The sequence below is a fragment of the Lolium perenne genome, chromosome 4 (genome assembly GCF_019359855.2).
Source record: "Lolium perenne isolate Kyuss_39 chromosome 4, Kyuss_2.0, whole genome shotgun sequence".
NCBI lineage: Eukaryota > Viridiplantae > Streptophyta > Magnoliopsida > Poales > Poaceae > Lolium > Lolium perenne.
In genome coordinates this window covers 325,308,300-325,380,388 of record NC_067247.2, presented here as the reverse complement: position 1 = coordinate 325,380,388, position 72,089 = coordinate 325,308,300, and the positions used below count along the sequence as shown (strand labels likewise).

The 72,089-nt window shown below is 45.3% G+C and overlaps 2 protein-coding genes across 2 annotated transcripts; one reads left to right on the top strand and one right to left on the bottom strand.

Annotated features, from left to right (window-relative positions):
• Nucleotides 1-37,920: 37,920 nt before the first annotated feature.
• On the bottom strand, nt 37,921-41,675 carry LOC127349081 (small nuclear ribonucleoprotein SmD3b). The gene is made up of 5 exons (XM_051374873.2): nt 41,475-41,675; nt 41,301-41,353; nt 41,133-41,199; nt 40,970-41,026; nt 37,921-38,255 (listed from the first exon to the last, which is right to left on the bottom strand). The coding sequence occupies exons 1-5, from the start codon at nt 41,631-41,633 to the stop codon at nt 38,193-38,195; spliced, it is 399 nt and encodes a 132-aa protein (XP_051230833.1). The 5' UTR covers nt 41,634-41,675; the 3' UTR covers nt 37,921-38,192.
• Nucleotides 41,676-44,117: 2,442 nt separating this feature from the next.
• On the top strand, nt 44,118-47,841 carry LOC127296354 (uncharacterized). The gene is made up of 5 exons (XM_051326412.2): nt 44,118-44,432; nt 44,538-44,620; nt 46,471-46,526; nt 46,616-46,711; nt 47,639-47,841. The coding sequence occupies exons 1-4, from the start codon at nt 44,261-44,263 to the stop codon at nt 46,692-46,694; spliced, it is 390 nt and encodes a 129-aa protein (XP_051182372.1). The 5' UTR covers nt 44,118-44,260; the 3' UTR covers nt 46,695-46,711; nt 47,639-47,841.
• Nucleotides 47,842-72,089: the final 24,248 nt, after the last annotated feature.

Below are 72,089 nucleotides of genomic sequence, written 5' to 3'. Positions count from 1 at the left end.
TATTGCAGATATTAAACTAATCCTTGCAGAACAAGGAGTAATCGTAACGGATCAGATCTACTAAATAAAGATCAAGCGGGGTGCCGCCCCCACACCTGAGATAGGTGTGAGGGCGGCTAGACATGCAAGGGTTGCACTACGTAAGCATGTTATACGAAGAACTATGCTAACCCTAACACATCTATGATAACTACGTTGCTCGCCATCAAAGACGCTTCAGTACGAGCAACGCATGAACAACGTGGGGCTTGTGCTGCCTAGATCGCAAGATGCGATCTAGGCAGCATGTCGCTTACCTGATAGAAACCCTCGAGACGAAGGAGTTGGCGATGCGCCGAGATTGGTTTGTTTTGGGTTGAACGTGAGTTGTTGTTTATTCCATAAACCCTAGATACATATTTATAGTCCAGGGGACTTTCTAATTCGGACGTGCACCTAACCGTGCACGAGTAAAACTCTAACTAATCGACACGTAACCTAATATAATACAGATACAAGGGCAAACTAGCCCAAACTCAGCATAACAGGCCGATTCACGTAATTCTTCCATGTATATTTCTTCAAGTCCATCTTGATCGCGGCCCACCTCTGACTCGGTCAAATTCTGGTGATAACACATGCCCCCCTGGTTTTGGAAATGACATTTTCCAAAATCATTACGCTTTCTCTTCGTCGGGTCATGTCGTGGCAGAGCAGAACCGTCGCAGTATCTTTCATCATGGCACCTTGCCTTCTCAACTTCTCTGCATGATTCGACAGTTTTGGCACCCCCTCCTCGGAAATCACCGCAGCATTAAATTTCCCCGTCCCCTTCATATTTTTAACCGCGTCAAGCGGTTTGCTTCCTCATCCTCCTGCTCCGCAGTAGATCGGCAAACAAAAAAGAACCCCTGTCTGCCACCATGGATTCCTCTTCCTCCTCCAGCGAGCTCGAGCAGGAGGTCAACCTGATGGCCATCTACGAGGCCCGCGCCCCAGAGTATTGGGACGTGCGGGACTAGGATTTCTCCATCGAATCGGAAGACGACGAACCCCTCACCGATGGGGAGGAGGACCTCCAGTTCCTCGTCGACGGGGAGCTGGCACCGGCGAGCGACGACGACCTCTTCCCATGGGAGGCAGTCCTCTCCTCCGACGAGGAAGAAGAAGAGGCGGAGGAGTCGGAGGACGACTCCTCCTCCGCGGGATACCCGCCGGCCAAGCGCTTCCGTGGCTGGGCCTGGTCGGATGACGACGATGACGATGACGACGAGGAGGATGAAGCCCCTGCCGGCGGCTTCATCGGCAGCGACGAGGAGCCCGCCGGCAGTAGTGCCGACGGCAGCTACGATGACGACGACGAGGGCAACGACGGCCCTTAGATCAGGGAGTAGCATAGGGCTAGTAGTATTAGTGCATTAGGCGTCGGATGATCTTTTGAGAGCCCTCGGCTCTTTCTTGTAAAAACCTTTTTCGAATCAATGAAAATCTTCCAATATGATTCTCCATTTGTTCAACTTCAAATCTTCCGACTGCCAAAACAAGTCAACGTACCAAGAACCAATAGCAACGTGTCGGCTTCTCACCCTCACACGCCCATAAGGCCGAACTCAAATCCCAAATTGGACAGATATCCAGGCAAACAACTCTTCAAACTGTAACTTGATATCTGACCACCACATTGTGCAACTCTACAGTCGATGTCTGTGCATCGGCTGCTCCAAAAAACTTTTTACTGGCCGATTTTGTGCATCGGCCTTCACATTTTATGGTCCATCATCCCACAATGCTTGTGACGTACGTCTTGAGGCACTGTCCATTGACAACCACTGGAAACTTCACACCATCCTTCAACTGATGATCCTGAGATCTGGTAGGCAACGTAGAGTCTCCAGGAAAGCCTTTGAATTCTCCCAACCAGACCCAATGGTCTTCTTCAAACACTCATCATTTTGTGAAGAAGGTTGCAATGAAGGTTTAGCCGACGGTACCCCAACCGGCTTCTGAACAGAGCAACTACCAGGCCTGCTGCCCCCCGAGCCTTAGTCGGGGCGAGAATAACAGTGAGCAATGGGAGTTAGGGATCCTTGAAGAGCCGATTTGAGTCACCAAACAAATCCATTGAGGGGGTCCCTCCAGTAGAGCTTCTCCATGCAACTCGATAACTGCTCGTGTATCGGCCCCCATACATCGGCTTTTATCCTTAAGTCGATGTCTGCACATCGGCTGTGCTTAAAAAATTTTAAATTTTCGGCCGATTTATGTGTCGGCCCCCATACTTCAATACCCATCATCAAGGAATATCTCGGGCTGCTGGTCGTTTGCAAGATACTCCTACTTCATATCCTCGTGTTTTATCCACCTAGGCGGCCCCCCGAGCCGATTCTGTCAAAAGACTTGATGGTATCGGCTCTTTAGGCAATCCATGCTGTATCAAACGTTGAACCCAGGCAAAAAATGGATGGTGAGGATAAATTTTGGCCGATTGCTGGAATCGGCCCCTACATTGCTTGCTCGATGAAGGTTTTGTAATGCTCCTTCATAATTCTTGGGGCCGATCACGAGGATCAGCCTTGCCATGTTTGCTCATCGCCTTGCTTCAGCTACGCGGTCGGGCTGGTGGATAAAACCAGCCCAACTTCTGACTTGATGCGCCTGCTGTCGTCCACCTTGAGTGCATCGTAGAATCGTGGAGCACTAAGCTCTGTCGGAAGGACGAGCACCATGTTTGTACCAGCCGATGTTTCATCATCGGCTTTCCTTTGCTTGGGGCGCCACTCCATTTTCCGTGGACGACCCTCTTCATCCAGGGTTCACTGAACTTTCGCAGCCAGATCAGGCCGTGCCTTCCTTAGCATATGCAGGTATAACCTTTCGGCTTCCTCCAGGCCGCGCAATCGCTGAACCCTGCGCTTTTGTGAACGGCTGAGTCCGTCAGGGCACCACCTTGGACGGTGGTACCTGTCTTCTTCTTCTTCTTGTCCCTCGTCTTCGGAATCCTCGAGATCTGCCCACCGAGGGGACTCAGCACGTTTGCTCTGTGGCGGGAGAGGCCCTAAGCGCTCGAACACAGACACGTTGGCTGCCTCCTTCCTCTTCTGGTTGCATTCTGGGCAATTGCCGATTGTGGGCAATCGGCTCATTCCTGAATCCCAGCAGTGTCTGAAGAAAGGGCAGTCCCAGTGTCTGGCGTTGTCATCTTGCTCCCTTGATGTGTCCGTGGCACGGCGCTCGTGCTCTTCCTCATCGCGATCCTGCCGATGATGTCTTCTGGCTTCTCTAGCCAGACGATCTCCTTCATCATCATAATTGGACCGTCGGCGTTGGTCATACTGACTCACATATTTGTTGAGGAGGTGATCAGAGAGAGGTCGTTGATATCTTATATTCTTCACCTCTCCCTCTGTGACGTAGCGCTTGCCATCATGATGGAGCCGATCGCGTGGAGCGGCCTCCTTTGTGTCCTTGCTATGAGAGCAGCTGCCCTCATCTCCATCTTTGCCAGAGTGGTTTCCAGGTCCTACCATGTTGATACTGAACGAGGGACCTGGCTGGCAACCCTCAGGGTAGGTGACTCCCACCATGTTAACGGCGGGGAAGGGTTGGGTGTCGACCTTCATGGCGCATCGGTTGAAAATTAAACGCCCCTTCTCTATCGCCGCTTGGATGTGCCGACGCCACACCCTGCGGTCGTTGGTGGCATGGGAGAGCGAGTTGTGGAATTTGCGATACGGCTTTCCGTTTAGCTCTTGCGCCGTGGGGAACTTGAGACCTTCAGAATCATCAAGCTGTTTCTCCTTGAGCAGGAGGTCGAAGATTTGTTCAGTCTTGGTCACGTCAAAATCAAATCCCCGGGCGGCCCCTGGTGGCTTTACCCATTTGCGGGACACGGGGTTCCTCCCCGAGTCCACTCACCATCGCTACTTCTTGGTCTCCCGCAGGAACTTCGTCTTCCTCTCGCATCGACCAGGACTAATGCACGCTTGAACTTGTCTTGGTACAGTCCGGGTGGCGCTGTTCATATGCTGATAGCTTCAACCATGTGCGCCCCGAGGGATAATCTGCTTGGGAGGCCATGTCCTTGAGCTGTGTTGCAAGGCCAGCTACGCCAACTCGATCGCTTCCTTTTCAGTTATACGAACCGAATAACATCGGTTCCTAAGATTCCCGAAGCGCTGGATGTACTCTGTCACCGTTTCTCCGCGCTTCGATGTAGTTGTGCTAGATCGGCAATGCTAGACTCGGAAGCTTCGAATGGTATTGCGTATGGAATTGTTCTTCCAATTGCTTCCAAGACTGGATGGAGTTTGTCGGCAAAGAGGTGTACCATCCAAAGCCGATCCCGTGAGGGACTGTGAAAAGAGCCTCACGCGTAGCTGATCCGACATCGAAGCCGGTCCTAGTTGCGCCAAATATCGGCCGATGTGCTCGATGGAGCTGGAGCCATCTGATCCACTGAATTTTGAGAAGTCGGGAGCCGATATTTAGGTGGCAGCGGGATCATCTCGTACTCGTCGAGTACGGCTTGGAATAGCCGATTGCCCTTCTTTTCGGCACCATGCCGAACTGGTCTCTCAAGATGGTACGATCTGATCCGTCGTGGCCGGGCTGTAGGAGTTGCACTACAAGATTCGCCGGGGTGGCATACTTAGCCAGCCATGTTTGCTTTTCCAGCTACGAGCCAACTGCAGGAGCTGGGCTCTGAGTTTCGTCGGGGTGGCGTACTTAGTTAGCCACGTACGCTTCTCAAGCTACGTTGCCGACGTTCCTCCTGTTTTCGCCGGAGTCCCTGATGTTGTGGCCTGGTTTGAGAGTGCCCAGTTGCCACAATCTGGCACATACGTGCACGCGTATCCTTGAGGGATCTCTTTAGGCGCCTCAGCCAAGAACTGGTAGTCACTAGGGTCACCACCGATCTTGTAGACGACGAATGCCGGTGTAGCCGGCACTTCAGCTGGTGCTGCCAACGCATATGGCAGCGGTGGACGGACTGGAGTGGCAACTCTCCTTGATGCGTCCCGAGAGCTGGTCTGACGGCGAGTACTGGTGGCTCATGATCTCCTGGATCACGCGCAGAGCGAGACGCTCCAACACGTTGACCAAGTTTTCGAGTGGCGGTGTAGCGAGTGAGCCACCAAGTAGTTGATCTCCGCCGCAGGCCCCGGTGCGTTCCTCCGACGGGGCAGAGGTCTATCCCATCGAGTGCACCTTGCGGTGAGAATCCCTTCCATCTCGATGCCATGGGAACGGGTTCTTCGAAAAGAGCCGATGAGGTCGGCTTCGAGGGTGACCTTGATCTCGTCGTATCTCTTCTTGAGCTCGTCGGGCAGCTCCTCGTAGGTGATCGGCGTGCCGTCCGCCATCTCGTGATGTAGATGGCGATGTGGTTGATGTAGACGATGGTCCCATCGGGCGTGCCAGAATGTGTTGACTGCCAAAACCCACCGGCGGGCAGCGACTGTCAACACGGTAGAGCCGGGAAGAGCCTAGAGCTGCGGCTGGCTGAGACCCCTCCGAGCGACGGCCCGCAATGCTCTTCTGGTCACACGTCCGATGCGAAGTGCAAGGGCGTGCCACCTGACCTATACCTGGTCAGGAAGGTGATGGGGATGCCTCGCTTAGTTTCTGCATGGCATACACGTAAACATTAAATACGAGCCTCGATCGGCTCTCAGGTTATCCTGTGAATCGGCTCAAAGAGCCGATCCACCCATGATTCGTACGGGGTGCACGAACATATGGTGATCCTGCTTGATCAAGATAAAGCTAATTAGATCTACGACGATTTAGGGTTTTCACCGCATAATCGGATCATCCTACTCCAGGTTGGGCCTCGCGGCCACGCACGGTGATCATAAGCCGATCCTAAACAAGGCCTAAAAACCAACATGAAGTTGATCCTCGGAACATCCTGTTTAGGACTTGCGAACGCCACCCTACGTGCCGCTGGATCCTCCCCCCCTTTGTAAGGCCTAACTATTGCAGATATTAAACTAATCCTTGCAGAACAAGGAGCAATCGTAACGGATCAGATCTACTAAATAAAGATCAAGCGGGGTGCCGCCCCCACACCTGAGATAGGTGTGAGGGCGGCTAGACATGCAAGGGTTGCACTACGTAAGCATGTTATACGAAGAACTATGCTAACCCTAACACATCTATGATAACAAAGTTGCTCGCCATCAAAGAAGCTTCAAGATGCAGCAACGCATGAACAACGTGGGGCTTGTGCTGCCTAGATCGCAAGATGCGATCTAGGCAGCATGTCGCTACGATAGAAACCCTCGAGACGAAGGAGTTGGCGATGCGCCGAGATTGGTTTGTTTTGGGTTGAACGTGAGTTGTTGTTTATTCCATAAACCCTAGATACATATTTATAGTCCAGGGGACTTTCTAATTCGGACGTGCACCTAACCGTGCACGAGTAAAACTCTAACTAATCGACACGTAACCTAATATAATACAGATACAAGGGTAAACTAGCCCAAACTCAGCATAACAGGCCGATTCACGTAATTCTTCCATGTATATTTCTTCAAGTCCATCTTGATCGCGGCCCACCTCTGACTCGGTCAAATTCTGGTGATAACAGCAATTGACACTGTTACAGATCACACGCAACCACCAGCTGACAACCGAAAAGTGAGATCCGACGAGTTTGACGCTGCAAAGGAAACCAAGAAGCTGCAGGTGCATCCCACTGACCCAAAGAAAACGGTCAGTACGTCGGCTGACCTTACTGGCGCATAGGAAGGCGCGCTCATCGAGTTCCTCCGTGAGCGCTGGAAGATATTTGCATGGGAACCATACGACATGCCAGGTATCCCCAGGGAACTCGCTGAGCACGCCCTTAATGTTGACCCGACAGCCAAACCGGTGCAGCAGTCAATGCGCCGGTTTTCCGAACCAAAGAGGAGATCAATTGGCGAAGAAATCAGTCGACTCCGTAAAGCAGGATTCATTCGGGAGCTCAAGGAAGCCGAGTGGGTGGCCAACCCCATCATGGTACCCAAGAAGGACACCACCGCTCTACGCATGTGCATCGACTACACCAGCCTTAATAAACACTGTCCGAAAGACCACTTCCCGCTGCCTCGTATTGATCAGATAGTCGACTCTACAGCTGGATGCGATCGCCTCTCCTTCCTTGATGCATACTCCGGGTATAATCAGATCAAACTGAAGAAAGAAGACCAGGAGCTAACCGCGTTCATCACCCCACACGGCGTTTTCTGTTACAACGTCATGACTTTCGGGTTGAAAAACGCAGGAGCAACTTATCAACGTTGCATGCAAGCTTGCCTTGGAGAGCAGATTGGGAGGAACATCGAGGTTTACATCGACGACATTGTAGTGAAGACGAAGCACGCCGCCACTCTCATCGATGACTTACGGGAAACTTTCGACAACTTAGATAAGTATAAAATCAAGCTGAATCCCAAAAAATGCTTCTTCGGAGTGCCAGGGGGACAAGTACTCGGGTACTTCATTTCAGCCAGGGGGATTGAAGCCAACCCCTTGAAGATCAAAGCTATTCTCGACATGGAGCCGCCAAAGAATCTGCACCAAGTGCAGCAGTTGGCAGGACGACTAGCAGCGCTCAGCAGATTCATCGCCAAGCTAGGAGAAAAAGCTTTGCCCTTCTATAACCTGATGAAAAAGTCAGAAAAGTTCGAGTGGACAAAAGAGGCGCAGGAGTCCTTCGACAACCTGAAGAAAATCCTGTCGACGTCTCCAGTCCTCGTCACCCCGCGCGAGAAAGAAACGCTGCTTATGTACATAGCCGCAACAGCACAAGACTTCAGCAGCGTTTTGGTTGTCGAGCGAGAAGAGGCAGGAAAATTCCACGGTGTTCAAAGGCCCGTTTACTACCTCAGTGAAGTACTCACACCCGCGAAGCAGAGATACCCTCATCATCAGAAGCTGGCATATGCAGTATGGAAGTCGGCTCGCAAGCTACGTCATTACTTCACGGAGCACCCGATTGTTGTCGTAAGTGAAGCGCCATTGAAGAACATAATGACTAACCCAGAAGCCACAGGTCGTGTGTCCCAATGGGCCATCGAGATAGCGCCGCACAACATAACTTACGTTAATCGAACGGCGATAAAGTCCCAAGTCCTCCCAGATTTCGTGGCAGATTGGATTCAGTCGCAGACACCAGCGGCACCCGACATGTCGGGATCATGGACAATGTATTTCGACGGGTCAAAATGGAGCACGGGTGCAGGAGCAGGAGTGATATTGATATCACCACAGGGAGATAAGATGAAGTACATACTGCGTATGAATTTCTCCCTGCCGACGAACAATGAAGCATAGTATGAAGCGCTGCTGCACGGAATGAGGATGGCGAAAGCATGCGGGGCAACTCGCCTAGAAATCTATGGAGATTCAAACTTGGTGGTGCAGCAGTCGATGAACTTATGTGATGTGGTCAGCGACAACATGATCGCTTATTGACAGTTGTATCAAAATATGGAAGCCAAGTTTGAACGATGCGAGCTCAAACATATCGGTAGAGCCAGCAACGAGGAAGCCGACACTCTGGCAAATATCGGGTCCATGTGCTCCCCCATCCCAGACGGAGTGTTCTACGAAGTCATTGCTCAGCGATCGATAAAAGAGAAAGCTTCGGCACCCTCAAAACCGTCGACTGATGAATCAGCGGTGAGCCAGCAACAAACTGTCGAAGAACCTTCACCTTCACCTTCACCAGCGGAGCAAGTCCTCCTCCTCGAGCCACTATGGACCAAGCCATTCCTAGCATACCTGACGAAGCAGGAGCTGCCAGAGGATTCTGTGGAAGCAAGGCGAATCGTCAGACGGTCAAAGGCCTTCACTGTGATTAATGGCGAGCTTTACAAGCGCAGCATCTCGGGTATCCTCCAAAGGTGTATCGCCATTGATGATGGAAAAGCACTATTGTGCGAGATACACGAGGGAACCTGCGGACATCACGCAGGAAGCAGGGCCCTTGTAGCAAAGGCCTTCAGGGCAGGATTTTACTGGCCAACAGCAGCGTCGGATGCTTGAGATCTAGTCATGAAATGTGACCCTTGTTAGCGCTTTTCTCCAAAGCCGCACGCCCCTCCAACTGATCTAATGACAATACCCCTAGCCTGGCCCTTTGCCCAGTGGGGACTCGACCAAGTTGGACCACTGCCGAGGTCGTCGCCTGGAGGGCACACGTACTTACTAGTCGCAGTCGACAAGTTCACCAAGTGGATCGAGGCAGTGCCCGTTCGAAACCAGAAGGCCGAAACAGCAGTTCAGTTTTTCAGAGGAATAACTTGTCGGTTTGGTATGCCCCACAGTATCGTCACAGACAACGGATCTAACTTCGACTCCAAAGAGTTCCGACAGTTCTGCGACGACGGAGGAATCAAATTGAAGTTTGCCTCAGTGGCCCACCCGCAGACTAACGGGCAGGTGGAAAGGATCAACGGTCTAATAGGGGATGGTCTCAAGAAATGCCTTACAGGAGCGGCTGGAGCCTGAGTTGAGGAGTTACCATCTGTGCTATGGAGTTTGCGCACTACGCCTAACAGGTCGACTCAGTACACCCCGTTCTTTTTGGTGCATGGAGCCGAAGCAGTTCTACCAGCCGACGTTCGGTTTGAAGCTCCTCGGGTGACAGCGTACACAGAATCTTCTTCCAACATCGTGTTGCAGGATGCTGTGGACCTCCTTGACGAAGCACGAGATATCGCCTTAGCAAGAACGACGGTATACCAACAGGCGTTGAGGAATTATCACAGCCGACGAATACGCATTCGAAGCTTTAATGTTGGGGATATGGTACTTCGACTGAAGCAAGAAAGACCCTTGAAACTTGAATCCCCATGGGAAGGACCATACATCGTCACTGAAGTGATACCAGGAGGAGCATATCGGCTTAAAAACCCAGCTACAGGAAAAGACGTTGGGAATCCATGGAACATCGCACAGTTGCGACGGTTCTATACATAGGATACGATTGTTTTTACTTACTCGACAGCCCTTAAGGTTGCTTTTGCATTATGAATAAAGTTCTAATCAGGTTTTCTACCTTTTTCTTAATTCAGGCCCTACCACCCGAACATATCATTTGGGCCCCCAACCATTGGCTCTTACTCCCATCGGGAGCGCTAGCCTAAAGAATACACTTACACAGTGTCATTGATTAAATACTCTCGACGAGAGCTAAGATTAATGACGCACCAAGACAACCAATCCAAGCCTCGAAAAATACACGAGTGCTGCAGTTGATGGTTACATTAACACAAAATAAGGCTCACACCGGTGCACCGTGTGACGAAGCCAAGCGTCTAATTCCCTCGACTAAGTCGATGGGTCTCGCTCTTACAAAACATACATATCGACTTCGCAATAACATTGCAAAATTCAACGAAGTCGTCGAGAGAGCAGGTTGAACTGATCACTCAGCCGCCCTCGACAATAAATTATCAATCAAACTAGCATAGCGTGTAACACACGCAGTAAAATTGAACAAAACCATCTTATGCAGGCACAAGGTTATTACATTCATGACTGGGTTCCCTGGTTCCCTTGACCCCTCGTTTCCCTCTCAAGGCATGACTCCATCCGAGAGACAATGGTATATGCAGGGCCTCTAGCAATATCATAATATTGGCCTAAACTCCTATCAGTGTTCGCTACGGCCCTCAAGTCTAAGGATGTATGACACGCCAATACCGAAGCAAAGGCAAGTTCAACACCAGCCAGAAGCTCTTTCCGCACCAACTGCCGAATCCTTTCGGGCGACTTGAATCGGGTGAACAGGGCAGACAAGGTTTCGGGTGCCTGATCCAGAGGAAACAAAGTCTTCCAAACCATCGTGAGATGGGCGTGGAATTTATCGAAGTAGTAATGCGCCTTCTCCACCCGATATTCAAACTTCGCCATGATGACGGCCTTCGGACGATGCAGCCACAGATCGTGCTTTGGGTGAGCAGCATCAGTCATCACCTCGACCTTCTCATGGATCTTCCTGTCCTCTTCGGATTTATCTGAAGATACAACTGGAAAGGAACGAATATCAGTTAAAAAGAACATCCGAGCTACGCCAGGGATCAGAAGATGGGGAAACACTCACAGCCCAAACTTTCGGTGGCGACATGGAGACCATCGAGAGCATATTGCTCAATAGCAGTTGCTATTTCGCCCTTTTTCTTCACCAACGCCGCCATGGCTCGAAGAGAAGTAATGTCTTTATTTAAACGAGACACTTGGTCGCGTAAGCGGCGAACAAGGACAGATTCATCGTTAGTCGAAGGATCTGAGAAAAGCTCGGCACGGGAAGAAGAAGATGAAGCGATCTGCATTACAATCTTTGGTTCAGAACGACATTAACATAAAACTCCCATCGGGAGCGCTTGGCGTATATATTACATTCAAAAGATTGTTTGAATTGGCAATAGAGCCAAAGTTAAACAAGACTAAGTTAAATTGCAAGTGGTCTGAGTTACAAGTCTTCAAGCAAAAGTTCAAGGAGGCACTGATGATGAGCCAGGAGCGGCTTCAGGAGCGGGCTTGGCCTGTGCTTCATCTACCAACTTCAAGAGTTGGTTGGCACAAGTCACTGCCAATCTTTTAAAGGGTTCAAGGTCGATTAAGTGGTTGTCGTCATCGACAAGCAATGCCTTAGATAACTTCTCCAAGTCAGACCCCAGCCCGTGACCCATTAGCAGCTGAAAAGTAAGAACCGCCCCAAACAATCGAGAACGGTGTTTCAATACCTCCACATGCTCGGAAGAGTCGACAAGAAAAGCATCCGCCATCTCGCCAAGGGTCTTGTCCTGCTTCATCTTCGGGAAGATCATCGAGTACAGCCTCGACAATACTCCTCTAGTCTTTTGCAGAAGCCCAAGGACTTGGACATTAGACTCAACAGCAAGCGACAGGGCATCGGATGTGGAGTCCTCCCGAAGCTGATGGCGTTGAGTGACGGTTATGTTGGCGGCCTCTGAAAGAAAGACAGATCAGTAGCCAGTAAGGAAATACCAAAAAAGGAAACTATGTGTTGTGAACTTTACCCAATAAATCCTTGATGGATTCACGGAGGACGCCTTCCTTCTTATCGACTGCAACCGCTGCCGCACGCCTGGCGTCCTGCTCATCCTTCATCTGCTGCTTCAGCTTCGACAGCTCCACCTTCAGCAAGGCATTTTCCTTCTTGGCGTCGGTGGCAAGCCTGTTGGCCTCCAGCATTTGATCAGCCGAGGACTTGACAGTCTTCCGAAGCTGGGCGTTTTCAGCCTCCAGAAGGGTAAACTGCTCGGCGAAATCTGCCACAGCATCGACTGTGACATAAATCGGCTGCAGCAAGGGAAATCAGGGAGACTCAGTCGACATGAAGAAAATTCAGCAAAACAGGGTAGAATAACTACTTACGTGGTCGCGAGCAGCCGACGAAGTAGGAGCATCGCCAGGAGGAATGACCTTCGACACTGGAATTTTCTCCACGGCCGTCCTCTTAGGAGGCATCGACTTGGCAGGAGAAGAATTCGGTTCTTTAGCCGATGCCGTTCTCTCAGCAGATAATATAGCCCTCTTTGCGAGAGGAACAAGATCATCATCAGAGCTACTTCAGAAAAGAGAATGATTAGCATACAAAATGACAAAGGTCAAATTACGAAGGAGTGAAGATGCTCACAGTTCCAGGTCATCTTCGGCAGCAAAAAAGCCTGACGGCCCCTTGTCGACAGGAGAATGCGGAGAAGTTCCAACGTCATCATTATCTTGGTCGCTGGGACTAGATTCAGCCATCGTGATAAAATCCTCGTCTATCTGCAAGCGACACTTGCTCCTGGTGAAAGCGGCCTCCTCGACAGTGTCATCTTCTTGGACATCGCTGTCCTCAAAGACCTGCTGGGCGTCCTCGGTCCCTTCAGAATCATCATCATCATCCTCTGGTTCCACGCCGCTTTCCGGTGTGGGAGGATAACATCGAACGACGGATGAGGCCTATCAAGAAGAGAAAAGGAAGTTTGCAAAACACAACGAAGAAAGAAGAGATGAAAGCAAGCAAGGAGCAGCAAAGATTACCTCAGTCGGGAGATGGTCAAAATCGTAAGGAGGACGAGCCGATGTCAAGACAATATTATCCTTCATACCGAGGCACGTCAAGCGATGAACCTCGTCCCGAAGCTCATCTGCCGACAGGTCGGCAGAGCTGATCCTTGACTTGTCGCCCTTGCCAGTATAAAGCCATAACTGGTGGGGTCGAGACATTAGCGGCTGCACTCGACGTTGCAAGAACACTGAAACAACTTCAGTGCCGCACATCGTCAAGCCTCCCGTATTCTTCAAGACGACGACCTGCTCAAACAGTTTGTCGGCTGTCGCCCTCTCTTCGGGAGAAAGGGCGTTTCGCCAGGACTTCTTCTTGTGAGCCACCAAGACGTCATCAAAGGGAGGGAGATTCGAGCGCCGCCCAGGCACTATGGGATCTCGCAGGTAGAACCACTTGTTGCACCAGCCCTGGACGGATTCCTTCATTGGATAGTCGAAGTAGTCGACCTCCTTCCTGACGACAAAGCCAACACCACCGACGATGGGGGGGCCATTGCTGTCATTGTGACGCTTCACGTAGAAGATCTTCCTCCAAAGACCCCAGTGAGGGTTAATGCCAAGGAAGGCCTCGCAAACAGTAATGAAGATGGAGAGATGGAGAATGGAGTTTGGGGTCAGCTGCCAAAGCTGGATCCCGTAGTAGAAGAGAAGGGAGCGAAGGAACTCGTGGGCCGAAAGAGAGAGACCGCGAAACAGAAAGGCAGCAAACATGACAGTGAAGCCCTTTAGGGGCCTTGGGCGAGAAACCGCACCTGGAAGACGAATGTCATCCTCAGATGTGGAGATGAAGCCGAGGGCGCGCAGCTTGTTGATGTCGCGATTGGAAATGGCGGAGGCACTCCAATCGCGGCTAACTTTGGCCGCGTCCGAGGTGCTGGCGCTCTTCTTCTTGCACATGGCGTGCAAAACTTTTGACGAAGAAACAGAGGAGGCAGGAAGGCTTGAGCGAGAAGATGAGCAGTAAGAGGTGTGAAAGGTAAAAATGAGGAGGCCCTCTATTTATGCCGTAAGAATTTGTGGGAGATCGTGGCCATAACTCCACAGGCGTCGTGGGAGGCGGAGCGGATCTGGCTGTACACGTGGCGCTTGAAGAAGGAACAGAACCGGTGGCCCATTATTCCCACGTTGTGCGAAAATCGAGGAGACGCCTCGGTCGCCGCGCGTGCACTGGTCAAGTCCTAAAAACTGCCCGCGCAGAGCTAGGGTGGGCCCGTCAGGTCAAGTCCTGTCAATCAAACCACATCATTCGCACGTCAACAGTGACGTCATAGGGACTGTTGCAAGCAGCCGAAGATTTTTTTTTTTGAAAAAGCATCGGATGGTCTTGCGTCCAGGCTCGGGGGCTACTCCCATCGGGAGCGCTGAACGCGCACCCGACAAATGAGGACTCGAAGAAAAAAAATGAATGAAGAAAAAGATGATTGCTTAGCTCAAGTCTGCGCCCGGTTGCAAGCACCCGTGCCCAGACTCGGGGGCTACTCCCATCGGGAGCGTTGGATGCGCACCCGACAGAACTTTTTTGCACTCCAGGATCATGCCCGGTGACTTGATTCTGTGTAGGGTAACGTTGTTTTGCCATCGGTAGTTAACCAACAAAAGTTGGGCACGTTACTCATCATCCCTTGCAAGCGGAAAATATGTCGGATGACCTATGAAGACCTGCAGAAAACTTCGGCAGAGAAGAATGTTCGAGTGGTACAACTTGAGTCTACGCACGGATTGCAAGCATCCGTACCTAGACTCGGGGGCTACTCCCATCGGGAGCGCTGACGCGCACCCGACAAAAGAAGACGATGCCGATTCAAGATGAGCAAGAACAATCAAGGAGAAGAACATCAGAAGGAGACCTGCTTCAGTCTCTACCCGAACAATGTTCGGCTAGACACTCGGGGGCTACTGACGTGGGCATTACCCTTCGGGTAACCGACATTGCCCTATCCTGTATTGACTAATTGGGGGCCCATGAAGACACTTGGAGGCGAGATGGTCCACCTGGACGGCGCACCAGAAGAATTCTTGACGGGCAAGACAAGGAAGCAGCCGAACAAGGAAAGATTAGATTCAAAACTGCTGTAAACCTAGACGTACTCGGTTAGATCTCTTGAGACCTGGCCTCCTATATAAAGGCTAGGAGAGGGACTGCCGAGGGACACAATCAATCTTAGCAGCCTTAGCCACCAAAAAGTCTAGAGCTAGGTCGCCGCAGCACTTAGCCTCTCAACGAGATCTCAGCCGAACTATTCGGCACCCCACTGTAACCCATTATCTTCATAATCAAGAACAGACAGGCAGGACGTAAGGGTTTTACCTCATCGAGGGCCCCGAACCTGGGTAAATCGCTCTCCCCGCTTGTCTGTGAACCGATGTCTCGTGTCAGCTTGCAGGATTCCGTCAACCCTAAGCCCCAATCGGAGGGCATTGCCGAGGAGTACCCTCGACACCTGCAAAGCGCACTTCCCCACCATGAATTTCGCGGATGTTGCGCGCGACACTCCCAAGGGTGCCAACATGCACTCCATTCTCGCGGAAACCCAAGGGTTTGATCAACTATTTGTTAGGCGAGTTAACCACTCGTTCTGGTACCACAAGTACGATCTCCCCAAGGGCTTCTCGACGCGGAAGACGAAGAGGAAGGCGCTGAGGAATACTACGCGGAGGGCTCCGGGTCGAGCGCTGAGCAATCCGAGGAAGGCTCTGATGGTGACTCCGGCATTGGTTCCGGCGACAGCACTGGCGACGGCTCCGCCTATGTAGCGTCTGATGAGGATCATTACTCCGAATAGAAATCCTGTGAAACAATCAAACTGCTGTATTATTTTGGCCCCGGAGTAGGTTTGTAAGATAACTTAAATTCTTAAGTAGCTAGGAACGAAACAGTTATGCATGGGCGGAAACAACTTATCCTGCTATCCTTTAATATTATTTGCATGTTTCATTTTGTCGGAAAGCAAGCGCTGATTTCGATGTTTTCCGGCTTAATCATTTGACCTTCCACGAGCCGGAAGACCTTTAGCCGGAAACGCTCGCCAGCGGCGACGAAGCCCAATGGAAATCCGTCAATAACCGCTGAAACAAGCCCCCAGCCAAGGTGCCGGAAATCGCTACTAGGAATCCATGAGTTCGCAACAGAGAACATTTCCACTAGAAAACTTAAGCTTGCGTCCTAAAGGACGATTTTAGAAAATCACAACTTTCATACACGCCTAGGCGGAAATATCCAGCTCTGCGGTTTTAGTCGGAAAACATACACGATCTAAAAATGAACAAGTAAAGGAGGTAAAAGACTCAAAAGAGTGAACCAAAAGCTTTATTTCATTGATCATGTATAACTATTATAGAGTATATAACTCGGAAAATTGTGCTAAGTGTGGAAAGGACGTAGCTGTGCGATGTTCCAAGGGCGATCTGTTTCGTCGTAGATGTCGTCCGGATCCTCTCGCTTGCGTTTCCGGTACCAGTTAGCAGGTCTATCCTTTAGCTCCCGGAAATCGACAAGGTAGTACGATCCGTTGTGAAGCACTTTGCTAACGACAAAGGGTCCTTCCCACGGAGATTGCAGCTTATGGTCTTTCACCTGACGAAGGCGGAGGACCAAGTCTCCGGCCATGAAAGAGCGATTCTGAACTCGACGGCTGTGATAGCGTTGGAGTTTCTGCTGGTATATGGTGGAGCGTTGGCCAGCTAGGTTCCGTGCTTCTTCGATCAAGTCCACAGATAGCTGTCCGGCCTCGTCAGTAGTTTCTTCATTGTAGGCGGAAACTCGCGGTGAATCATGGATTATGTCGGAGGGGAGCACGGCTTCGGATCCGTATACCAGGAAGAAGGGGGTAAATCCGGTTGACCTGTTAGGGGTAGTTCGTAAACTCCACAAGACAGAATCCAACTCATCAGCCCAAGCTCCAGCTGCGCGTCGCAGCAGTTCTTCAAGGCGTGGCTTAATTCCTGATAATATGAGACCATTGGCCCTTTCGACCTGACCATTGGACTGTGGATGAGCCACAGAAGCAAGGTCCAGCCGTATCCCTACTTCCTAACAGTAATCCTTCAATTCTCCCTGTGCGAAGTTTGTGCCATTATCTGTGATTATGCTGTGTGGGATGCCGAATCTCATCACGAGGCTGCAAACAAATTTTAGTGCCGTAGCACCGTCGGCTTTTCTCACTGGCTTTGCCTCGATCCACTTACTGAACTTGTCAACAGCGACCATGAGGTACTCAAAACCGCCAGGAGATGATCTTTTTAGTTTACCAACCATATCGAGCCCCCAGACCGCAAACGGCCAGGTGATAGGGATGGTCTTCAGCTCTTGGGCTGGAGCGTTTGGTTGAGTAGCGTAGTACTGGCAACCTCGGCAGGTCTTAACCAACTTGTCAGCATCTTCTTTACCTGTGAGCCAGTAAAACCCAAGCCGAAAAGCTTTTGCAACGAGTGACCTGGGGGCGGCATGATGCCCGCAATCCCCTGCGTGGATCTCTCTGAGGATTTTAATGCCATCTTGATTAGAGACGCATTTGAGAAATACCCCTGTTGCACTTCGTTTGTAGAGCTGTCCATCAACGAGTGTGTAGGATCTTGCTCGTCTAATGATATGTCGTGCGAGAACCTTGTCCTCTGGCAACTTCTGATCGATGAGGTAGTCCAGGAAAGGCTGTGTCCAAGCCGGAATGATAGCCATCACTTCTCTAGCCGGAGACACTGCCACCTCTGGGTTTTCCGGGTTAGCGCCCTTCACCGAGGGTATCCGGAGATGCTCCAGGAAAATTCCAGGCGGAATTGGCTTCCTGCCGGATCCGAGCTTGGATAGCATGTCTGCCGCTGTGTTATCGTCTCTCCTGATGTACTTGACTTCGTATCCGAGGAAGCATTTGGCGATCTCGTCAACTTCGTCTCTGTAAGCCGCCATGACGGAGTTTCTGGCGTTCCAGGTTCCGGCTACTTGATGTGCCACCAATTCGGAATCTCCGCAGCAAATGATGTGTTTGATCCCTATCTCCTTAGCGATGCGCAGTCCGTGTAGTAGAGCCTCGTATTCCGCCATATTGTTTGTAGCTTCGAAGTAGATCTGCAGAACGTACTGCAGTTCTTCTCCGGTAGGGGACTTCAGGGTGACTCCGGCTCCTGAGCCTTGATGTTGCTTGGATCCATTGAAGTGCATAACCCATGTCTTTGGTTCCGGCTCCAAATTTGTATCCGGAGCTTCTGTCCAATCTGCGACAAAATCTGCCAAGATCTGGAACTTGATCGCAGTCCTGGCTTTGTAGTTGATGTCGAAGGCGGATAATTCAATGCCCCATTTTGCTGTGCGTCCTGTTGCGTCAGCGTTGTTGAGAATCGTTGACAGCGGAGCTTTGCTCACGACTGTTACTGGATGCTCCTGGAAGAAGTGTCTCAGCTTCCTGCTACCTAGGAATACTCCATAGGCTAGCTTTTGAAAGTGAGGGTATCTTTGTTTGGATTCCGTAAGCACTTCACTAATGTAGTAGACTGGCCTTTGGACTCCATATTCGTGTCCTTCTTCCTATCGCTCCACCACGATGACTGATACGTCTCCAACGTATCTATAATTTCCGATGTTCCATGCTTGTTTTATGACAATACCAACATGTTTTGTTCACACTTTATATCATTTTTATGCGTTTTCCGGAACTAACCTATTGACGAGATGCCGAGAGGCCGATTCTTTGTTTTCTGCTGTTTTTGGTTTCAGAAATCCTAGTAACGAAATATTCTCGGAATCGGACGAAATCAATGCCCAAGTTCCTATTTTCATCGGAAGCATCCAGAACACCCGGGAAGGACCAGAGGGGAGCCCTGGGGGCCCCACACCACACCCCGGCGCGGCCAGGGGGGGGGCCGCGCCCCCCTATAGTGTGGGCCCCCCAGAGACCCTCCGACTCCGATTCTTCGCCTATTTAAGCCGTCGTGACCTAAAACTTCGATACCAATTGACGAAACTCCAGAAAGACTCCAGGGGCGCCGCCGCCATCGCGAAACTCCAATTCGGGGACGAGAACTCTGTTCGGCACCCTGCCGGACGGGGAATTGCCCCCGGAGCCATCTCCACCGCCGTCTTCACCGCCATCTTCACCGCCATCGCTGCCTCCATGATGAGGAGGGAGTAATCCACCCCCGAGGCTGAGGGCTCCGCTGTAGCTATGTGGTTCATCTCTCTCCCATGTACCTCAATACAATGATCTCATGAGCTACTTTACATGATTGAGATTCATATGAGTTTTGTATCACTACTATCTATGTGCTACTCTAGCAAAGTTATTAAAGTAGTTCTATTCCTCCTGCACGTGTGTAAAGGTGACAGTGTGTGCACCGTGTTAGTACTTGGTTTATGCTATGATCATGATCTCTTGTAGATTGCGAAGTTAACTATTGCTATGATAATATTGATGTGATCTATTCCTCCTACATATGCATGAAGGTGACAGTGTGCATGCTATGTTAGTACTTGGTTTAGTAGCGTTGGTCTATCTTACACTATAAGGTTACTTAAATATGAACAAATTGTGGAGCTTGTTAACTCCGGCATTGAGGGTTCGTGTAATCCTACGCAATGTGTTCATCATCCAACAAGAGTGTAGAGTATGCATTTATCTATTCTGGTTTGTGATCAATGTTGTGAGTGTCCACTAGTGAAAGTGTAATCCCTAGGCCTTGTTCCTAAATACTGCTGCGTTACTACGCTTGTTTCTTGTTTCTTGTGTTACTACTGCTGCAATACTACCACCATCAACTACACGCCGACAAGCTATTTTACGGCACCGTTGCTACTGCTCATATATATTCATACCACCTGTATTTCACTATCTCTTCGCCGAACTAGTGCACCTATTTGGTGTGTTGGGGACACAAGAGACTTCTTGCTTTGTGGTTGCAGGGTTGCATGAGAGGGATATCTTTGACCTCTTCCTCCCTGAGTTCGATAAACCTTGGGTGATCCACTTAAGGGAAAACTTGCTGCTGTTCTACAAACCTCTGCTCTTGGAGGCCCAACAACATCTCTGAGAAAGGAGGGGGAACGTAGACATCAAGCACTTTTTAGCGCCATTCTTGCGGTGAGGAAAGGTAAAAGGCACTCATACTTCGGTTCCAGGTAAAGTACTTTTCTGGCGCCATTGTGTTTGTGCTCGAAGCTATTTCCTTTAGATCCTGCAATTGCATCTTTTTGTTTCTTGTTTACACTAGTTAGGCATAATGGAAAACAACAACAAAATTGGTGAGCTTTTTAATCTTTTACCTGATTTAGAATTGTTTGATGCGAAAATTAAAAAACCTATGGAACCTTATTTGCATGCTAGTAGCGATGTTATTAGTATGAATGCAATTACTGCTAATACTATGGATAAGTCTAAGCTTGGGGAAGCTAGTTTATATAAGAATAATCTTTTTTGCTCCTCGGCTTTGGAAGAAATATTTTGCTCGATAATGCTTTATCTCCCATATGCGATAACTCTAATGATGTTTACGATATTTTAAATCCACCTGCTGAAAGTATTCCGTATAAAATACCTATGAAAATTATCGAATGTGTTATGGACAACCACTATAAAGGGGATGGAACTGTCCATCCTAGAGATCATTTACTGTTTTTGCACGAATTATGCGGGTTATTCAAGTGTGCAGTATCTCTATGGATGAAGTGAGGAAGAAGATATTCTCTGTTTCACTGTCTGTAAAGCGGCGCATTGGTATAAATTGTTGGAGAATAGACATTCTCTTGGTTGGGAGGAAATTGCATCTCTCTTTTATTCTAAATTTTATCCTCCTCATGAAGTGCATATTGATAGGAATTATATTTATAACTTTTATCCTCGTGATGGAGAGAGTATTTCTCAAGCGTGGGGAGACTGAAGTCACTAATGCTCAAATGTCCCATTCATGAGCTCCCCGTAATGTTATTGTTAACAATTTTTATGCGAGGCTTTCAGGACAACACAAGGACTATACGGACGCGTGTTCGGAGGGATCTTTCACAAGCAAGGAGGTTGAAGCTAGGTGGGATCTTCTTGATCGGATTGAGGACAACGCGAAGGATGGGAGAACGACAAAGGTAAAGAGTCAGGTATAAATTATGATTATGAATGCATTGAAGCTTTTATGGATACCGATAAATTTCGAAATATGAGTGCTACTTATGGTCTTGACTCTCAAGTTGCTGCAAATCTTTATAAAGCCTTTGCTTCTCATTTTGAATTGCCTAAAAATAATTTTGATAAGTATCATGAACCTTTTAAAGAGGCTTGCATGAAGAATGAAATTGTTGTTAATTATTGCAATAAGCATGCTCAAACTCCTAAGAATGCCATTTCCTATAAGCATGTTAATTTTTGTGGAATACATAGACCTTGTGGAATTAATCAAATCAAAGATGAATATTGTATCCATCATGCTAATGAAAAAACTAGAAAGTGGTTTAGGGCTCTAGATGATCTTGGTAAAAAAGTTTGCGCCCTCTATCCTTTTATTTGTGAAGTTTGCCATGAAGTGGGTCATTTTAATTTTCAATGCTCCTCCAATGATAATTTGAACCCAATGAGTGCTGCAAATTTGTATTGTGATGATGAAATTACTCCTAATCAGCATGATGAACTTACTTTATTTTTGGGGTGTGAAGAACCGTCGAGAAAAATCTCTTTGTTACATATGAGTGATCTTGATATTGATGATGTCCTACATGGGTGTTTTTCTTATTGCATTGATAATAGCCATACAAATACTTACATACAAAATATTTTAGAAGATGACACCTTGCCAAAATATGATAGGACCATTGTGTGTTTTCAACTAATTAATGAAAAGGAGGGATCCTCCCAAGTTTCTTCTATTGTTTCTGAAAGTAAATCAGGTTATGCGGACAAGCCACCCTTCAAGCCTCTCCCTCCTGAAGAAGGGAACGAGGAAAAGGAGAAGGAGAGGAAGAAGAAGGGAACGAAGAAGAAGAAGAAGAATAAGGGGAATAAAAAGAAAGAGGTAACAAAGATATCCCCGCGTATACGAGATAACGATAGGTAACGTAAGTATGTTGCTCCTGATGATTATTGTGATAATGAATCTGAATACGATGATCTTCCTATGCCCTTTACATACATTAGCAATCATGATTTGAATGAGCACACTACTTTTGATATTGCAAATCTCTGGGAAATTAATTCTGAAAATGATGATGATAATGATTGCCATAGTGTCAGTGCTATCCATGCTTCCTCCCATAATGATATAGAAAGCTTTAAGCTTGGGGAAGAGGTGTTTGAAAATCCTTTAGCTACTGGTCATTATGTTCTTGATACATCTCCTTCTAATAACAATGATGGTGTGGGCACAGATAAACCGACTGTGAAAGATAACTATTCTATTTCCTATGATGACACTGTGCCTCCGATCTCTGATGATTATTACAAAGAATGCTATGATATAGGTTCTAACTATCCTTATGAAACTTGTCATAGTCATGATTGGGTTACCAAAAACAATTCCCTTAATATGCAACTTGTTTACCATGTTCAAATTCTTGATAATAATCTTGCTCCAATTACTATTAATGAGAAGAACTCTTCTTATGCCAAAATTAATGATACTTCTATGCATATGAACCATGATAAGAATGTTTTAAGTGATGGGTATATTGTGGATTTCATCAATGATGCTACTGAAAGTTATTATGAGAGAGGGAAATATGGTTATATGCATCTTAATGATATTAAGTTTCCCCTCTTTATGTTGAGAATCTTGAAGTTACTCGTGTTTTATCCTCTTATGCTTGTCACTTTGTTCTTCATGAATTCATTTGTGTACAAGATTTCTCTGCATAGGAAGCATGTTAGGCTTAAATGTGTTTTGAATTTGCCTCTTGAAGCTCTCTTTTGCTTCAAATACTATTTCTTGCGAGTGCATCATCAAAACTGCTGAGCCCATCTTAATGGCTATAAAGAAAGAACTTCTTGGGAGATAACCCATGTGTTATTTTACTACAGTACTTTGTTTTTATTTTGTGTCTTGGAAGTTGTTTACTACTGTAGCAACCTCTCCTTATCTTAGTTTTGTGTTTTGTTGTGCCAAGTTAAGCCGTTGATAGAAAAGTAAGTACTAGATTTGGATTACTGCACAGTTCCAGATTTCTTTGCTGTCACGAATCTGGGTCCACCTCCCTGTAGGTAGCTCAGAAAATTATGCCAATTTACGTGCATGATCCTCAGATATGTACGCAACTTTCATTCAATTTGAGCATTTTCATTTGAGCAAGTCTGGTGCCATTTTAAAATTCGTCAATACGAACTGTTCTGTTTTGACAGATTCTGCCTTTTATTTCGCATTGCCTCTTTTGCTATGTTGGATGAATTTCTTTGATCCACTAATGTCCAGTAGCATTATGCAATGTCCAGAAGTGTTAAGAATGATTGTGTCACCTCTGAATATGTTAATTTTTATTGTGCACTAACCCTCTAATGAGTTGTTTCGAGTTTGGTGTGGAGGAAGTTTTCAAGGGTCAAGAGAGGAGGATGATATACTATGATCAAGAAGAGTGAAGAGTTTAAGCTTGGGGATGCCCCGGTGGTTCATCCCTGCATATTTCAAGAAGACTCAAGCATCTAAGCTTGGGGATGCCCAAGGCATCCCCTTCTTCATCGACAAATTATCAGGTTCCTCCCCTGAAACTATATTTTTATTCCGTCACATCTTATGCACTTTACTTGGAGCGTCTGTATGTTTCTTGTTTTTATTTTTGTTTGAATAAATGCTTGTGTGGGAGAGAGACACGCTCCGCTGGTTCGTATGAACACATGTGTTCTTAGCTCATAATATTCATGGCGAAGTTCTTCGTTAAATTGTTATATGGTTGGAATTGGAAAATGATACATGTAGTAATTGCTATAAATGTCTTGGGTAATGTGATACTTGGCAATTGTTGTGCTCATGTTTAAGCTCTTGCATCATATGCTTTGCACTCATTAATGAAGAAATACATAGAGCATGCTAAAATTTGGTTTGCATATTTTGTTTCTCTAAGGTCTAGATAATTTCTAGTAAGATGTTTGAACAACAAGGAAGACGATGTATAGTTTTATAATGCTTGTAATATGTCTTTTATGTGAGTTTTGCTGTACTAGTTCGTGCTTGTGTTTGCTTCAAACAACCTTGCTAGCTTAAACCTTGTATCGAGAGGGATTACTTCTCATGCATCCAAATCCTGAGCCAAACAACACTATGCCATTTGTGTCCACCATACCTACCTACTACATGGTATTTTCTGCCATTCCAAAGTAAATTGCTTGAGTGCTACCTTTAAAATTCCATCATTCACCTTTGCAATATATAGCTCATGGGACAAATAGCTTAAAAACTATTGTGGTATTGAATATGTAATTATGCACTTTATCTCTTATTAAGTTGCTTGTTGTGCGATAACCGTGTTTACTGGGGACGCCATCAACTATTCATTGTTGAATTTCATGTGAGTTGCTATGCATGTCCGTCTTGTCTGAAGTAAGAGAGATCTACCACTATATGGTTAAGCATGCATATGTTAGAGAAGAACATTGGGCCGCTAACTAAAGCCATGCTCCATGGTGGAAGTTTCAGTTTTGGACAACAATCCTCAAATCTCAAATGAGAAAATTATTAATTGTTGTTATATGCTTATGCATAAAAGAGGAGTCCATTATCTGTTGTCTATGTTGTCCCGGTATGGATGTCTAAGTTGAAGAATAATCAATAGCGAGAAATCCAATGCGAGCTTTCTCCTTAGACCTTTGTACAGGCGGCATAGAGGTACCCCTTTGTGACACTTGGTAAAAACAATGCATTGTGATGATCCGGTAGTCCAAGCTAATTAGGACAAGGTGCGGGCACTATTAGTACACTATGCATGAGGCTTGCAACTTATAAGATATAATTTACATGATACATATGCTTTATTACTACCGTTGAAAAAATTGTTTCATGTTTTCAAAATCAAAGCTCTAGCACAAATATAGCAATCGATGCTTTTCCTCTTTGAAGGACCATTCTTTTACTTTTATTGTTGAGTCAGTTCACCTATTTCTCTCCATCTCAAGAAGCAAACACTTGTGTGAACTGTGCATTGATTCCTACATACTTGCATATTGCACTTGTTATATTACTCTATGTTGACAATTATCCATGAGATATACATGTTACAAGTTGAAAGCAACCGCTGAAACTTAATCTTCCATTGTGTTGCTTCAATGTCTCTACTATGAATTTATTGCTTTATGAGTAACTCTTATGCAAGACTTATTGATGCTTGTCTCGAAAGTACTATTCATGAAAAGTCTTTGCTATATGATTCAATTGTTTACTCATTGCATTTACATTGTTTCGAATCGCTGCATTCATCTCATATGCTTTACAATGGTATGATTAAGATTATGTTGGTAGCATGTCACCTCAGAAATTATCTTTTATCATTTACCTACTCGAGGACGAGTAGGAACTAAGCTTGGGGATGCTGATACGTCTCCAACGTATCTATAATTTCCGATGTTCCATGCTTGTTTTATGACAATACCAACATGTTTTGTTCACACTTTATATCATTTTTATGCGTTTTCCGGAACTAACCTATTGACGAGATGCCGAGAGGCCGATTCTTTGTTTTCTGCTGTTTTTGGTTTCGAAATCCTAGTAACGAAATATTCTCGGAATCGGACGAAATCAATGCCCAAGTTCCTATTTTCATCGGAAGCATCCAGAACACCCGGAAGGACCAGAGGGGAGCCACAGGGCCCCACACCACACCCCGGCGCGGCCAGGGGGGGCCGCGCCCCCCTATAGTGTGGGCCCCCCAGAGACCCTCCGACTCCGATTCTTCGCCTATTTAAGCCGTCATGACCTAAAACTTCGATACCAATTGACGAAACTCCAGAAAGACTCCAGGGGCGCCGCCGCCATTGCGAAACTCCAATTCGGGGGACAGAACTCTCTGTTCCGGCACCCTGCCGGACGGGGAATTGCCCCCGGAGCCATCTCCACCGCCGTCTTCACCGCCATCTTCACCGCCATCGCTGCCTCCATGATGAGGAGGGAGTAATCCACCCCCGAGGCTGAGGGCTCCGCTGTAGCTATGTGGTTCATCTCTCTCCCATGTACCTCAATACAATGATCTCATAAGCTGCTTTACATGATTGAGATTCATATGAGTTTTGTATCACTACTATCTATGTGCTACTCTAGCAAAGTTATTAAAGTAGTTCTATTCCTCCTGCACGTGTGTAAAGGTGACAGTGTGTGCACCGTGTTAGTACTTGGTTTATGCTATGATCATGATCTCTTGTAGATTGCGAAGTTAACTATTGCTATGATAATATTGATGTGATCTATTCCTCCTACATATGCATGAAGGTGACAGTGTGCATGCTATGTTAGTACTTGGTTTAGTAGCGTTGGTCTATCTTACACTATAAGGTTACTTAAATATGAACAAATTGTGGAGCTTGTTAACTCCGGCATTGAGGGTTCGTGTAATCCTACGCAATGTGTTCATCATCCAACAAGAGTGTAGAGTATGCATTTATCTATTCTGTTATGTGATCAATGTTGAGAGTGTCCACTAGTGAAAGTGTAATCCCTAGGCCTTGTTCCTAAATACTGCTGCGTTACTACTGCTTGTTTCTTGTTTCTTGTGTTACTCTTGCTGCAATACTACCACCATCAACTACACGCCAAAAAGCTATTTTTACGCACCGTTGCTACTGCTCATATATATTCATACCACCTGTATTTCACTATCTCTTCGCCGAACTAGTGCACCTATTTGGTGTGTTGGGGACACAAGAGACTTCTTGCTTTGTGGTTGCAGGGTTGCATGAGAGGGATATCTTTGACCTCTTCCTCCCTGAGTTTGATAAACCTTGGGTGATCCACTTAAGGGAAAACTTGCTGCTGTTCTACAAACCTCTGCTCTTGGAGGCCCAACACTGTCTACAGGAAAGGAGGGGGAACGTAGACATCAATGATGAGGCTGATGACTCTGTTGGTAGCTGCCAGGTAAATGAGCATAGGCTCTGACTCTCCTGGTGCTGCTAGGATAGGTGGGGAGGTGAGTATTTCCTTCAGTCCTTGAAGCGCTGCATCTGCTGCCTCATCCCAGACAAATTTGTATGTCTTCTTCAATAGCTTGTACATGGGTAGCGCCTTCTCGCCAAGACGGCTAACAAACCTGCTGATTGCTGCAACACAACCAGTTAGTCGTTGCACATCTTTGAGACAAGTTGGCCTTTTGATGCACAAGATTGACTTGATTTTCTCCGGGTTAACTTCAATGCCCCTGTTAGAGACAATGAAGCCAAGGAGTTTTCCGGCTGGAACGCCAAAAACGCACTTCAGCAGATTCAACATCATCTTGTACCGTCGGAGATTCTCAAAGGTTTCTGTGAGGTCGCTGATCAAGTCGGATCCTTTGCGGGTCATGACCGCGATGTCGTCGACGTAGGCGTGCACGTTCCGGCCAATTTGGTCCTTCAAGCACCGCTGCATCGTACGTTGGTAGGTGGCACCTGCGTTTTTCAAGCCAAAAGGCATAGTAACATAGCAGTAAGTGCCAAATGGTGTAATGAACGAGGTCGCCTTTTGGTCGGACTCCTTCATCCGGATATGGTGATACCCGGAATATGCGTCAAGAAAACACATAAGTTCCGCCCCTGCCGTCGAATCAATGACTTGGTCAATGCGCGGCAAGGGAAACGGATCCTTCGGACAATGTTTATTCAAGCCGGAGTAATCGATGCACATTCTTAGTATTTCAGAATTCTTTTTGGGTACAAGGACGGGATTTGCGACCCAATCAGTGTGGATAACTTCTATTACAAAACCTGCCTCTAGTAACTTTGCTAATTCCATTCCTATGGCGCGGCGCTTCTTATCTCCAAAGCGTCGCATAGCTTGCTTCACCGGTTTAGCCCCAGGGTTTATGTTGAGGTAGTGCTCGGCGAGTTCCCTAGGTACTCCGGACATGTCAGAAGGCTGCCATGCGAAGATATCCATGTTAGCGCGGAGGAACTCGACGAGCGCGTCTTCCTATTTGGGGTCCATGTTGGCTCCGACCGAGACCTGCTTGGTAGTGTCTCCTTCCTTGAAGTTGACTTTCTTGGTCTCTATCGCGGCCTTGGAGGAATTTTTCTGTTCGGAGATCTGTTTCTTGGTGGTCTGCATTTCAGTCGGATCCACCGCGGCTCTGTAGCCTTTCAGCTCGTCTCCAGATATCACAGACTCTGCGAAGGCGGCTTCGCCCAGCTCGCACTCATGAGCCTTTTTGTAGTCTCCGGATACGGTAATCATACCATTGGGACCCGGAATCTTGAGCTTGTTGTAGATGTAGCACGCTCTTGCGTGGAACTTGTGGTAGGTGGGCCTGCCGAAGATGACGTGGTAGGAGCTCTTGAAGGGCACGACCTCAAACGTGATCCTTTCTTCGCGGAAATTATGAACATCGCCGAAGGCCACAAGAAGTGTGATCCTGCCGAGGGAATTCGTCTTTTTACCCGGAACCACGCCATGAAACTCAGTGTTGCTGTGTTTGAGCTGTTCCTTGGTAAGGTTCATCCGTTCCAGAGTCTCCAGGTACATGATGTTCAAGCTGGCTCCGCCATCCATGAGGCACTTGGAGAAGTCATATCCGTCTATGCGGGGACTTACAACCAAGGCGTATCACTCTTTTGGCACAATGGTAGGGTGATCCTGCCTATCAAATGTGCACGGCACTTCCGACCACCTGACGTACTGCGGCACAGCCGGAACTGTGGCGTTCAGGATCCGGAAAGATGACTTGGTGGTGCGGACTGTTGGAGTTCCGAGGAAGGTGTTGTACGCACCTACACTCTTTTTCTCGAAAGGGTTGGATTTAGCTGCGGATCCTGCTTTGGGGTCCGCTGAGTCATCATCCTCATCCATCGCCTCGGAACTGTCCTCCTCTTTGTCCTTGTTCTTGCCCTTGCCTCCTTTGCCGCGTGGGCGGTGCTTCCGAGCTCGCTTGTATCCTGCTTCCGGGTCGTTTTTCAGATCATTGACACACTTGCAGTTGTGGTTAGTGTGAGTGGACTTCCCCGTAGCCGGATCCAGATGGGCCAGGCAGGGCATGTCTCTGTACTCTTCGTAGGTTTGGGGGGCGCGGGATCCGGCAGCGGTGACTTCATCACCACGCTGCTGGCCCCTGCCGGCTCCGCCTCCGCGGCCTCTTCCGCCTCCTTGACCTCCGCGTTGAAAAGCCATGGCGACCATCTCGGATCCGCCACTCTTCTGGTCATCAGGGGTTTTTTTTGCTTGTTGCCGCTGCTATTACCGTTATCACGGTTCTTCTTCTGCAGATGCAGGGGAATTGCTGTAGCTGCTAGATCTCCGCCTGCGTCATCGTCGGCGGCAGTATGATCGCTGGCAATGGAGATCATGTCATCCAGAGTCAGTTTGTTTGCGTTAGCCAAGCAAGTGAGCTTGTGCCGCAGCAATCCTCCCCTCTGTAATCCACCTATAAAGGCGTGCATAGCCGTGGTGTGATCAACATTTTCACACTCGTTCCTGCATGCCAACCATTGTGTGAGGAAGTGCCTTGATGTTTCTCCCTTCTTCTGGATACATGCTTGCAAGTCGCTTGTTGTGGCAGGCCTTTTGTAGGTGCCCCTGAAGTGTTTCTCAAAGGCCGTCTTCAGGTCAAACCAGCAAAAGATGGAGTTCTTCTTGAGGTTGCTGAGCCAGATCCGGGCTGGACCTACAAGGTACAGCTGGAGCATGCGGCAGGCGATATTAGGGGTTCCTCCGGCAAAGGTTACTGCATTGTAGTAATCCTCAATCCAGGTATCCGGCCTTTCCGTGCCATCATAATGCTTCAGGTTTCCGGGTAGCTTGAGGTTCATCCTTGGCTTTGGTTCCTCTCGAATCATCCTGCCAAAACACTTTGGGCCGATGTAGTCAGTTCTGTATTCGTTGAGGCGTGCCCGCGCATCACGCGAGCCGTTGCGAGGGGATTTTGAGCGTGAGCGAGATCTCCGGCCACCGCCTCCGCCTCCACCGCTAGGTGGTGGTGAGGGAGACCTGCGAGGGGGCCGATCCGACCTTTTGCTTCCGCCATCTGATTCTCCTCGCCCTTCGCGATGCTGGCTCCGGCTTCGATGACTGCCTTCACCTTGGTGCTGGCTGCCATGGCCATTCCGGCTTTTGCGAGGCTCCGGGTCGCGTTCTTCGTTCCGACTCCTCCTGGGCTCAGGCTCGCGATCATTGATCTAGCTCCGGCGAGGTTCCGACGTTCGCTCCCTGTTCCTGTTCCTCGAGGGCAGCATGTTGTTGCGGATATTGATTCCGCCAGGCCCATGGGGCCTGGTGTTTCCGGCTGGACTACGGTGGCGAGGAGGACGTGGATATCCATTAGGCGGAGGTGAGGGATTGCGGTACTTTTCCTTACCAGTGTACATTGCATCCTTTCCCTTTCTCGGATCTGACGGAGGCGTCTTTGATGGTACGGGGATTGGATTTGGGTGTTCTCTGGTTTTCCTTCTGCGTTCCGAGGATTCGGTTCGCGATTCATCGTCACGTTGGCAATTGTCGTAGGCGTCCTTCTACGCGTTAGAGATGCAATGCTCCGGGTTGGATTCCAACTTGCGCGAAGTATCTGCCTTGCTCTGCTGCTTCGTTGCTGAAGCAACGAGCGTACGGACGTAGTTGATGTCGATCTCCTCGTCCTTTTTCTTCAAGATCTCCACAGCCTTCTTCATATTGTCCTTCGGAGTGGCGTACGGCTGCTGCTCGGTCGGAGTTGCGAAGGTGATCTTGCGGGGAGCTATAGTTTCTCTCCGGATCTTATCGATCTCCTGTTGAGCCTCAGTGATCTTGTCCTCCGAATGCTTCCGGAGTTGCTTGACTTTCACCAGCGATTCGTCCACCTCCTGCTCGCGCTTGAGAAAGTTGTCCACGAAATTCGCGGCTTCCTTCCTCTCATCAAGCATTGCGGCTGCGGTTTGAGCGAATTTTTGGGCTGTGGCCAGCATCTCTATCCTCTTAGCTTCTAGCGCTTCTGCGTCTTTGGGAGTAATGGGTTTGTTGAGAATATCCGAGTGCGCGATTGCCTCCATGCCTGCTTGCTCAACCAGCTCCTCTGGGGATAGGACTTCCTTACGCGGTCGTTCCCGCGAAAGCGGAGATCCTGCGTGGGATGGCTGTGGATCGGAGTGGGTGTTTTCATCTTCTGATTCGCGTTGATCCAGCGCCGCCAAGGTTGCGAGAACCTGTTTAGGCTGGGCGGATTCAACTTCAGGTTGATCACCGTATCCGTATTCCTTCACCTTGCGATCGAACTCTTCAGTGTCCATGGAGGGGGTATCCCCGGAGATTGGGCTTAGGTTGCCCAGGATCGACTCTTCAATCGGAGTGCCGCTTTCTCCGACAGCCTCCTGCTGATCCGGAGCAGCGTTGTTTTCCGGTGCCTCGACCTGCTCGGGACCAGTTCCAGCTTCTTGAGGGGCGGTTCCGGCGGTATGGGCCAAGAAGTGTACGAAGTGACACCTTTGCTTCTCTAACACCTGGGAGACCCAGGCGGATCTGCGTTGGTCTTCCACCTTTATTTCCTGCTCAGGGGCGGATTGGGTGGGTTTTGATTTTTTCAGATCCAAGGCGGAATCTTCCTTGGGAAGCTCCTGCATCTCAGATCGGATCTTCGCGACTGCGTCCTGCTCAGCGGCGGCCGCGTCAGCGTTACTTACCAGTGGGTTTCCGTCGGAATCGACGGTTTCCCCGATGAAGATGTGTATGCCGCCGACTGGGACGATGGAGAGCTTGCCATGGTTTGTCTTAGCCGGAATCCAGCACTCATCCGGAGGGACGATCGGCAAATTTCCGGCGTAAAGGACGCGCCCCACAGCGATGGTGTCGTCGTAGATTCCCATGGCGGAACCCTCCCGGTTCTAGCCTCCAGACGCCGCAGGCCCCACGGTGGGCGCCAACTGTCGTTGCCTATTCGACGGTGCTCCAGAGGAGGGATCCTCATGGAGGGGAGAAGAAGTAGGGGCCATAGGGCGGAGTGCACACGGGACGGTGGTACACGATTTACCCAGCTTCGGAACACCTGCACGATGACATGGCCTACTGCTGCTTGTCTGGAATTATCTGGGCGCTTTTGCGTTGTTACAATGAGCTGTGGTTGTGCCTCTAGGGCTCCCGGGATCTGGCTTATAAAGGTGCACGGATCTAGGGTTTACATGGAGAGTCCTAGCCGGATTACAGGTTGCCTAACTACGGTACAATGTCTTGCCATGTACGTCAAGGATCCGCCTTCCCTTATACGTCGTACTGGATCCGGGTTCCATATGGGCCTCCACGGATCCGACTTCCTCCGAAGGTCGGTTGGGATCCGGCTTCCCTATCCTGAGCTGGACTTCATCCTTCAGGATCAACAGCAACTGGGCCGCCCGATGGGCCACATGCCACATCACCATCTATGGGCCACCCGAGCTTGCCGGATCTAGGCACTGTCGATGGTACACCCATGAAGTATACCCACAACAATAGGCGTCGTCGAGGATAGATCAAGACACACCAGAGAGTGCTACAATACTTTGAAAACCTTGTAATGACTATCTTTAATAAAGGATTTTGGACTACCAACCAAGATATTTTGGAAAGTTCACTTATTCACATATGAGCATATGGAACCTTAGATAGTATGATGTATTATTTGGGAAAAAATATAGGGTTGGGATAAGGTCGATCCTAAGCTAGGGAAATAAGCGATTATTAACATAGGACCAACTTTTATTTGTGCGGAACATAGGGGAATGGTGTTTTGGCACATGGGAGGATATTCTCCATTTATTTTAAAATGCATGTTACATATATTTTGAAATTTCAAAAAATTGAAACGAAAAATTAGAACGTACATCTTCATGTGCTACACGCTCACAAAGTCGTTTCATAAAAATCCGACTTGTCGTGTGACGTGTGTAAAAAAGACAAAATTCAATGCTGAAAATAAGGCTTTTCAGGAGATAAATTTTCTCTTTTTTACACAGACCACAAAACATATTGGTTCCTCGCGAAACTTGACACACGTACATATATTGTGGAGATGTACATGTAGAATTTTTTGTCAAAATTTTTTGACATTCCGAAATATAATTTTTTGATAGAGGGAGCATATGCACCCGGGAGCCGAATTAAATTTCCGCGGAACATAGGCCCTACCTAAACATGTCAAAAAAAGGTATATGTGTATGTGTGTAATAGAAGGCACAAACAAATACAGGAATCACATTTACATGTATTTTGGTGTGTGATATATGATCTTGTAAATAAGCATGTGAATACATAATAATCGACTCAATTGCTTATTCGAGGGAGAGGTCAAGTTTTAGGCATCTTTGAAACTGATACAAAATTAATTATCGGTTGCAAATTTATAGAAATAATTAATAAGAACCAAAAGAATTGCACCATAATTTGCGGAAGTTCAAATTCTAGAGTATTTGTGCTTTACAAATATCTCTCAAGTTATTTGCTAGATACATACACTCTAAAAGGTTCCACCAGGCTGGTTAGATATTTAACGCAATGAAAAACAACATAAACAAACTCATGAAACACAAAGGAATATATTAATATGTAGACTAAATGTGATAATTGGGATTGCTCAGAATCGCTAGTAACAATAGAAACTTTCAAAATTCCTAGTAATTATAAAATATTTATTGGCGATAAAATACAATTTTTGTTTAGCACCAAAAATTTATTTGTGATGATAAGTATTAGAATAAAAATATGTAATTAACACATGAGTGTTCTTTAGATTGTTAACTATGTTGGTTATATTTAAATATAGGAAAATCTAAATTGTTAACAACATATATTTAACAATAAAATAAGTTATGACAAAGTAAAAATGTTTAATATAAATATTTGAACTCGCACATGATCTACATAAGAGCATGTACAATGCGGGGCGCTAATGATGGGCGCCAGGGTGAATATCCGAAGCGATCGGCAGTTTTGGATTCTAATCCTAGCGCTCGTGGCTCATCGACGCAAAAATATGCGCCGGCCACTTAGCTTGTTTATACTGTACGGCGTGAAGCATGGAGGCCCGCACAAGTAGCAGGGCAGTTTAGCGCCGGTGGTTAGCGCCTCGCGAGGTTGAGCAGCCGGGCTCTTCAATACTTTTTGATTTGATTAGAATTTTTTTTCTTCTCTAAGCGCCTGGATAGGCGTCCACCGTTGTACATGCCCTAATGGTCGGCGATAAAATAACTAGGACGCTGGTTCAAATCATGTTCTCAGTACACAACGAGTCTTATTTAAGGCTGGTGAGTTTGAAGAGAGAGAAGACTAGTACAATAGTTCACGGATGTTCGGCGGGTCTACTTTGAGATTTACGCGTATTAATATGCAAAATTAATATTGACATTCGTAAATTTACCGTATATGTTCTATTTTACTAACTCTACAAAATCAAAGGGAAAATTTGAAGATAAAAATGTCCACCACTAAATATATAAATCGACCGATTGGTTTGCTTCTCTTCAAGTATGGGAGATTTTCCAATTTTTGAAAGACCCTCCTACTTTCTTGATCTTATGAAGAAGAGGATTTTCTTAGATGCAGACTTTTGGATCTTGAGACTAGACCATATATTACGTTAGCGAATCCGAATAAATCCAAATCCTCTAGCACTCTGCCACACTACTCTGCCACACGACCGATCTCAGGTCAGCATCAAAAGTGTCGTGGATATGCTAACTAGGTATACCGTGATAGGGCCTTGATTCCGGCAACCCAGGTGGCCCATAGATGGTGTTGAGGCCCATGACCCAACTGGGCGGCCCATTTGTCAGAGAACAACAAAGGTGGGATCCAACCTTCAGGCAAGCTATCGGATCTAGCCCGTGGTGAAGGTCGGTCGGATCCGTGACGTACACGATAAGGAATACTTAGCATAGTCTAGGCTTAATCCTATCCGGTAGGATCTCTACCCTTGTAAACACTAGATCCAGAGCCTTTATAAGCTGGATCTTGGGAGCCCTTAAGGTACAACTCAACTCATTGTAATCTCTTACAAGTTGCCCGATAATTCCATATAAGCAGCAGCGAGTCATTCTTCATGCACCATCAGTTTGTATCCATCAATAGTTGCACCTATTCGCGGGCAAGCGCAATACGAGATGGGGTGCAAACATGTTGGGCTTAACCCCACCCCCAGCTTCTTGTACCTCGAGCAAACACTTAGACCAATGTAAGCCAAAAGGAGCAAAAAATAATAACCGCGGAGTGCCTATGAATAAAATCTAGTTAGGGTTTACATATGGGCTCTCTACCATATATAGTACGAACAAACAAAAATGTAAGAAATCACCACCTCTCCCAAGAAAAAACTATCACATTGTTCCCATTTTCATATTTCCTCAGTTCTTTTTCTATCACGCATTCCTTCTATAATGGCAAGTTAGCCTCACATTTCATTGATTAACAACGCGTTCAAATTTATGTTTTCTATGCCTATGATTATTATCTTTTTTTATGAGATACGCCATGAGGCGAATCATTTTCATAGAAGAAGTCAGGCAAGGGGAAAGTACAACTACAACATCTGTAGGCTGACAAGTTACTCAAGGGTATCTTAGAAATCTCATAGCTCTAATCATCCCAGACACCGCTAAGCTAAAGCAACTACTCACCACTTACAACGGTCAATGACCCTTCGCCCCTCTCTGAAACGCTCGCCTCGAATCAGCCTCGCCCACTGCCAAAGGGTCATCTCCGTCCTCACTGTCTCGATGATCCTCCCTGATAAAAGAGAGACCCATTGAACGCCACATAGTTCCGGTGACTCCAAATTCACCTTGTACAACAAGAGTGACCATTGTCTAGATGTCATGCCTATCTCAACCTCACACACTCCTGTTAGTCCACCACTCAATCAGCCTAAAATCCGCGGCCGGCATTCACTCTGGAAGAAGCCACTCAGCTGCAAGAAGATATGCCATGTCTCCCTTTCCATGACACAGTGGAGCAAAAGGTGTTCCACAGTCTCCAGCTCCTGTTCACACAGGGGCAATATACAGGGTGTGGCAAACCTCGACGTGCAAGCAGGTATCCAACACCTATTCTTGGAGGTTTCTTGTATGATGTTATCGATAACCGATTCTTGGTGCCGATACAGTCTATGAATGTTTAGAAATCTCCGTGATGTATGTTCAAATTTGCAGCTTGAAATTATGCCTCCATGATGCACATTCCTCGGCCTAACCTGATGCATTTCCTTAGTAATCTCAAAAGTACTAGTAAAAAAAAGTATTTGACACCGCATCTAGTAGAGAAACATTATTTATGGATAACCGATAGCTCTACTGGATCCAGTAGAGCTATCGGCCTAACCTGTTGGGTATAACTATCTATGATTAGTACCAAGTAGATGCTACTATAGTTAAGGAGCGCAACGATCATAGAAGCCAACTTCCTCTCCTAGATTGTCGACTTTGGGAGTAACTAGTAAAATGCCCGTGCGCTGCCACGGGAAAATACAGTTTCATACGCTCCCATAAAGACATGCAAATTCACGTGCATATAAAGAGATGGCCATATATTGCCCATGCTGCTGTCTCTTAATTTCTTAAGTTACAAAATTCATTTAAGATACTGATTAATATTGAAAAGCCACAATTTCCCTTCCCAGCAGAACTTCCTTTTTAACCCTTAATTAACATGAAACTTCCCTTGAGTCAGTCGATGAGACTATGGAAAAAGAAAACAAACACCCAAATTGATAGACAGCCACCCATCACCTCCCTTCCCACTCTCGACCTTCCCATTTTCTAGCTAACATTATTTTTCTCTCGTCGAGCATCCTTCCACACTGCCGGCGACCAGAAAGCCCAATCCCCTGCCTTCCATCCGCTGGCTCGACGAGCACCCTATCCCCACCACTTCCACCATTACCACACCTCAGCTGCACACCCCTTTTCTCCTCCGCCGCTCGTTGATTCTGGCAATCATGGGAGGAGGAACACAACAGGCCCACGGCCTAGCATCCGATGCCAATGGAAGAGGAGTGACAGACCTTGTGTCCAGTGGATCCGTGGTACATGTAATCATCAGCATATGTTTAATCAATGAAATCACAAGAGCCAAAGCGTTATGAGAAGATAATTCAACAAGAAAAACTTATAATCATGTGCCATGTAAATGAAAAATGTAGGGAGGATGGCATAAACAAACAAACCTGATCCTCAATCGACCGGGAAAATATGTAAACATTGTTGCAAGTGCACTTCTGCTACTCTAGGATATATAGACATCAACAGATGAATGAGAAACTACAATCTCTCTCAATCACATATGTTCTCATAATTCACTTTTTTCAATAGTTTAACTCACGCAAGATTTGTCGTGGAAACTATAAAGGTACCTGTTCAGTTCAGAGGTGTATAAATGCACACAAAAGAGTTTGCTCATCATAGAAGACTTACTACATAATAACAACTTAGGCATTGTCGACTTTGGGAGTAACTAGCTAAGACTCAAATTTTCTGGGCTGCATTATGGGCAAACGCTTAAATTTTACTTAAACATCGCTAGGTTATTTCTTCTAACTCAAGTTTTTACCATTTAAGTGCAAACGCGACTAGAGACCATAGTTGTGGTAAAACTAAAAGACAGATCATAGCTCCATAGGTTCGATAAATTATACTTCCGTGAAAGTTACTACATTGATTTTTGTTCTTGCGCACATCATGAAGGAAGTTATCGTGTCTATGCACTTTATATTAACTAGGATTTTAGATTTCAAAGTGACATTTCAAATGAGTTGTCAATACCTTCCAAATCACAGTTGTTAGGACTAAACTGTTTGCTGAAGAATTAATCAAATTCTCTTGAGGATAGAAAAAGTAATATGTTTTGAAACTTCTAGTCATACAAATCAGGGACGTGAAGACAATGTTCCACTTTCTATATCTCACAATCAAACCTACCATATCTAACATCGATACATCACAGTATCACACCAACACCAACAGACCTACATGTTCATTCTTTATGCAGACGAATGGAAAACATGAGACAACTAGAACTTTTCACTAGCGAACAACATGTTGATATTGAAGACAACAAACTCCTTGGCCAGATAAAACCAGAGAAATCTACGTCCTCACAGGAGGCGCGCCTCCCCTTCCAACAGGGCCACCACCTCGGCCACCAGCAGCCTACATGAATTGGTAGGTAAACAGTTAAGAACTGGAGATGATATATCAGAATTGAAGTGCAGCTCCACACAGTATATGTAACATTCTAGAGATAAGATGGATATGCAACTTTCTGGAAGTTCCACAACAGAAAGAACTTGCTAATTGTACATTTAATTTTTGATGACAATGCGCACGAATAAACACCCCTCCCACCATCCATGGAAATAAGGTTGTGTTTGGTTGAGATTTCAGAGGCAGATTCACTACCATAAAGCTAAAATCTGAACCAAACGCATACGAAGCCGACAGCGATTCTCGTAACGCAGCAGATTTTGCTAGTGCAAACTGGAATCAGCAATAGAGGCAGATTTCGCTGTGTTGCGTTGAGAAAAAAACATGATATTTACCCACCATGCCATCGGTAAGTGGAAACTGGCCGGTTGGATTTTTTTTTTCACCCTCCCCAAGCGATTCCTCCCTCCTCTAGTCCTCTCCCGTGACCTTTTCCCCGTGATTCCTACCTGCCCCAGGAGAGGCGAGCTGGGGTTCAGCCCCGGGCTCCGGCGACTCGCCGGCCGACTTGAGCGCCGCCCGCCCGCTGAGATCCACCACGCATATCTCCCATCTGGAAGCCCCACTTCCCGTTCCGTCTCCTCGCCCCAGACCCCTCGCTCGTGCCACCTCGCCCCAGATCGGACCGCCGCCGCCGCACCAACTGAAGGCGCCGCCGCGTCGATTTGGTTCCGCCCCTTCTCGCGCCCAACTCCGGCGGCCACCTGGGGCATCCGAACAAAAGTCGAGCCCGCGCCCCTAGTTTTTGTCCCGTTCCTCCTCCTTCTTGTCCCCGTTACCATGAACACCATTCGTGATAGGATAGCGAATGCTTTGCTTATTGCGAGAGCGACATAGGATAGTTACATCGATGGCGAACATCATGTTATGAACCATATGTCTTTTGTGTAATCGGTATGTCTCTCGGAGTAACCTTATGATATCACTTTGTAAGCTATGTATATATATAATATTAAGACATGGTAAATTTCCTTCCCAAAATTATCATTTGCATGTCTATCAGTGTACAAATCATTGTTCTGCGATCAATTAGCTTGGTAATATTCACTCATGGTCTCAGGGGCATTACAGATATTTCCTATCGAATCCACAGTTGACAGTTGCTACAACCAAACAACTTCCACCTTTCCCACAGTTGTCAGCTCACAGCTGATTTTCCACAGCAGATTCCCCACAGCTGATTTTCAGGAATCTACAGCTCAACCAAACACACCCTAAGTCTATGCTTCTCTATATATGAAGGGATTTAAACCCACATGTCAACATTTGCTCTAGAAACGGAACAAAGAAAAGGGTGAAGCTAGACAAGGGAGGTTTGATATGATTTATCTACATTTTATCCATGTTTTAAGAAGAGCCTTAGTGGCTCTATGAATAATGAGTAAGTGACCTAGAATTCAACCCAAATCTCAAGCTTAAAATTGGTGCAGACGCAAAACAAAGAGGTGGACACAAAGCTACCGAGGACTTATTCGCTCTAGACCGTTGCGAAAAACACCCCACTCTCTAATTTAGGTCAGGACTGAAGTATTTTGTGAGCATGTACCTTTTCTACATTTGAGCATATTCCTTTGTACAATCCTCACTTGTGGGACACAATAATTGGAAAAAAGGAAAACTAAGCCAATAATGTCAATTTTCCTTATGACAGTAGTTGATGGAAGGAATTTATCATAAGACATCTAACTCATAGTTTCCTAGCATCATACCCCTACTCTGTCTCTGTTAAAATAAGGGTTTAATCACCATATTGCATTTCAACCTCATTGAGGACTTTATGAATCAGCCTAATGATCTTAGATCTGAACAGAAAACCTGTACTTGAATTATTCATTTGTTCCACCACCCAGATATTTTACTTTTCTAGTCCCCGAATACAATATGGTGTTAAGAATGCTCAACAATGATAACATAAACAAACTGTTTTGGCACACACAACCATGTCATCTATGCGATACATTCTTTCTTAGTCCCTTACTCTTCCCATTAAAAATAATATTGGAACTTTTTAGGCAGCAACTGAAGATATAGAGAAATACTTCAATTCATAAAATTTATTTAAAGTTAATTATGCTCGAATTTGTCATCAGAAAGAAATTCGAGAAACATTACATGTATGTAACTAATCAAAATAGTACTGACACTCGAAATGCCAATCAGCTAGATAGATTTGTTGTACTCCCTCATGTTCAAAATAATTACCCTAAAATAGATGTATCTAGATATTTTGGGGCAATTATTTTTAACCGGAGGGAGTATAACATTTCATTTGATGTTGACACACTCAACAGTGCATCTGCAAAAACAAGCAGTCGATATTCACACTGCATATGGAAAAACTCTAAGCAATACATCGACTTCTTTTAACAATTACCATGTTGCCCGTGAAAGATGAATACACGGCGCACGGTTCTAACTTCCAATCATTCAAGAGCGCATTGTAATTGCATACGTTTCTATAAACTTCTGCAGCACACAGATATTCAACAGGCTGCCAAGTAAGTTTATGTAGCAGGGTAATCCTGAGCACTGGCTCCTACGATTTGGGTTCATCAAACTGCCCACCACTTGGAACACGCATGCTATAGGTCGAATGGGGTTTAATTACTAGCAAATCTTAGTGAAAAGAAACAAAAATGATGACAGAAAGTAGCCATTACCCGCGCACGCATCGCAACCGCCCGCCCACGGCCAACTCCAAAAGCCGATCCTTTGCCCTAAATAAGACAAGAACAAAAGATCATCATAAGTCATGAACCATGCCACCACGTACTTGTTGTCACTCCTGATGCTAAATGCCAGACAACTGAAGGAAACGCCAACCTTCTTCCCTGGTTCCAGGCGCTCGAACATCTTGGCCTTCCTGAGCATATCTGGTATAATGATGAACCTGAAACGATACCAAACCACAGAACCAAGAACAACCAATTAATGAGGCCGCACAAGTTGAACAGCAACCAATCACACGAGCCTACCGGGTTCCTGAATTACCTGACTCTTACTCCTCTGATGAAGACGTGCTCCAGCTGGGTCACCCTCCCATCCTACAAATCACGAAACAAAAGGGTGACAAATTGGTTAACCTACGACCGCAGGCAGGAATCTCCGATCGACGAAATCGGAGGGGCTACGGCCTCCGATCCGAAGGCAGGGCGGCGCGCGTACCTTGGCGGTGAATGTGGGGTTGTGGAGCTGGCAGTTCCAGTTGTCCTCGCAGTCGAGCATGGAGCCGCGGTACACCTCGCCGGTCTTGAGCTCCACCGTCACCACGTGCCCCTCCGCCTCGTGCAGCAGCTTCACCGGAATCCCCAGGCCCCGGCTCATCTTCCTCTCTCGCCGGCCGCTAAAACCCCAGCTCGCACCGGAGACGGCTCCTCGGCGGCAGGTTGCGCAGCGTGGAGGAAAAATACAGTACACGTCGGTTCGCTCGGGAGCCCAGCTTCCGTTATAGTTAGAGCATTACGAAGTCGGTTTCACCAAAACCTGGCCCAATTTCTAAAAAGGCTTTCGGCCCAACTAAGAGGCCCATCGCAAATGCCCAGAAAGCGACGGCGTCGAATCACTTGCCGACGAAGCAAATCGCCTAGGCGAAGGAAAGAAGCCGACGCGACTTTTATCGGCGATTTGCACAAAAATAACCCTTTTGTCAAACTATAGCACAGACTGACCCTCCGGCGAAACTATTTCACGGATCTAACCCTTTTGTGTGGCGCCCCCCTCACGGGCGCCACACATGCCCATGTGGCGCCCCACAGCCCTGGCGCCACACACCCATCCGACGTGGTCGACGCCGACGGTAGTGACCCGATCCGACGTGGCGGCACGAGTGGCGCCATTGCCGTGGCGCCACACTTTGAAAGTGTGGCGCCGTGGCAGGGCGCCACACATCCACTTAAGTTTGGCCGCGCACCAGTGACCCGACCAGTTCTTCTTTCTCCTCCCTCTGTTCTTGTTCTTTCCTCAAAGGCGCCCGGTTTTCTCTCTCCCCCTCTCTCCCCCCACCAAATCAACCACCAAATCGTCAGATCTGTCCGTGGAGATCGTTCCTAACTCGTTGCTTGAGGTAATCTCCTCCGTTTCCCCTCTTTTCATCCATTGATTTTGTGTATTTGCTCCAATGTATATATGAAACCCTAGATGTGGATTTGGTTGATTTGAGGGTGGAGATGGATTTGGTTGGATGTTAGGGTTGTTGAAGTAGAAGAAATGGTAGTGTGCTAGTTTGTATGGGTAGATTATGTTGATTATGGTAACTAATGAACACATGTATGTATGTGTTGTTCATATTATGCTAGGGGGATGGATAGAATTGTCCATGTTCATCATGTGGAGAAGGATGCTTTCTTGAAGGGAAACATAGAGCCGGACCCGGAAGAGGTTGACTTGGTGTTTGACGTTAGCCCTAGCTTTGCGGAGGTGGTAGCACAAGTTAGGGTTGAGTTGAATTGGAATGAGTCAAATGATGGTGTTGAGTTAGAGGGAAGGCATAATGTGGGATTTGGAATGCACACCCGTTGGAAGATAATGCGTATCAACTCCGAGCAACGTTGGTCCATTTACAAGGCAGTGCACACGGCAGGCGGTGTCGTCGAACACCTTGACGATCATCTCGCCGTCCCCCTCGTACAGGAAGGTGAGCTGGCAGCCGGGCTCGAGGTGGAGGTCACGGGCGAACTTGTCCCACCCCGTGTGCAGGTACATCTTGCCCTGCCCGTCGAACAGGACCTCCACGGACCCGGCGGCAGTTGCAGCTAGCCTCCCGTAGCTGCAAGTGCGCCGGCTCGTGGCCGTCGACGAACTCGGCGAACTTGTCCTGTGAGCCGCTTGATGCCGAGTGGGTCGTTGTCGATGCGGAGGAGGAACTCGAAGCAGCGTTCCTCATGCGAAGACGAGGAGGATGCAGGTGACGGTGACCGTGGGGCCCTTGCTGCTCCACCGCGGCGGCCCCTTCCCCGGCCCGGGGGGCGCCCAGGACCGCGGCGGCCCCTTCCCCGTCCACCGGGACCGGCCATCCTACATGTTTACATTTTTGAACCATATTACGATCCATTCCACTAACAAATATGAGTTACTCTATCACAAATACTAGGCATACATGTGGGTTCATACACATACATACACATACATACATAGAGTTCATACACATACATGTGAAATTTCATATGTAGATTTCTACAAATCTATGGTTCAAACACATGCATACATGAGGCTACCATCTCCAACACAAACAATACAATATAGAGTGCACAAAAGAAAAAAAACATGTCTAGGGTTCATGTCCAAATTTAGCCCGATCTATGAAATTAGTGGATGAATGGAGAAGATTTGAAGGAGATTACCTTGACAAATGGATGGGGAACGATCTCCACGGACAGATCTGACGATTTGGTGGTGGATTTGGTGGGGGGGAGAGGGAGGAGAGAGAGAACCGGGATGGGGGAGAGGAGGAGAAGAACAGAGAAAGAAAGAAAGAAGCTGGTCGGGCTGGCTGGGCGCGCGCCAAACTTAAGTGGATGTGTGGCGCCCTTGCCACGGGCGCCACACTTTCAAAGTGTGGCGCCGCGACAGCGGCGCCACTCGTCTTTTCACGTCGGATCGGGGTCACCACTCGGCGTCGGCCGAACCCACGTCGGATGGGTGTGTGGCGCCAGGGCCAGGGGCGCCACATGGGCATGTGTGGCGCCCGTGAGGGGGGCGCCACACAAAAGGGTTAGATCCGTGAAATAGTTTCGCCGGGGGGTCAGTCTGTGCTATAGTTTGACAAAAGGGTTATTTTTGTGCAAATGTCCACTTTTATCCGCCACCTGTCCCATCCACCTCATTCGCAGAGACTATACGAGACGCGCACTCATTCTGCGAACACACCATACAGATCGGAGAAACCGAGGTCCTCCGCGAGCAACTTCCAGAAGGTTCCAGAATCCAGACTCGAGCAAGAGAGAGGGGTTCCGATGGCGCTGCAGTGGATGATCCTGGCCTGCGTGGTGGCGGCGGAGGCGGCGGTGGCCGCGCTGCTCACGCTCCCGGCGCCGCGGGCCGTGCGGGCGCAGATCGTGGGGCTCACCTCGCTCATCCTGCAGCCCGTCGCCTGCGTGCTCCCCTTCGCGGCCTTCCAGCTGCTCGGTTCGTGCCCTGCAGCCGCGAATTCCCAGCGGGAACTGTTGCCTCCTCGTTTCCAGCCTCTGATTATGACTGGTTCGCGTTTTCTTCTTCTTCTGCTATGTGCAGATATCTACTGGAAGCAGGAGCACAGGCTGACGTGCACGACGGAGGTCTGCACCGCCGAGGAGCGCGTCCGCTTCGAGAAATCCGTGAGTGAATCGAGGCCCTACATGCTTTGTACCCTGTTCCGATTCGTCAGTGCGTTTCTAGGGTTCCCTGCCGCTTGATTCGGTACAGATTCGTTGACATGGGGGTATGTATGCTTAACATGTTAAATCGCCACCGTATTAGTTGTGTACTTGTGTTTGGTTGATTGGTTTGAAAGGGGACTAGACGACAGTCGCCATACGCCTCCACTTGTAGCTGGATTGCAGAATGAAAGACTTACAGAATAGTAGCGCTTGTATTCATTGATTTGTAACAGTACAGAGAGGTTACATATATAGAGTCGGTTCCTAGCTACAAGGAGGGAGAGGAGTGCCGCACGATCCATGCGCTGCATGGATATGGACTAAGACTAGGTGCAGATAAGGCAAAGACTAAGTCTAGTCTAACACAGAAGTGTAGCTAGAAAGCCATACTCGGACTTGTTTTTCTGAACAATAATGCTTGACTTACGGGCTGTGCATGCTGTGGAGATTTTACGGACCGACGTGTGATGATTTGGTTTGTTGAAGTTCAGATTGCTTGCTGAAAAAGCGGGCACGTTCTCATCTCTACAGCTGTGTGATGTGCCATATTTCGAGTTCGTAGGTGTAACGTTGTTGATTTGTGCAAGTTTAGTGGTGATCTAATAGGTGAAGAGAAGATAATAGATTAGTGAAATTTCAGCTACCTTTTGTGATGAAGCGTTTGATTCTGTCTATCGTTCCGACCATCTCTGTAGGATAATTGAAGATGCCGCTAGATTGTGCTTAATCTGTAGATCATACTCTCTTATTTACTTCCACAATTCTGTCCGCTTGAGGTTGAACTTTCATGTTAACAAAATCGTATATCTTCAGCACTTCTTAACTTGCCAGTTGTTAGGCTGAATATATGTGTTTCAGTATCATTTGCATTACATATTGTAATTTTGGTGAGGGTATTTGCTTGAGATACTTCTGTGAGTATAAAATACACTAGACCCATCGAAGTTGGTACTTGAAAAAACTATTGTGCTTTTCAGTAGCTGAAATTGTACCTGATGGTCTATTCCCCCTAGAAATGGCAAGAAAAGGGGTGCTGTTGAGTACGACTACTGCATTTGAGTTGGGTGCTTTGTACTGACATACCAAGATGCTCCTGACTCTAGGAGAATGTTTACCCATCCTATTCTAGCTAAACTATATCAGCCCACTAACCTGGATCATACACTATGACATGTCATCATCTAAATGTGACCATTTGATTTACAAGATGATACGCATTTATCTGCTCAGATAGATCAGAGCATCTTGAACATTTATCAAGCTGGGGTGAGGTCGAGCTTGGGCATTGGATTGTTCGTAGGTGAGCTTGGACTTAGGCTGAGCCAAGGCTTAATCAGGCATGTTCTGCACTCGGGCTAGGCTTACATAGGGCCAAAAGCTTGTTTTAGGATGATCTAAGGTTTGATCTCGCTACAGTATGTCCAATTGGAATGTTGGATTCCCTTTTGTACATGTAAGGACATATATAGTTTCTAAACCATTTAGTAATTAGTACTGAAAAATAAAAGGGAATATTAATTCTATGTGCGAATGAACACATTCTTAAAATTTGCATCCTGCTTTTTTATCACATTACTAGTATGTACACGATCAATTGTCTGCATTGTTAATGATTTCTGTTTGCTGTGTGTGAGTTTCTCATCATATTCAAGAGTTAAAACTGTGTTTTTTCCCTTTACCGCATACTTCTTTGTCATCCTATTTGATAGAAGTGAGGATCATTAAGCTGAAACGTCAGCCAATTGTATGCCTTCTTTCAGCCCTGTACAGTCTCTGGCTGCTTAATTTCTTTCTGTTTCCTTGCACAGATTTTCAAAGCCCAGAGGAATGTCATACTTTGTGTTTCAGCAGTCCTCCTTTATTGGTAAAAAAAACACTTTTGCCGAGTCTGATAATATTATTTCAATGAAGATTTTGTATCTTATCTCTTGGTTGATTTTTACTCTGGGATAGGTGCATTTACCGTATCTGCAAGATCAACAAGGATATTAAGTCACTGGAGGAGGTTGAGAAGCGCATCAAGGAAGAGTAGACTCATCCTAGTTTGTGGTGAGTGATTGAATTTGACTCTTTTCAAGGACGTCTGAATTAGTTCAATGCTCAGGAATGTTTTTTAAAGAAAATATTGGTACTCAGACTAGAGTTGAAGATAATTCTTAGTTTACATTTCTGTACTAAAGAATTCGGCATTGCTGAATTATATATTTATTCAAATAGTTTTGGATGGTGCTACATTGGAACTTAGATAATGTTCAGCCTATTTGTGTATTTGCAACTGTACGAAGTTAAGGTAACTATGACACTTCTGTTAGGGTTGCCCATTGATCTGATTGATTTTGCTAAGAGGTTATGACATTTTGAACAAGACTCTGCTATTTGAATCTGCCCAAACATGCCAAAATGCAATCCACATTCTCGATTTTACAGATACCAGTAGTGCTCACTCGTTTGCCGCGTGAGATCATATGATATGGATGCCAACCAATCATATTAGTATGTACCTTTTCCAATTACTGATGAAATTTCTGGACTACAATTATGATTTTATCTGGCAAGCTGCTGAGTTCATGTGAAGTCATGTGTCATCTAGAAATGGTCTGTTATTTTGTTAGCTTGGTACTGATTAGAATGGTAGGTGGAAATGTTACTTCCCTCTCCTGTATCAGTTCATGGTGGCGATTGGCAAAGTTACTGCCATGTGTTTGGTGGGCATTTCAATAACTCTGCTGCTATTTAGCATCAGAAACAAACAACAATTTGTTTTCTATGAAGATGCTGATATTGTATAACTTTGACAGAGAATCAAATGTTTATTGTGCTCCAAAAAATAATCAAATTGTTTATGTTACAGACTTGTAAGACTGATGTGTCATTACTTGTTCATACTACTTCCACTTGATTGCTGAGTCCTGAGTTAATATTATTCTTCTAACCCGAAAGAATTTCACGTCTTTGACTTGCCTTTTATTTATGCAGATGGATTTTGTGTATTGTGGCCTTCAGCAGATGTATCCGGACTTCAGGATATGCAGTGTATAATTTGTTCTCCTTCGAGCAAATAGCATGTCACCTTGTTCGACACTTGGCACCCTCTTTTCTTATGACGGCTGTTTTCTCTATGTAACTTCTGATGATGACTACGAAGACATTTAAATATTGCCATATGGGCCATCCTTGAAGTTTGAGCATCTGCTAGAATGTTGTCTGAACTGGCCTTTCTGTGTTCTTCCGTGTTGAAATAGTCTGGTATTTGCTTAGAATTGTACTGCTTAGGTACGTTCTCCTAGTTTTACCTAATGTCGAATTTCCCAGCAGTTGAATTGAAGACTCGGTCATAAATTTTCGGCAGAGTTCTATACCTGAACCCAGCAGCAGATTGTTCAAACTGGAAACACTGCAAACGTGTAATAGAACATTTTCGGCTGTTATTTGATTGGTCAACGTCCATACTAATTGTTTGACCTGATGGGATGAAAATATAACCTGATAAACGCCTTGTATCGCAATAATCCGTGGTTACCACGTCAAAAAATTTAAAAATATGGTTACTGTGTCATAGTTCGTCGTGATGGGTACTGTGCAATTCATACATGGGAATTAAGAAACGTGTAGTATATAAATTGCGGCTCAAGCTTGGCAATGGCTATGGGTAGGTTAATACTCCCTCCGTTCCAAAATGTAAGTTGCTTAAGGATCAGTCAAAAGTCAACGTTTTTTAAGTTTGATCAAGTTTATACACAAAAATATAAATAATTACAGTACTAAATCAACATGAATAGATTTATCATAAAATATATTTTTTAATATGTCCATTCAATATTGTAGATACAAATATATTTTTCTAAATATTTGATCAAAGAGTAAAATTTAAAAAATTTGACTAGTCCTAATAAGTATAGAATTTTACTCATATTAAGTGACTATACTTATGGAGTATTACCCATACCTGTTGAGCACCTAACAGATAGATTAAATAGTACTACTCCCTCTGTTCCATTCTATAGTGCCTATAGTTTTTTTGGCACGGAAATTAGCGCAAGAGTATTTTTTACACAATTTGAGATCAACGTAAAATTTGGGAAATCCATATCTTCCTAACTTACCATAACACATTTGGGAGCTGAACGGGAGGGGGTAATTGAAAAAAATCTAAGCTAAAACCTTATATTCTGAAATAAATGCCAAAAATCTATAGGCACTATAGAAAGGAACAGAGGGAGTACAATTTAATAGGCGCGCACGTAGTTCAAAAATTTGCTTTGATCATTATTTTAGTTAATAAAATATAGAATATATGTCACAAAAATTATATCGTTGAAAACCTTGTTTGAATACGAATCTAATGGTATAGATTTTGTAGACATATAATTTATATTTTGTTGACCAAATTAATAGTCAAACTTCATGTTAAACTATGTGCGCGCCTGTTAAACCGATACGGAAGAGTACACAAGGTATTTACAATTTTACACTCATGATAGCACATTAAATAAAAATAAAAATTATGTCAACTCAATAAAAGGTAGTCGAGTACATAACAATCATATAAATTTAAACCCACAATCTTATGCTCATAACACATAAATAAATAAAAATAGACAAGTCACGCGATAAAATTGATCATCGATGACAACTTAAAATAAGTATGCATAGATGCATCGGATCTTCATTAAGAGTTGTCAATTCTGCAAATAGAACTTATGGCCGGTTCTAGCCCTAGTGATGTCTCCTCCATAGGACAGTTTCATCTCTTCTGGTCGGGCTCGCCATTGTCACGAGGGGTGAGGAATCCGAGCTATGTGTGAAGTTTTTAATAAAAGTGTTGTTTTCTAAGGATTTGGTAGCCTTCTTCTTTTGGGCATCCACTTCAATGTAGACGAGATTGTATATAATAAATAATCTTCTTTTCCAAGGTCAATTATGGTGTTGGAAGATTGCTATTTTCTAGCTATGGAGTTTTAGATTTTGCTTTCCTAGATCTATTTTCAATTTCTTTTATCGTTGCCGTAAGGAGGATTATCCTCGCAATATTTTTTGATTGTTACGCCATGGATAATAATGATTCATACATTCGGCTCATAATGACGTTGACAAAATTGTTTAATTTCTTTTTTCCTACTGATGTTGATACTCTTGTGGACGATTTTAATGTTTACCAAGCGATACACGCGGGTACCTATAGAAGTACTCCCTCCGTCTCATGAAACTTATTTTATCAAAAATTGAAATTATCTAATATCTAGATATATCTGAATTTATTTAGTTAAATCTTAAACAATTTAGATACATCTGAAGTTTGTGGAAAAACCGTGATTCGCAACGTTTGGACCCGTTCGCCGTTCGATGTGACTGTGAACTGCCTCTCGTACCGTCTTGTATAACACGGATGACACGGCCGCCTACCTGCGTCAGAACGCGGCGGACGTCGAATGGCCGGAAAGTAGAAGACGACGACGATGTCTTCCTCCCCCGAAACACGCGTCGGGAAAGCCGTGTCGGAGCTCGTCAGCGTCGCGCAAAAGAACACGTCCAGCTCGTACCGGCGCCGACCGGCCGGCGCCGTGTTCCGTGGTCGAGCAACAGAAATAAACAATCGAAGATGCATTATAAAGCGTTGCTCCAGAGTGTCAACCCGAACACAATTTTATTTTGTTCGCACAACGTGTGCACGTACGTCTCGCGGATGAGCGAGCTAGCAAGTGGGTACACGAAAAGGAGCGCGTCGTTAGTCATAGTTAAAGAACCCAGCACCCGTCCGGTCCGAACCTACTTCCATGGAAGACCAGGAATTGACTGATCACCGGTTGATTCGGCAGTTCAAACAAAGTACTGTCAAAAAATAAAAAATAAACTTAGGCCTAGTTTGGCAACCAAGGTTTTCGAAAATTGAAGTATATTACAAAACTATAGTATTTAACTACATGGCATATCAATACTTCAGTTTTGAAAAAAGAGGTCCAGCGTTGTTTTTTCAGTACTTCAAAAATAGCAAAAATAGCATGTTTTTAGAGATAATGAAAATTAATACCACGGTCTCTAGTAACAGCCAAACATATCAAAATACTTTTAAGAAACTGTAGTATTGCTAAAATAGTTTTAAAATATTTTGCTAAGAAACAGAGCTTTACTCTTTTCTTGGGACAAACAATAACAAAACGTATAATCGGGGATCATTCGGCGTAGTGGAAGGCCAGTCTCGGGCGGGAGTTAGGTCAATGTACCTGCATTTGATTTTCCACACGTATGGCGGAATGGACTGGCCGAGGATGAGAACATGTGTATGTGTGTAAGAGACATTATGAGCTGAATACTGATGGCATCACCATATGCATCAGGGAGTTGTTTAATCGAGCTAACTTATGTTTCGTTTGATTTTGTTTATTTGGTCTTCTATATGGCTTCCAGAACGAATTCGTAGTCTCCACTTCTGTATGCGTCTAGAAAGAGAGAACGTTGGCATGTCGAGATATCTTCAGAAATGGCATCGTCCAAGAAAACTACAATTTGAGCGGATGAAGTTTTTTTTCTAGTCTTATATGCCATTCAGAATAAGTAACACGAGGGAACCTACAATAAAACTACAAGGGCAGTGTCATCCTCGGTCCACCAGAATTCAAACTTCAGATTTAACACTTTGATGTATCATAAAAGGTGAAATATTCTTCGGTGGGAAACGATGTTTTCATATTTTTTTTCGGACCCGGTTTCAGGGAGCACCGCGTGCGTTCATAGAGGTGAGTGAATGTACATGTTTATGAGTGTCTTCATTTGTACCGTGTTTCGAAAAAAAGAGCAACATAAATTCATAGTTTTCACTTCTGATATGCGTCTAGAACGAAAAGAACTCGATGTTGTGTTCTTTTTTGAAACAAGGCAAATAATTTTGCCATTTTCATTGATAAAAAATAAGTTTTAAAAATATTTGCCCAGGACAAGCCATGGAACTTTTTAAGGTAAAGTTTGTTCTCCGCGAATCACACTTCTAAAATATTTAGCCCTAACAAGACTCTAGGCATTGGCCTCGTCTTTGATTCTACATATGACAATGATCCACGAGATGAGCATGACAAAAGATGCCATCGCCTTTCTAGCAACCCCTCTTTGGAGAGCAAGTTTGGTCCACCAAGTGTTGACGTCAGGTTCGTTGGCCAAAGCTCCGAGATCAAATCATGGATGCCACGCCAAGCAAAGATCTCTTTCCAAATACGAATAGAGAACCTACACATTTGGTCTTATAGCAAGGAATATTACTTTTTGGAAACATGTATTAACCACATAGAAGAGTATAGACTAGGGATGGCGCCTGCAGCCCTGCAGGGTATGAGTACAGATGGAGCCACCCCATACCCTTACCTGCCGCACTCGATCTTACCCGTTATCCATACCCATGTCCGTCAATAGGTACAAGTTTTTATCATACACGTTACCCAAAATTTAACCAAAAAAGGTCGTAAAAGACAACATGTAACAATAATTTATAAAATAGCACAATATAAACATCAACACATAATTATGAACAAGGGCATATTATAAACAACAGCACATTCTCATAAACAACAACACTTGCCCATAAACATCAACATATAATTATGAACAAGAGCATATTAATAAACAAGAACACATTCTCATAAACAACAACACTTGCCCATAAACATCAACACATAATTATGAACACGAACATATTATAAACAATAGCACATTGTCATAAAAAACAACACTTGCCTATAAAAAACAACACATCTAGATGTAATCACGTAAAAATGATATGAACCGCGACAGTCACATGAGAAGGAGTGAAGCTATCATAAATAGGGACCTAATCCTAACTAACCTACGAGCGATTGTGGCTGGGACCGGGAAGCGTGTGGTTCGGACTAGCTAGGTGAATGTGTGCTTGGAAAAAAGTACGTTGCAATATTATAGCGCCTGACTTATCAAATTTTAGATGGGTAAATGGATATGCGGGCATGGGTTGTACGATCCCATACCAGCACCCGCTCTACCTGGCCAAACATAATTGTGAACGGAGGGAGTATGTTACCATAATATGGCACTTCCGAGACAAGATGAGTCTGCATGCTATTGCTCGTAGCACCGCTCAAATTCACTATGGAGCTCGAGCTACATGGAGCTCGTTTTTTTTTCCAAATATGAAAACACAATTGCAAAATTTCTAAAAATTCTGATTTTTTTCTAGATGTAGATAGTGATCTACTCTATCATCACCCAAAATCTGAACCTGAAATGATTTATATACGCTTAAAAAAGGCGTCGTATCTTATGAATCCGAGACATTCGTGTACCCCTGCATCCCTGTAATCTCAGTCCAATGATTAAAATCATGTGGCTCACGTCGAGTCAAAGGGAACTTTACATTTACATGCCCGCTTCTAGATTTAACCAACGTCTCTTTTGCAAAATGCCCCCTATCTCTGCATCAGATCTTGGGGTCATGGCCTCGTTTTCCCCTGCCGACCAAGGGCGAGGAGACCACGGCTGCAGGGCGCGCCCGGCGGCAGTCCTACTCAGGTTCTTCCGCGCGCGACTTCCAGGGCGGCGCCTCCTTGGACATGCTCTGCAAGACCCTCCGCTGGCGTAGGGTCCCGGAGAGCCGCGGCTTCTCCACCTGCGACGGCGAGCTGCTGCCACAGGAGTCGCTGGGCGCGAGATTTACCTCCTGGAGTATGACGGAACGATCTACTGTAACAAAATTTGAATACATCGATGTGAGATCACTAGAAGCTACTAATTACAACTGGTAATCATTCCTTCTCTCATGATAAACACAGAACAATTTTTTTTTGGAAATGTTTACAAGTAACTGATATATTCTCATCCACAACTCTTCAGAGATATCGAAGACTGAAGAAACAAATCAGATTTTCTCAAGCTCGTATCTTGCAATTCAAATGTAACAATGGAAGTAACTGCAGCTGCAAGGCTGCAAACTGTTGAATTGTTCAGAGCAAACCGAGGGACAAAAAAATTTCAGACAAATACTTTCTGTTTACCATTGTAGTTCGGAAAGAACTATCCGCTAGTCCAGTCGTACTCCCCTTTCTACCCCTTGTTTCAATACATGCGTCTTGATCAACTTGTCCTAGTCAATACTTTGAAGTTAGATACAAATAAGGGTGACATTGTTATGTCCTGATAGAGGAATTGCAAGACAAAAACACAATCCAACACTTCCCCTCACACATATGATCATTTAATATAAGCTCTAAAATGGAATTAACAATGCATTTATATTCCAATAATGAAACACACCAATATATACGGTTCTGTCCTGACACATGAAAATTAGACCAAACATGACAATTGATGAGCATAATGAGTTCATTGTTTGCAAGTCTTTGGAGCACTCCAACCAACTCGACGTTGGCAAAAATTACTTGCAGCCCTTCGCACGCTAACAACCGGTCTGCTCTTGACCCGTCCTGTTTCTCGTGTGTTCACCCATCGCTCTATCTTTGGGGAACTCTTATGGAGATTCTTCATGTAAAAACTATTTGGCGAAAGCACAAAAGAACACTCCAGACGTCTCCCAGTCCAACTCCCGATAGCTATTGTATGGCAGAGAACGAAAAAACAAAAAGAAAAAGAAAAAAAATTGAAACATGGTGAATAGGAAACATATAGTCCTCTGGTGCCCAAGGAGATGCATATATGAAATATTTTGGAGGGGTTCTCGATACATATATAGAGTGGGCTTGATAGTCTGTACCTCTGGCCACTAAATACAAGATGGACAAAAGCTCTACCAGTACACGCTAGAGCCATATGTAGATAGATTGCAACATAATCTAGCGTTCCATATAAACCCAATATAAAACACAACTCTCATGTTCAAAGAGAAGGAAAGGACAAATTACATGTGGAATAATATTTTCAAAATTTCTCCCTCGAGGCTACTATGCATTATTAGGCTTTTAAAATCTCGGCATGTATGAAAATAATATCTAAAACTTGCAACATACTAGTTGAAACATCTTGCTTGAATACAACAACAACCAAGCCTTTCAGTCCCAAACAAGTTGGGGTAGGCAAACATCTTGCTTCAATGCTACCAAAAAATGATTGTGTACAATTTTTCATAGAACTATGTATAGGTAGCATGGTAGTACCATGAGCAGGTACGGTACAAGTGTAGCTCCTCGGTAAAATGCACGTAATCATGAAACATATTTTAGAACAAGAAATATTCATGCAAAGAAGAAAGAAAAAGTACACTGACACAACGTTAGAAAAAAAACACTAAGGGGCATGATCGTCAATCTATAGCCTAGACTCTTATCAGTGATCAGAAAACACCTCCTTGCCCATCCACTAATGTTGTGCACATGATCATGCTACGCCTACTCTGGGGGCTCCCATCATTGAAGAAAACACCAGGTATGGAACATGTGTGAAAATAAGTAAATAACTCATACGAATGGTGCCCTAGGAGCCGTATGCATCGATTGATGCAGAGGCAGGGGCTTTCCCATTTCGAAAAAAACGAATGGTGCCCTAGAGTCTTCACTTTTTGAATTGGTATATGTAATGGAAGAGATCCTTGTATGAGCTATTTGAGCTGTAGTTGGATATGATCCGGATATGAAACATGTGCTCCATTAGTTTATACTATGTTTTACATAGTCTCTTAAGGATGTGTTGGAAATACACTACCTAGACTAATGTGCAAGTCGGATGCCGACTAGGTTCCACCTGTGGTAGAGCACAAAGATGTTGAACCAACTAGCATACGCGATGTCAAAGAGTTAGGCAGTCCCCGCAAAAAAAAAAAGAGTTAGGCAGTCCGTACCGACCAAAGATCTTGGTCCAGTGATCATGTTAATAGACGTGGCAACAAATCATTCTGCTGCACTAACTTTGCCATAAAAATGCCCTTTACCTCCTGAAATGGTGTGAGTGTGTTGTGCCATTGTGTGTATACTAAAGAAAAAGAAAGGCCATGCTGGCACCTAACTGAAGCCCAAAGCTAAGGCATGACCAACCCGACCATTTTCCCCCTTAACTGTTGTACTAAATAATTTTAATTCTAATAGAGAAAGTTCTAGAATACACCGTGAAAAGTCGTATAAATTTCAAGAGGATGGTACAACACCGAATGGCAAGCTATGTTAATACACACTTTTGTTTTAAACAAGTTGCTTTCACGCAATCCATATAAACTCGGCAGGAAAAGTGCATCCATTAGTATTTCGTAGGGTCTCTCTAGCGGGGACGTAGTACTCCCTCCGATCCATATTACTTGATATTAAAACAGATGCATCTACTAAAATATGTTTAGATACATCTATATTACCATCAAGTAATATGAGTCGGAGGAAGTACCAGTTTCTGCAGTGACGCGCTTACTTTTATTAGTTTTTGGTGCCTAGTATGGGGTGAATAGCCACAACAATGAAATTGGAACAAATCGATGGGAGTTCAACACAAGTTACTATTTGCAAATGGAAAGCTTTCATTTCTGACCAAAATTTTAGCACAAACTAGCAATTTATATAGACTGGCATATTCATATTCACAATACTTTCGAGAGATTGGCTGAGTGACGAAAAAAATGACACTTGGTGGAACCCGTATTATCTTGCAATTCAAAGTTGACGATGGAACTCGCTGCACACTGCAAAGACTGTAAAGTGTTGAATTATTTGGAGTAAAAGAGTACTCAGGGAAGAAATGTTTCAAACAAAATAATTTGTATTTATCATTATAGGTCCTGATTATGTTAGATCGGAAAGAACTAGTAGTATTCCCATTTCTAGAAGAAACAAATGCACCACCGTTCAATACAAGTGTCATGATCAACTTGCCCTAGTCAATAGTTTGAAGTGATATACAAATTAGGGTGTTATTATTATGTCTTGAAAGAGAAATTGCAAGAAAAAATCAGATACTTCCTCACGTATATGACCCCTTTAAGCTAGACAGCTGAAAGGGAATAGACAGTGCACATATATTTCGAGGGACATAATACACTAATTTATAAGCTAATCTGTCTAAAACAAGAAAACTATCTTCAAAGCACCCCACCCAACTCAATGTCCAAACTATATATAGTTTGGCAAAATTACCTCAAGTATTTTGAGCCATGCTAACTCCCTATGTCATCTCTTGACCCATCTTGCTTCCAACGGTCTCCCCTCGTTTTATCTCCGGCAAACCATTATCAAACTTTATCTAATTATTATTTCGCATAAGGACCAAAAGTTATTCCAGATGTCTCCTAATCCAATCCCCATCTCTCTTATATGGCGGAAAAGAAAACATAGTTGATCTAGAACGAGAGCGAAAATTAGAGAGCCGGTAGGCGTGAGAAGAGATCCACGATGAAAGTGGTTTGGAGGGTTCTCCATATATGTTGATGGGATCGGTTGGTGATGCTCTTAGATATGAGGAACTATAAATATAGCATAATACGGAGTATGACAGATGGGCATGTGGCATAGGGTGAGAGGAAGGTTGTTTCACCCACCTGAGTTGAACCCCTAGGATTGCCATGGCGTGGCATATTTATGTGGAGAGCACACATATAGGTAAATTTTATTCCTCGATGTTAGTTGTTGTTGAAGTTATCATCACATCAAGCTCAGGCAACCACACACGAGTTCATACCTCCAGCGAGAATGTGAACATGTGTATTTTGAACCGGATACCGATGGCCTCGCCAAATGCAATAGGGATTTCAAAAAAATCAATTTAGCGCTCCCCGTATCTTGGAAAGTGGTGCTGAAGATTTGTGCTTTTTTCGCTCGATAATTTCATTTGATTCCTTTGGCCTCTACATGGCTTCCAGAGTGAGCAATCGTAGTCTTCACTTGAGGTTCATCTAGAACGAGAGATTTGTTGGCATGTTTGAAATGTTTCAGAAATAGCATCGCCAAAAAAACTGGTATTTGAGCTGATGTTATAGTTCTTGTTTTGGCAGTATTTTTTACCTCCGATCCCTGGATCAAGCTTATTAGAAGGCTTTTTCAAATATCATTATTATTTTATGGTTCGAAAAATATATCATTATCATTTTAGAGAGTGGCTGCCCACTTATAATATACGGAGTATATAAGAAGCATTATAAATGGCCGACCGGTACCCGTGTTCCGTGGTTGAGCAACAGAAATAAGCAATCGAAGAAACATTATAAAGTGTTCATATACTCCAGAGTGTCAGCCCGAATATAGTTTAATTTGTTTCGTTGTTCTGGTGGGTTCCGGTCACACAACAACGTGTGCAGATTTGTCTCTCCCAGATGACAAGCAAGTGGGTACACGTCGCGACAGCACGCAAAGGAGCGCCTCGCTGGTCTTAGTTAAAGAACCCAATGCCCGTGGGTCTGAACCTACTTTCATGGAAGACCAGGAACTGAATGATCATCGGTTGATTCGGCAGTTCAAACAAAGTACGCAGGGTTGTTCTTTTCTTGGGACAAACAATAACGAAACATATAATCAGGGATCATTCGGCGTAGTGGAAGGCCAGTCTCGGGCGAGCTGGGAGTTAGGTCAATGCACCTGCATTTGATTTTCCACACGTACGGCGGAATGGACCGGTCGAGGATGGGAGCATGTGTGTGTAAGAGACACTATGACCTGAATACTGGTGGCCTCACCATATGCGATAGAGATTTGTTTAAAGAAGTTAACTTATGTTTCGTTTAATTTTGTTTCTTGGTCTCCTATATGGCTTCCAGAATGAGCATCACGTATTCCTAGTCTCACCTGATACGTGTCTAGAAAGAGAGAATGTTGGCATGTCGAAATGTCTTCAGAAATGTTTTTGCCCAATAAAATTACAATTTGGGCGGATGATTTTTTTTTTAGTGGCAAGAAATAGTAGCTCAGTTGAGTTAACAAGAGCAAAAGAATACCCGTAGTTGAAATGTTTCAACGAAATGTAACTTCCTTTTGCCATCATATCTCAGTTACGGCTTATCTAAAATAGGAAGGAACTAGTTGGATAGTCCGATCACATTCCCCTTTCGTGAATGAACAAATGCTCCTTTCAACACAGCTGCCTTAGTACCAATTATTTGGCAAAAGCACCGTAAAACACTCCAGACGTCTCCCACTCCGGCTCCTCATAGTGCTCATACGGTGGAAAATCAAAATTAGAAAATTGGAACATGGGGAGTGGGAAATGGGAGGTCGGGTGGTGCGTAAAGGGATATTTTTCGATAAAGGGAATATATTAATATCAAAAAGATACCAATTACACTCAGCCTCTGCAACAACGCACCACTCTAATGACACTATGGATGCACACAATCAAAAAAGGGAAAAGAAAACTAAGAAACAAAAGTCCCGCTACAGTATCTCGGGCCTAACAACAGCAATACATCCACCGCCAAGACAACACCTAAAATACAGACTCTCCAAAAACGGAGCCTCCAGGAAGGGAACATTGCTCTAACACCGTCGCCGCCCGGGAACATTGCTCTAACACCGTCGCCGCCCGATCAACGATCTTAGGTTTTCACCCTGAAGATAGTCCCCGCTCTCAAAACAATGCCTCCAACAAGGTCATTGCCAGGCACAACCAGTTAAGGCTAGACCTTGGGTTTTCACCCTGAAAGGTAGTACTCTGAATTTCACCTGTGTTATCGCCCCCACTTTCATACCGCTGCTGTGAAGCCCGGAACACCAAGCAAGTCCCTCAACAGTGCGGAGACTTAAACCTCCCTTAGGTAGTCCTCCCCTCCGGCCTTCATGAACTTCTCTTCTTCCGACTTTCATCATGGATCCATAGTCACTTGATGTCAACACAGAAAAAGAGCTTCGCGCCGCTCCCTCCAGAACCAATCGGTCGGAATAAAAGCATGGGTGCGCACGACCGAATACCACCGATCTAGCAAACTCCAGGCAAAAAGCATTGTTACATTCGCCGGCAGAGCCTTCCGGAACTCAACACTCCGGCTAGATCACGAATCCAGGCCTCCGGTAGGTCTTCCTCTTCACGCAAGAGAGACCCTAGGACCACCGCCTTTATTCAGGTCGGACCCCCACGTCGGCGACCATCCCGAGCTGGCCACTCCAACCCTCCACCAGCGACTCCGTCACCGGCTTCCATGCATCTCCATCTCGCCGACGGAACGCGGTGATAGATCGATAGATCCACCACCACCAACCGCAAGCCGACCCTCTCCGGCGAAGAAGAGGGCCACCTCCACCGTCGTACCCAAGGCTGCTGCCCCGGGCGACCCCGTGTCGCGGGTGAAGCCCGAGATCGCCTCCACTCACCGGCGAGAGGCGGCGGGGGGGGGGGGGGGGAATTGGCGCAGGCCATGGGCCTGGCCGCCGCCCACCACCAGCCCCTGCCGGAGTGCTGCCGAGAGCCGACGGGAGGAGGGAGCGCAGGCAGGCCGCCGCCGCCCATCCCAACCGCGCCGTCCGATCCACCAGGGGAGAGCCGGCGGGAAAAGGGGGCACAGCGCAGGCCACCGCCGCCCATCCCATCCGCGCGCCCGCCATGCTCGAGGAGGGGAGATCCGGCCGCCGTCCACCATGCGTCGACGAGGAAGGTCCCCCGCCGCCGCCACGCCCCGTGGGTCTTTGCCCCGGCGGCGCTACCGGCGGCGGCGGTTAGGGCTGGGAGGCTGGGGTGCGGGAGGGTTAGGGAGGCTGGGGTGCAGGAGCGCGTAAAGGGATATATAGAGAAAGGGCATATTTTGGACGAGCTATCCATAAATGAAGAGAGTGGGTTGGAGTTGCTCTTAGGTACGAAAAAAACTCGCACATCGTGAAATGATTTAGAGCAGGTGGGCGTGTGGGCTAAAATGAGTGCAAGGGTTGTTTGTTTCACCCACCCAAGTTTAACTGCGAGGATTGTAGATGGCGTGCAAATAAGATTGTATTCAGCAATTTAAGATGTTGTTAAGCTTAGCGTTACATCTACCTGATACAACCGCATAAAGAGTACAAACCTCCGGTTTCTACATACGAGGATGAGAACATGTGTATCTTGAACTAAATACCGATGGCCTCACCAAGCGCATTCGGGATTTGTTTACTCAATTTAAATGTCCCCATATCTTGGAAAGGGGTGCTGAACATTTGTGTTTTTTCACTCGTTTCTTTTGGTTCTCAATATGTTGAAATGTTATCACAAATGACATTCTCGATATTTGACCGGATGAATTCTCGTAGTTTTTGGGCGGATTTTCTTTTACTCTATTCTGTCCCGTAAATCACACTTATGAGAACACCTTATTTTGTTAATATCGTTATCAACTTATCAATTTACAGAGAGGATCCTCACTTAAAAAATATATTTCCACGAGTAGTGTTGAGTTCAAAATTTTGACACAAAATGAACTTATATAAAATATTTTCAAAAACAACCCTTTTTCATGACATCAGGGTCTAAGGAGTCATGCTAGCATAAAGCCATGGCCCATGGTGTCATGCTCTACAACATAGCTCCCTGACATATATACAACGGTGATTTGACATAATATAAGTGCTAAGTTGGAAGAGAGAGAGAGAGAGAGAGAGAGAGAGAGAGAGAGAGAGAGAGAGAGAGAGAGAAACGGATAAAGGACATTTAGTCTTTCTTAGCTAAGAAATGTTCTCTTGATGAACAAAGATACGGCATTTTCTCTATTGTACCAGATACCTTATCTTATACATATATATTCTTTTTTAATATTAACAACCTGGAGTATGAACACTAATTGTTAGAGATAACTTAATATATGATCCATTGCACACTATGGTTTTAGTCTTTCTAGATAACATGAATAAATAAGAAAAGATCTTAATATCAACAACTACATGTGACTAATTAAGTGGTTTATTTATATTCAAGAGCGATAATACATCAATTTATATGGTACCATGTCTAAACAATTAAACCGTACAAACGACTTGAAGGAGCTCAACAAGTTCAAAAAAAATCATGTATTTAAACCACTTCGGCCAACCGATACAATTCTGCAAAACATATTTATTTCTTCTCTTGAATCATTGCGCATGAGTTTTTTTTGTGAAACACAATACAAACGCAGACACGTACGAATACCTACATACCGCACACACGGCTATCCCTATGAGCACCTCCGAGAAACTAGATCTGAAAAACTGATCCAGCGGGTCTTGAGATTGATGAAATCACAACCGGTGCCTCGCTATCGATGGAAACATCAACTCCCACTGAAAGAATATTTTGACTTTTCAGGAGATACCAAGTTCTAAACCTGTGGTTTGATCCCTGGTGGACTAGGGGTACCACTGCCCTCCTAGCCATTCAACCACGAAGATTGGTCCTCATTGCACATGCGAGCTTAAAAATCTTCTCCTTGATGTATCTCTCGCAAAGCCCATATGTAACCATCCAACCATGGTTTGTTCTCCTTGCACATGTGGGCTTAAAAGTCCTTTCCTTGTTGTATCTCTTGCAAGCGCATGTCCAACTTCCAGTAAGTATTACTTTGCAAACACATGAACAAATACTCCTGATGTCTACCAGTCCAACTCCACACAACTATTATATGGTGAAAATTCAAAATAATACAAAATTCAAACATGGAGAGTTGGTTGGTGTCATGGAAATACATAGAGAAAATATTTTGGCAAAGGGCTCTCCACATATATGGAGGACGTGGGTTGGAGATGCTCTTAATATGAAAAGGTTAGAACATACCGGCATGTGAGCTATCGGTGAGAGCCAGGTTGTTCGTTCTCACCTACCCGAGTTTAACTCTTAAGATTTAGACATCACATAAGCGACACTTTCTTATTAATAATGTAAGTCTTTATTGAAACTTAAGGTCATATCAAGTTGTTGTTTTTGAAATGGGAGATTAGCACCCGCTTCTGCATCAAATGATGCACACAACTTTTTCATTGCGAGGTTCGGATATCAGTGAGTTTATACAGAGGGTCGATACATATATCAACAAACGGAAAACAAACATCATATAGAAAAGCATGTGATAATGCCATTCTGAGTCTACTAGTGTGCTGCCAACCAACTTGGCTCCAGATATGATGAGCAACCATTAGCAACCGGTTGCATCCCATATCCATAGGGTCTCCTGCTTATCCGATGGCACAAGGAAAGATTGTAGCTGAATCTAATGTGTAGCCAGAATAGTAACATGCAAAAATATATACCATTTATCTTGCTTAAAACAATATTGTATCTACATAACCAAATAGACCTACATAGTTTACTTATCAGTTCCAATCACATCAAGTTGATACAACGGTACAAAGAGTTCAAACCTCTCGCCTCTAGAATCTAGATGTGAGATATGGCAGAAGTTCTACCAACAGATGGAAGCTCCACCATGTATTCCAGCATGTAGATAGATTATAGAATCTAGCATTCCATATTAAACACAATCCTTATGTCAAAAGACGAAACATAAGGTAGTATAAATTATGCATTGAGTAGCACCTTCCCAGTTAGCTCAGAACCCCACGGTGAAATTGAGTGATCATGGAATGGAACGATGATAAGAAAATATGAACTTTTCGCAAAAGGAAAGGAGATATTACCAATGGATCCCGTCGCATAGAAAATGCTATTTCTGTAGGCGATGCAGAAGATCACTTATGCCCTATCAAATTGACCGTGTGTCCACGGCCCAGGCAGGCTACTTCAGGGACATTGTACACGGAATTAACACATTTAAGGAGCGTGGGTGACACATCACACATGAAAAAGAAAAAGATAATCCTAAGCGTAGTGGTCTGTCATCCCACCACGTTTCATAACAGACACCGTGTGTAATATTTTTGGGTGCTTACGTTTTCTCCGCCGTTCAAATGGAGGAAAATAATGGCCGTGTGTAGGATGCTCTCAAGGCTGCCTCCTGGCATCATAATCGACGTGTGTAGCCTCTTCCCTCCTTCCTCCAGTGTGCCATGTACGCGAATGATACAATTTCACATATTTAACTCTAGCTATAATTTTATAATAGGGATGTTTTAGGGACACTACATTGACTTCCTCAGACTTACAAAAGCACTTCCAAGTATGAATACAAATCATTTAATTTTGCATTTATTTACCGTTAGCTTTTCTATGTTTATATTATAACTCCAAAGATATATTTGTACATTTCATGTGCCATGCACATAAGGAAAGATTCGTTTAAACGGGAAGGCCCCGAAGGAGCCAGTTTCCGCATTAATTAGGTGGCATGTACAAGATACTTGAAGTACCTCATGGAAAACAAAAAATACAACCTGGTCCTTAATTTTTACAACAAGAACCTTAAAAGAGATGGCAAAAATTCGACCAATACCTTGCTCATCAGATAAAAAAAACCTGCAGTTGCGGCCATTCCTATGGCCGCCGGGGACAAAACAACTTGGGGCAAAATGAGCGGTTGATGCCTCCAACAAGATCCTCCTCTAGAGGAAGCAAAAGCCCGAGTCGAATTGAGCACGGTGAGGCTACCCCTTTGGCCGAGGGTAGCGGCGGCCAGGCAACAACACCGCTTGGAGATCATCGGAATATGCGCAGAAACCACAACCACCAACCACCTCCTGACGCCATCAGCCACCAGACTCTCCTTCCTCACCCCTCGCCGCCATGGCCTACCAAGAGAGTGAGTAGAGATGGTTCACTTATTGACATTGCTTGCGATGGAGCTCTCCCTTTCCGTCTTCCTCCTTGGAGACGCGGCGGAGAAAGCCAACAACCACTGCCCGGTGCCCCGTAGATGCGCTATATTGGAGAAGCTCAACATGGAATTATTTGTGGAGATGCCCACCTGCAGCTCCCCCACATGCCCCAGTTCCTGCCACCGAAGAAGCAGTGAAGAACACCCGAACTAGAACATGCTAGATCTGGCCAGAAGGATCCAGCTTCCTACTCCAAGATGCTACCATGTGACCAAATCCTAACCTACTATCTACCCTACCAGATCTGGCACCTCCCCTCAGCCATCTCTGACCAGCATCACCGACGAGAGAGGCCTTTGGTTCGGTCTGGCTCACTAGTGAAGACCCTCAAAGCACTGTACATAAGGAAAGTCAACAAATTCACCCAGATTAGGGTTACACGTTACTGAATCCAGATTAGGGTTGCTCATTACGATATGCTCCCTTGTCATAAGGAATTTTTTTAATGATGCAACAACCCTAAGGATATAAGTAAGGTTTTATGCTTATACACTAAAATTGACCTATTTTGGTTTAAGCATGTCACTAATTCACTTCCCCATTTGCATGTAAACAGGTGAGACACATTGCAATCCATTGGTTATGGCTCTAACCGTCGCTATTGTGATATTTTGGATCACTGCATCAACCACTTTTTAAGTTAAAAGTGCCTTATGCAGTGTTTCCAAAACATCAGGTGACGAGAAGATCATTGAATGTTCCAAACAATGGTTCAACAAAAGCTATTGCCAGATGTGGTGTGAATGATCATGCCAGCACTGTCATGAAGACACGACATAACCAAGTTTTCGCATCTCTCTCATTTGTATAACTACAATTGAATCTACATTGAAACACATGTGCATACATGTTATGAAATGCACAATCAAATAATATTGAGTTTTGCAACTATATTTGCAAAACTAAGACTGAGCTATTAGGCAAGAATTTCCGCACCGACACCGATCAAATAATATCAGTTTACACGGGTTTCGGTGTGGAAATTATCGATGAGAACATATATCCGATTATTTTTGTTTCCGGTTCGAGTCCGCCCATTTCCGATTCGAATTCGCAGTTCGGTATATCCGCATTGGAATTCAAAACCGATCAATGTCCACTCCGATCCGAATCCGAGAAAAATATATGGTAAAGGATATGGTGTGAGCAATATCTGGTTCGATCCGATCCATTTACACCCCTGCTTCTGACCTTTTGGATCATGCTTATGAGACTGTATTTTTTTGCCATTACTTTTAGCATTCTGTTGGCTGCCCCCTTAAAAGTTAAAATCAATTACTCCCGAGTGTTTTAGTTTGAACAGAGAAAAATCTAGAATGCACCTTGGAAAGTCGTATCAGTTCCAAGAGGATACTACTACGCCGAATGGCAAGCTAAACTAATACAGAAGTACATTTAAACAAGTCGTTTTCATGCAGTCCATATCGGAGAGGAAAAGTATAGCTCTCATTTGGTAGGGTCTCTGGCGGGGACGTTAGTAGCACCAGTCCTTTGACCTACTACTAGTACCAGTTTCTAGAGTATAGCTCGGTTTGAGTCGTTCTTGGTTCCTAGTATGCGGTGAATACTTACTGAAATGAAATTGGAACAGATCGATGGCAGTTCACCACAATTTACTGGTTACAATTGGCGATCGTTCCTTCTCCCAAGACAATCGCAGAACAAAACAAACTGGAAATGTTTACAAGTAACTGACATATTCTCATTTCACAATTGTTCAGGGAGATCGGCGAGTGACGAAACAAATCAGAGCTTCTAGAATTCGTATCCTGCAATTCAAGGCTAAACGACGGAAGTAGCTGCAGCATGTGGGACTGCGAACTGCTGAATTATTCAGAGCAAAGGAGTGCACGGGGTTGAAAATTTTCAAACACAAAAACTTCCGTTTACCATTGTAGTTCAGTGACCCGTTGTTCACTGACTGCTTATCTAAGACCGGAATGAACCAGTCTGCTTGTCGTATTCCCCTCTCCAGAAGAAACTAATGCTCCTTCTTTCAATACAAATGGCCTGATCAACTTGCCCTAGTCAATATAGTTTGAAGTTGGATAAAAATAATGGTGTTATTGTTATGTACTGGCGGAGAAACCGCAGGACAAAAAGATCCAACATTTCCCCTCATGTAGCATATGCTCCGTTTAAGCTGGACAGCTGAAGCGGAATAGAGACTGCACTTATACTTAATAGCGATAATACACCAATTTATATGGTACTCATTCTGAAATATGCATATAAAGTGGTTCGAACTGGGCAGTGGATGAGCATAACAAGATGTTTTTTTGCAGCCAAATAATTGTCCCAACACTATAGTTTGGCGAAGTTACTCGATTTTAGCTATCTCCGTGTCTTCTCTTGACCCATCTTGCTTCCAACATTCTCTTGCCGTCAATCTCCGGGAACCATTATCGAACTTTTCTGTAAGTATTATTTGGCAAAAGCACAAAAGATCACACTCGACGTCTCCCGGTCCAACTCCCTATAGCAATTATATATGGTGGGAAATACAAGATATAGAAAATGGGACATGGTGAGTGGGAAATAGATAGTCCGCTGGTGCGTGGAGAGCTACATAGAGGAAATATTTTGAAGGGGTTCATATAAATGGAGAGTGGGTTGGAGTCTTGGAGATGCTCTTGCATAGGGGGAAACTATCGAGCGGTATGCTTATAAGTAATCTCAACCAACAAGCATAGGGGGGAACTCCACACCGCTAACAACAAAATTGATTCAGAACGGATGGGCAAGCAGCCAGGTTGAGAGCAAGGTTGTTCTTTTTCACACACCCGGGTTAAACCCCTAGGATTGCCACAACATGACTATTTATTTGGAGAGCGCAAGTAGTGGGACTATGTGTTGGTGAGATATTTTCTGTAAGGTAAGCTTCGTTTAAACTTGTCGTCGCAACAAGCTGATACAGCCACACAAGAGTTCATACCTCCAGCCTCTACGTATGAGATGGTACAGAAGCTCTACGAATACATGTTAGAAGCCACTAAATAGTCGAAAAATGAGAAAAAAAATAAGTGTAGATAGATTGCAACATAATCTAGCATTTCATATAAACTCAATCTACCAGTGTGCTCATTTGCTCTGCCCATGGTCATGTCTATATCGTGTGGAGAATCTTGATCTGTTTATGGAGGTATATACATGGTTGGAAGATGCATGAGAGATATTTTGTCTATTTTAGGCTGAGATGGGCATGGAACTTGAATAATCAATCACACATTAAGAGATTGTAAACTGACATGGGTTATGGGACCATCATTGCGACAAATATTGTAAATATTTTGACCTTTAAAGACTATTTCGTGTCATAAATTGCTACTTGGTGATTGCAACAACACTATGCACGAGAGTAGAGTTCAACAAAAAAATTGTAGTTTAGGTTTTACCGGTATTCATTTCACATTCTTGTGGTACGGTTCATGTCAGTAAGACATCTGAGCAAACCATTCTAGTGCGCTAACTTCAGCCCGATCCGTTCGAACAAATGGCCATTACCTCCTCGATTGTATCATGTTTGTGTGTGAGCTGTGAGGTGCTGTGAGTGTGCCATCATATGCTCTCCTAAAAAAAGGTGATAATTAAACATGTGTTTGATTTTTGCCACACTTTGTTGTTTATAAGGCACATCAGTCATAGCTTGAATCTTTTGCCAGCTTAATGTGGACACACTTTCTGGCACCAGATTTTTAACAACATTATTTTAGCTGCCACACTTGCCTAAGAGCGGCTGGGAACCCAAGAACTCCTAAATTATCTTCTCTAAGCAAGTCAATGCCATCCTGATCCCATTCGGCTTTCACCCTTCTGTTCTTGCTCTGTCTCTTGCAAGTCGTACAAAACTTTCCATAACTATTATTTGGCAAAAGCATAAAAAACGCTCCAGATGTCTCCCAATCCAACTCCCCATAGCTAGTATATGACAGAAAATAAATAAAATAAACAAATGGGGAACATGGAGAGTGGGAAATGGAGACTTAGTTGGTGGTAAAGAGATAGATAGAGGAAATATTTTAGAGTAGCTCTTCATATATACAGAGAGCGTCTCGGTTGAAGATACTCTTACATATGAAAAAACTCTATACCGCGAATAGCAAAAATGGTTAAGAACAGATGCGCATGGGGACTAGAGGTGAGAGCAAGGGTTTTCGTGTTCACCCACCCAAATTTAACCTCTAGGATTGCCACAGTGTGACACATTTATTTTGAGAATGCACAAAGTGGGACGACGAGTAAGCAAGATTATTTCATAAAGTTAGTTTTGTTAAAACTGGTATATAACCTCACAATAGTTCAAGTCTTCCATCTCTATGTGCATTTTTCGATAAAGGGAATATATTAATATCAGAAGATACCAATTGCACCCAGCCTCTGCAACAACGCAATACCCTAATGGCAGTACGGATGCACACAGCTAAAAAAGAGAAAGAGAAAACTAAGAAATAAAAGCTCCGCTACAATATTCCAGCACCTAGCAATAGCTATACTACCATCACCAAGATAACACCTGAATTTTAGACTCTCCAAAAGCGACTCCTCCAAGAAGGGAACGGTGTAGCAGCGCCGTCATCGTCTGATCAAAGATCTTAGGTTTTCACCTGAAGATAGTCCCCACTCTCAAAATAATTCCTTCAACAAGATCATTGCCAGGCACAACCAATTAAGGCCAGACCTTGGATTTTCACTCTGAAAGGTAGGACTCTGAACTTCACATATGTTGCCACCCCCACTTTCATACCACTGTTGCAAAGTCCGGAACACCAAGCAAGTTGCTCAATAGCGTAGAGAATTGAACCTCCCTTAGCTAGTCCTCCAATCCGGCATTCATGATATTCTATTCTTCTGGCTTCACCATGGATCAATGTCACTTGATGATAATAGAGAACATAGCTTCGCGCCACTTCCTCCAAAATCAAACGGTCGGAATAAAAGCATGGGTACGCACGACTGAATACGACCCGATCCAGCAAACTACAGGCATAAGGTGCACTGTGACATTCGCCGGCGGAGCCTTCCGAAGCTCATCACTTCGGCCAGATCAAGACGGACATGCCTCAGGAGGTCTTCATCTTCACACAAGAGAGACCCATATGACCGCCACCATTATTCAGGTCAGGCCCCAACGCCACCGACCATCCCGGGCCGGCGGAGGCAAAGCAGAGACACCAAGCAAATAGGCAACGCCTTGCGGCCGGCTGACCCTCCACCAGTGAAAAAAAGGATGGCCATGTGTTAACATGCCACCAACCCTCCGTGACCGCAGTCATGGCTCGGCCATCGCCGGCTACCAAGCCTTCCACCATGCGGCGAGACTCGGTGACGGATCGTTAATCCTCTAGCCGACCATCTCTGCCATCATACCCAGGGTTGCTGCCCCAGGTGTCCTCGTGCCACGAAAGAAGCCCAGGAGCACCACCTCGCGCCGTCGGGAGGTAGGGAGATGCAGCAGAAGTTGCGGCACAGATCGAAGACCCGGCCGCCGCCTACTGGCCATCTCCGCCAGCCACCCCCGGCGTGCCGTTGCCCGAGAAGTGGATCGTCCTGGATGAGATCTGCATCACAGATCAGGTCTCCCGTCGCCCCACCCTCAGCCGCCAGCGTCGAGGTAGGTCCTGGCCGCTGCCGCCCCACACAGCAAGAGGAGAACCACGGCCACCGCCACGCTACACGGGCTTGATGTCTACGCACGCTTCTATTCTTGTAGACAGTGTTGGGCCTCCAAGTGCAGAGGTTTGTAGAACAACTGCAAGTTTCCCTTAAGAAGATCACCCAAGGTTTATCGAACACAGGGAGGTAGAGGTCAAAGATATCCCTCTCAAGCATCCCTGCAATTAAGATACAAGAAGTCTCTTGTGTCCTCAACACACCCAATACACTTGTTAGATGTATAGGTGCACTAGTTCGGCGAAGAGATAGTAAAATGCAAGTGATATGGATGAATATGAGTGGTAATAACAATCTGAAATAAATATGGCAGCAAGTAAACATGCAGTAAAATAGTAAATAAACGGTGATTCGATCTTGAAAACAAGGCCTAGGGATCATACTTTCACTAGTGGTCACTCTAAATAATGATATCATAAAGGAATATAAATATAAGCACTTCACTATGCTCTCTGAACTACTCTCCGGTTGGATAACGGACACTAATTCACCGCGTAGGGCTGCAAAAGCAAACCATAAAGATGTATTCCCAAGTAGTAATGAACCCCCAACTCCGTCACTTTGAGCATTCATAGAAGGTACTAACACACCACAATTTCATAGAGACATCCAACTCAAATCATAATTCAGTGTACAACTATTCTACGAATATAACCTAAGAGACCCACACGGTGCACACACCGTCACCTTTACACACGTGAGACAAGGAGTCTCCGGAGATCACATAAGTAAAATCCACTTGAATAGCATAACGACATCTAGATTACAAAGCTCATGGTCACATAAAGATCACACCATGGGAGAGAGAGATAAACCACATAGCTACCGGTAGAGCCCTCAGCCCCAGGAGAGAACTACTCACTCCTCATCGTAGGAGTCAGCAACGGCGATGGAGATGGCGGTGGAGTCGATGGAGATGGCTCCGGGGGAAATTCCTCGTCCCGGCAAGGTGCCAGAACAGAGACTTCAGTCCCCCGGATCTTGTCTGCGATGACAGCGGAGCTACGGAATTTTTCGTGGATGGAGGCTTATATATTTAGGGTTTTTGCGTCGAAGGGAATTTATAGGTGGAAGGGCAAGATCGGTGGAGGCCTGGTGGCCCCAGACCACCCTTAGGCGTGGGGTAGGGCTAGGCCGCGCCTAGGGTAGGTGTGGCCCCCTATGGCCCTCCTCCGTCTCTCCTCTGGACTTCGTCTTCGCTCCGGGAAAAATAGGAACTTTGGCTTTTGTTTCGTCCAATTCCGAGAATATTTCCTATACAACTTTTTTGAAATACAAAACAACAGAAAACATGGAATTAGCACTGTGGCATCTTATCAATAGGTTAGTGCCGGAAAATGTATAAAAGTGCCACGAAGTGTAAACAAAACATATAGCAATTGGTGTAAAACAAACATGTAACATCAAAATTATAGATACGTTTGAGACGTATCAAGCATCCCCAAGCTTAACTTCTACTCGTCCTCGAGTAGGTAAGTGATAACAAAATAATTTTTAAGGTGACATGCAGCCAACACGATCTTGATCAAACATGTAAAGCATTGTGAGCTAGGATCAAAGTACTCTAAACATAGACATGATAGATATAATTCTAACAGTAGAACTTATCAACTATGTTATAACTTGAGGAGTGATACGTCTCCAACGTATCTATAATTTCTGATGTTTCATGTTTGTTTTATGTATCATTATCACATGTTTTATATGCATTATATATTATTATTATACATTTTCTGGGACTAACCTATTAACAAGATGCCACAGTGCCAGTTCCTGTTTTCTGCTGTTTTTGGTTCCAGAAAAGCTGTTCGAGCAATATTCTCGGAATTCGATGAAACAAAAGCCAAACCTCCTATTTTTCCGAGGGACACACGGAGCCAGAAGGGCAAGCCAGGGGGAGGCCCACGGCCTCCTCCCCAAGCAGCCGCGCGGCCGGGCCCACAGGCGCGCCGACGTGTGGGGAGCCCACCTCGGGACTCCACTGACATCGCCCCTTTGCCTATTTATTCCCCCACGACGCGAAAACCAGATATATATCTATAATACTCCAGAAAGACTCCCGGAGTGCCGCCGCCATCGCGAAACCTAGTTTCGGGGGTCAGAAGTTCCTGTTTCGGCAC

Bases quoted from the DNA above. Each gene is read 5' to 3' on its own strand.
- LOC127349081 (XM_051374873.2), bottom strand. From the start codon at position 41,633: ATGAGCCGGGGCCTGGGGATTCCGGTGAAGCTGCTGCACGAGGCGGAG. The intron at 41,200-41,300 runs GTAATTCAGGAA...GTATCGTTTCAG, and splicing joins ATCAGAGGAGTAAGAGTCAG to GTTCATCATTATACCAGATA. The intron at 41,027-41,132 runs GTTGGCGTTTCC...TGTCTTATTTAG, and splicing joins GCCTGGAACCAGGGAAGAAG to GGCAAAGGATCGGCTTTTGG.
- LOC127296354 (XM_051326412.2), top strand. From the start codon at position 44,261: ATGGCGCTGCAGTGGATGATCCTGGCCTGCGTGGTGGCGGCGGAGGCG. The intron at 44,433-44,537 runs GTTCGTGCCCTG...TGCTATGTGCAG, and splicing joins CGCGGCCTTCCAGCTGCTCG to ATATCTACTGGAAGCAGGAG. The intron at 46,527-46,615 runs GTAAAAAAAACA...ACTCTGGGATAG, and splicing joins TCAGCAGTCCTCCTTTATTG to GTGCATTTACCGTATCTGCA.